At 35.2% G+C, this 69,572-nt stretch overlaps 3 protein-coding genes and 1 long non-coding RNA gene across 10 annotated transcripts in view; 1 reads left to right on the top strand and 3 right to left on the bottom strand.

Moving 5' to 3' along the window:
- Positions 1–5,215, bottom strand: part of LOC108342839 (flowering time control protein FPA) — a 17,670-nt gene extending 12,455 nt beyond the window's left edge. Inside the window, exons 1-2 of one of the 3 annotated variants that reach the window (XM_052879759.1) lie at positions 4,950–5,215; positions 3,059–3,391 (exon numbers count right to left, since the gene is read on the bottom strand). In XM_052879759.1, coding sequence (XP_052735719.1) covers positions 3,059–3,391; positions 4,950–4,961 — 345 coding nt within the window. In that variant the 5' untranslated portion in view covers positions 4,962–5,215. Of the gene's footprint in view, positions 1–3,058; positions 3,485–4,949 lie in introns of all 3 variants that reach the window. The other 2 variants (XM_052879760.1, XM_017580691.2) reach the window with 2 other exon arrangements.
- Positions 5,216–12,955: 7,740 nt separating this feature from the next.
- Positions 12,956–32,793, bottom strand: LOC108342846 (uncharacterized). 5 transcript variants are annotated; one of them, XM_017580698.2, is made up of 9 exons: positions 32,646–32,793; positions 26,712–26,921; positions 21,767–21,848; positions 21,516–21,591; positions 20,325–20,405; positions 19,423–19,559; positions 17,783–18,035; positions 14,068–14,131; positions 12,956–13,751 (listed from the first exon to the last, which is right to left on the bottom strand). In XM_017580698.2, the coding sequence occupies exons 1-9, from the start codon at positions 32,761–32,763 to the stop codon at positions 13,132–13,134; spliced, it is 1,641 nt and encodes a 546-aa protein (XP_017436187.2). In that variant the 5' UTR covers positions 32,764–32,793; the 3' UTR covers positions 12,956–13,131. The 5 variants fall into 5 exon arrangements, with proteins under 5 accessions (XP_017436187.2, XP_052735741.1, XP_052735742.1 ...); XM_052879781.1 differs by having other exon boundaries at positions 26,712–26,924; positions 32,646–32,778; XM_052879782.1 differs by having other exon boundaries at positions 26,712–28,584; positions 32,220–32,762.
- Positions 32,794–38,693: 5,900 nt separating this feature from the next.
- Positions 38,694–39,774, bottom strand: LOC128197406 (uncharacterized). Its single transcript, XR_008249936.1, has 2 exons — positions 39,026–39,774; positions 38,694–38,909 (listed from the first exon to the last, which is right to left on the bottom strand). It is a non-coding gene; the product is annotated as an uncharacterized LOC128197406 (long non-coding RNA).
- A 553-nt stretch (positions 39,775–40,327) lies between these two features.
- Positions 40,328–55,740, top strand: LOC108340951 (uncharacterized). The gene is made up of 11 exons (XM_017578536.2): positions 40,328–40,484; positions 40,556–40,689; positions 40,787–40,868; positions 42,065–42,135; positions 42,241–42,342; positions 42,437–42,526; positions 54,609–54,683; positions 54,787–54,819; positions 54,905–54,979; positions 55,197–55,253; positions 55,336–55,740. Exons 1-11 carry the CDS (start codon positions 40,430–40,432, stop codon positions 55,513–55,515), a joined length of 954 nt encoding a protein of 317 aa, XP_017434025.1. The 5' UTR covers positions 40,328–40,429; the 3' UTR covers positions 55,516–55,740.
- Positions 55,741–69,572: the final 13,832 nt, after the last annotated feature.

Below are 69,572 nucleotides of genomic sequence, written 5' to 3'. Positions count from 1 at the left end.
GTTTCTTACTCATTCACAATGCAGGAATATTTTCCTTCTTGATAATATATTGTTAGAGATGTATGATTCATGCACAAGTTCCGGTTGTACCCAAAGTTCGGATTTTAATTTGGACAGCAATACACAGTTCACTCAAATGAAGCCTGTTTTGCTATACTGTCAGAAAACTGACAAACACTACATAAAATATACAAAAGAAATAGTGAATTTTCATATTCTAATGGCTTAAGGAGAATAAACATCCATAATCACAACCAAAAGCCCTATTCTCCTGCAGTTAAAAGCAAAAAATTGGAGCTTTTGCAGGAAGCAGAAATAGAAGCAAAAGCTAACTACAATGTTTTCTTTATAATGATTCTTCCAAAAGAACTTCGAGCAGACGTTCTTGAGATTTTTGTCTTTAACTATAAACCTTAACAATGATGCAAGCATATATATTGAATGACCTGTTCCATGTTCAATGGCTTCACGGTGCCTTTCTTGCTGCAGTGTATATGTACCATGTATTATTCTGGCTCCAAAACTATTTAATAGTACATGTACACTCACCATTGACAACATGTGTATGCATTAAGCTGTGCTATTTGGTGAATATCACATTTTCCCTTTAAGAGCAGATTTCTCATTGCGTTTTTTATAATTTTTGTGGGAAAGAACAAAGCCTCATGGAAATGCATTAGGTATGCACTTATTCTTGTATTTGATTGACGTTAAACCTGATTTTCAAGCTGAAGTTTAACCTACGATCTACAATGGGAAATTTGTATGGCATTTTCTTTTGTTTATCTCCGGTTTTTTTGGATATCTTCTGAGGTTTCTTCAGTGTAGTTTTGTTTTATTTTCCATGTGCTAGTGTCAACAATAAAATATAGTTTCTCCTCCTCTGAATCTTCCTATATATTAATCAATCAATAAAAAAAAAGTATGATAAAGGATATTTTACAGGTATATCCCAAACAAATGCAAGTACATACAAATCTGAACCTTCATTATTACAAAAAAGCAATAAATTGCAGTTCAGCTCTATGAACAGAAGTGAGAAAGAGTATGGTACTTGTTTATGTTATCACTACTGTAATCCAAATGAACATAAAATCATAAAAAAAAAAAATACACCATAAAAACAGTGAATACTTGGTAAGTGAAGTTGTAACAGAAAGTTCAAAATAATCATAGATTTGGTTAAAAATATCTCCCAAGGCTCCACCCTATGATAAATAAAACACAACAGTAACAAGAACTAAAATTTACTGAACAATAAAAGCATCTAAGTAGCCTATGCATGGCAGAAAAGCCAGAACTATTCAAAAATGAAGGGTTTACATTATGTAGCAACTTATATATACATACAAAGAAGCAAAAACACTGACCAAACTCAACCAATATGATGGAGCCCACTGCGTATCTTGCCATTTTCCTACTTTATGAGACATGTTAATCAGTTTGCCAACTAAATTAATCAAGATATAACACTTCTTAGGATTTTTTGTTTACATTCCCTTTAATATAAAATTTGGCCAATATTTTTCCAGGTTTTAATTGGCAGAGATCATCATAAAAAGTACACAATGCAAATCTAATTTCACCCAGACAACTACATATTTTATGTTGGATAATGAGCTATGATTCAAATACATAAACAATGAACAGATAGTACCACCTCTTGCTGCAGATTTTCAAAGTGAGATTAACGAAATAAAAAAGATGAAACTCACATATAATCACATATTATAAATAACATTTAATGTAAATGTCAAACAATTTAAACTGTATAATCATCGAATGCATAACAAGCAAAGAATGTTTATAAACATCTGTAAGTCATTATTAATTAGGCTATACCTTTTCAGCAAAGTTCAATCTATGCTATATATGGTTAAGCCCATCGAGGCTAAGATTTGGCGTTTGGTTTCAATGTTGTTTAAAGCATAAGTCTCTTTAAGGGAATTTCTCTAACATTTATGCAAGGGGTTGAGTAGATTTGTTCTGTTTAAGTTCTCCTTTTTCTTTTTGTATTTTTCTTAATTGCTTGTATTTTGCTTTTGCATTAACAATGACCCATTATTCTCCATATCTCAGCAATTAACTACCTTCTGTTTGTCTTCATAATTAAACTAAATGAAACCGTGAATCAACAATGCCACTTCAGTGTCCTCAATATCACTAGACCCCAACAGATACGTCATTCCAAATTCCAACCCACCAGTGGAAAAGAATGACATGATAAGCATAGGATTTAAGCTGTTAACAAATAATACACAAATAACCAACCCAAACGAGGAATTGAAGTGTCATAAATTATATTACAGCACGGGTGGCTATTGAAATGAGTAACAATTTATGGTCACATAACTAGTTCTTAGTCAAATATTACCACTATACAGAGGCATTGAGTTCTTGTTCAAAAAGATTCTGTTTTTAATATTTTTCCGGTAATATCTTAAAGTATAGTGAAAATAAATGGGGCTCATACTTGAAGATGCTGATAGTAGTTTTTAATATGACCTCAGTTAAATGGAGAAGTATGTTCTACCCATCGTTTCATGAGTTTTCTATACTTTTGATGTGAAATCATTGGGCGTGCAAAATCTCATCAAATTTGAACAATACCAGTGGCAAACATGAAACATTTCTTGCCAATTGGGAAATATGGAAAACCAATGCAGGGGCTTATGAAGAAGTATCAAGCAGTTGAGTTAGTGATGCATGGATCCATTAGGAAGTAGTTGGTTGAGTAGGGTTATCATTTTCTAGCCAGTTCTGACTGAATTATTAACTGAAATTAAAAGCAGTAACTTACGACCATACTCATCTTAACAGTGAGGTGAATATTCTGGAACACCTTAATTTGTTGGATTGAACCATATGAATTATAATACAAAGGAAGCGATAACTGATGTGTTGTATTCCGTAATTTTATTTTATTTTTTGTGCAAATTTTGTTGATTTATTTCTAAGCCAATATTATGGCCTTGTGATTAAATGAATTGAACTTCAGTGATAGATTCATATAATGAACTGGAAAAGTAACAAGCAGTAAAAGGTGGGCAACACTGACCGCCTTTGCAAACTCGATTCTAAGTGGATTGCCAGCAAGAGTAAAACCTTGCAGTGCCCTCATGGCATCAATAGCATCTTCATCCCTTCTAAAATTAACAAAAGCATAGCTGCGGCCAGACTGGAATGCAACATTCTCCAGTGGTCCAAATCGCAAGAAAGGGTGAGCAAGTTCTTCTTCTACAATACTGTGGGATAGATTCCCAACCCAGAGATGCCTGGAAGGAGGGTTGTTGCTGCGGTTATCACGTCCACTGACCCCATTCCCCTTGCTATCTTCATACCTTGAAGGGTAATCCCTCCTAAACCGGTCCCTTCCTCCTCCACGATCCAACTATTGCCAAACACAATACAAATGATAGATACAGTAAATTCCACCATTCCTTATCTCTCACAAAACTAACACAGCTGAACCAAAAACACGAATCTACATGCACACAAAGAATCAAGAAATCAAAAACCCACTTAATTAATCTTGCCACTTAAAATTTAAAAGCAAAAACCAAATGCACAACACTTTATTTAGCCTCGAAGTCTAACTGCCAACACCAACCTCCAATACCCTCTTATGTACAAATCAACAAAATGTCTTCGCACGGTTACACCGTGCAATAAGAAAATTAAAGGAATGACGGAATACAACCCTGTCTTGATACTTTGCACTTAAAAGTTTCAACATTGAACTACTATATGTGTTTATTATTTTAAGTTTATAATGATATATGTGTTGAGTACACATGGTATCAAGAATAGAACCAACCTATATGTTTGTGTCCATCAATCACTTCATAGCACCAAAAGTATTAGCATACTAAATATTTTATTCATTAGGAGGGAGGGATAAAAATACAACATGTTTTCTTATCCTATGCTGCATCAGAATGCTTTCTTTTAATTATTCACTGAAAAACGAAAAACATTCATAAAATCAGGATCAGGAGCATGTAAGATTCAGCCAATATTAATTCTAATATATTTCTTAGCATGAGAATTCACCAAGGGACAGGGAAAGTGCTTTGTTTTCATTTTGTCTTAATAGGGACATAATGAATAGAGAAACACAGATAAGTGCTTCGTTTTCAAATTCGATTTCCAAGGGACAGGGAAAGTGCTTTGTTTTCAAATTCGATTTCCAAGTAAATAAAAAAATGGTGCCTTTTGTCATTTCACTCCAGTTAAAATGTATGTAAACATTCAATATTTTCTTCATCGCATCTTAGATTATTTATTGAGGTTTCATCGTATAACTCTCAGATTATTTCGCCCTCTCAACATGGTATAAAGGGTATAATCCTCAGTTACCTATCCCGATACTACTCAGCAGCCAAGCTCTCTAATATTCAAAGTTCTACTTCGTTTTCATTATTATCCATTCAAAATTCAAACTAGTCATATAGTTTTCCAGTGGTGATAGTGGCATATCGAAGTACCCAGCCACCAATCTGTAAAAGGCTGCATCTGACAAGTAACTCAGAACCTTCTTTAGTCAGTTCCCAGTATAGATGACGAGATGGGCTTAGCCTAAGTCATATTGGTTTTGGCTAATATGCTGATGCACTTACTCTCTAAGAAATAGGGTAAACCATCAGGTTGAGGCTCAACTCCAACTCCAAGGAAATAGTCCAACAGGTTTCCCCCAACTCCTTAGAGAGAACTCTGAATAGAGAACACTGAAGTAGTACAAACTCATTTCATCGCTTCTTCTCTTCTTCAGCAATTGATTTACAAACCCAATTCAGTATTCTCTCCAAAGGCCATTTGTTGACTTAGACTACTTCCTACGCCCTGTACTATTTTCTTTTTAATTTCAAGCTTCATAACAGAATCACCAATGGATTTCAAGAAAGTAGAAATGAGTTTGATTCGAAGAAGAAAGTGAGACTTTCTGGTACCTTTTTTGACATTGTGCAGTTCGGTTCTGAGTATACAAGCCCTTGCCTTTGTGAGTGTTGAAATGATCATAGATCACATTCCATAATTGGAATGAGTGAGAATAGCCAACAACACATATCAAGATCGACAGAGTATAACCTTTGGAGTCAGATAAACAGAAGTTGAACGTGAAGCTCCCAGGGTACAGGGTTCTCGAACCCTAGATGCCGATCTTCACAGGAAACAAACTGCTGCAGGAATTTCTGGCTGAATCAGAAATCGATAAGCCGATGGGCCTTTAAAATACGCCGCTCTTATTTTCACACCAAAAATTGGGATTTATTCTTTCTGCACCGTACTATTCTCATCTGCACCCCCAAATGTGAAATGACTAAATTGTCTCAAGTATTTTTAAATGTCACTGTGTCCCTGAAACAAATCTATACATAACAAAATTAGTCCTTTTTTATAAACACGGTTATAAGGTTCATGTGGAATCAGCGTCCCAGAAAAAAATTAGAACCACACATTTACTTCCGGTAATATCCTCAGTTTTCTCCTTCTTTTTTATCTAGTATTATAAATAACATCATATTATTTGAGAAGTTTATGTTATAGTTCGAGAATATATTTTGTATTTTCTATATATAAATACGAAGATTCACTAAATAATTATGCTAGTTTTTTGCTTTCAGAAAATATTTACACAATGGAGAACCATGTTTTATTTACCACTAGCACGACACCCGGGCCTTTGCATGGCTAATTTTGTTTATTTTATATTTATAATATATATATATATATATATATATATAATAATTTAATTGATATTTTATGAAATTAAGTATTACTAATATGCCTAAGTAACAAAAAATGAATGTTAAATAAGTTATGGTTATATGTTGATTTAATAATAATGGTAATATTTATTATGAAAGATTAATGTTAGTGTTAAAAGAAAGTTATATGAAGTATCTTATATTACCTTTAATAAGAATTTTATCTACAATTAATTATTTGGTTTTGTTATATTTTTTTGGTTTAATAGGTTCGGAGGTCCCTATATTTGCGGATTCGTTTCAGTTGGGTCCTCCAATTTTTAAAGTGATCAATTGGGTCCCTAATTTGGTAAATGTGATTCAATAATAGGATCTCCGTTAAATGTAGTTAACGTACGTTAACTTTGTTATGAAGTGGAAGCTGAGGCATCCAGGTGGCATCCTTCGTGGATTGTATAGGTGAATTTATAACATTTTTATATTATTCAGAATAAAATAAAAGCTAAATGAATTTTCGTGGTTTAATTATAACTCATTAAACCAAACCAAAACACTGTTTCCTATTTTGGGGTCAGGTAGCTGGTGTCTTCAAAGTTGGGGAAATCTGCGAAATTGGGGAAATTAGAAAAATTAGGGTAGCTCGTGGTTGTATTTTGGGGTCAGGTAGCTCGTGGTTGTATTTGAAGGTGAAATCCCTAAATTAAAAGTGTGTGATAGGAGGTCGAAGTTGTAGTTTTGCGACGCGGCTGGGTGTAGTGCTTGTGGTTGTTGTTGTTCGAAGACAATGTCGAAGGAGCACTCTTGGTATTCATCGAGTTGCAGTGCCAGGCGGAAGGAAAATGGTACGCCTTCACCGATCTGCTACTGTGGTCAAAGTTGTGTGGTGAGAACTGCCAAAACTACGAAGAATCGGGGCAAGCAATTTTGGGGATGCTCCAAGTATAAGGTATGTTAGATTCAACTCAACCTAATTAAGTTCTGGTACTGTTTGTGAGAAGAAGGTGGTACTCCCTAATGAAGTTGAATGCTGTCTTTACAGAATGGTGGTGAAGAAAGTGGTTGCAACTTCTTCGAATGGTGCAATGATATTGGTGGTGACGAAAGGGGAAGTTTGTTCAACAGTGAAGGAAAGAAAGAAACACTAGTGAAGAGTGAAGACATGGATAGTACTAGGAAAATGATACTGAATTTACAAAAATCAGTTTTCATTGTTCAAAAGTTGATGAAGATGGTGATGTTGTTGGTGTCTATTTTATGTGTAATACAGATAGTTTTAGTTTCAATGTTGATGAGGAAAGGATGATTTCTTGTAACTTTGTTGTAGGTTTGGTCTGTTGTAATGAAATTAATGAAATGAATGAAATGGAAGAGTTGTTATAAATTCAGTCCATATACTGTGTACAAAATTACTGCTAAATTACAACATTGTTATAATGCTAAATCATATTTATAGAATAAGCAGTTTCAATTTACAGAATAAGCAGTTTCATTGTTGAAATGCTAAATTACAGCATTGTTATCCTGTTCAGACCACAATTTGATTGTTACATTGCTGAGATACTATTGATGCGTGCGCACTGGACGAGCGTCCTCTTGATGCGTGCGCACTGGACGAGCGTCCACCTCTCGCTGTGCGAGCGTCCGCGCGTGCGTCCACTCTGGACGAGCGTCCACCTATTGTGGACACACTGGTCGAGCGTCTCTGAGCGAACGTCCGCTCGCTGTCGTCCACAGGTTGACGAGCGTTCCATAAAAGCAAAGATAACATTCCATAAAAGCAAAGATAACATTCCATAAAAGCAAAGATAACATTCCATAAAAGCAAAGATAACATTCCATAAAAGCAAAGTTGTCATTACAGCAAACTGGTATTAATCAGAAAAGGTTCAAGATCAGAATTTTTTACATCAGAATTTTTTACATCATTACAAAACTAGGAATAACTGCTGCAATTGTGCCAGTAAACATCAGAATTGCTTAAGGCTGATTTGATGATGGTATGTTTTCTTCATTTGTTGGGTTGCTTTGTTGTGTTTGGTCAAGGTTGAGTTCACCATCTTGGGTTGATTTCTGGCAAGAAGTTCTGTTGTGACCCAGCTCCTTACAAATGCCACATCTTTTATGCATACCACCCTTCCTCATTCTTGTTTCGTCCTTGACTAACTCTCATTCCTGCAACCTTCTTTTCTTCTTAGGCCTCCCTGGAAATATTCTCTTTTTTGGAGGGAGCACATCATTATATGGGGTATTTTCCCACATATTCTTACCATTAACTGGATACACAATGGAAGAGTAGATTTCTTGGTATGTTGACTTCCTAAAACAAACAGGGATGAAATCATCTGCATCTAAATTCAGAAACTTCATAACAGCCAACGCATGACAGCATGGAATGCCCGAGATAGCCCATTTCCTGCATGTGCATTCAACTTTGTCTATATCAACTATAAACTTGTCACCAACTTGGGACACATGACGAACTTCAAACAACTGCAGTGCTGACCAGCTGAAAAAACAAAATTAAAATTTAGAAAGTACGCACACACTTAAATTGTTGAACACATACCTGGGAGGAATTTTTATAAGGTATTTGAAGGCATCGAGATTCACTTCCTTTATATTTCTCATTTCGGTTTCCCAGGCTTGTGGATGAGTTGTTGTAGCTGCCTTCCACATCATCGCTTTAGCTGCTTTGAAGGGAATTTTTTCCTGAAATTTGCGTACAGGTGCCTAACACAAAACCGATGATCAACTGTAGGGAGCACCTCTTCAAAAGCTTGCATTAAGCCCTGTAATTTGAAATTGACAGTGTTGTTAAAGGTATCATATCAATAATAATGAAAAGGTTTAATATCTTATTAGGAAAAAAGGGCATGTGAATAACCTTTTGTTGATCTGATATGAATGTCAATGATGCATGTACTGCCTCCCCCCCAATGTCTTCATCCAGAAGTTCCAAAAACCATTTCCATGTTTCTTTATTCTCTACCTCCACAATGGCATATGCTAGAGGTAGCATCTGGTCATTTGCGTCTCTTGCAATAGCAGTTAGCAATTCACCACCATATTTACCTTTTAAAAAAGCATCATCCAGTCCTATAATTGGCCTGCAGAACACAAAACTGTCCTTGCAGGCCTTAAGACAAACGTACAACCTCTTGAAAATATGGCCATCAATATTCTCTTCCACTTCCACCTTCACTGTGGATCCAGGATTACGAACTAAGAGCTCATTCGCATAATCATAGATCCTTTTATATTGTTCTTTGAAACACCCATCAACATGTTCGGAAGCAATGGACTTTGCTCTAAAAGCCATGGATCTAGATACACCAACATTCCACTTTCTACTTATCTTGTCACGAATTTCCCCTACCTTCACTTTGGGATTTTCTCTCACGGTTTTCTCCAACCTTTTACTCAGCCATTTGGAATTAAGTAATTTCACTTTGTGCTCTCTACTACAAGTGTGGTTGTCAACAACAGTCCTTAATTGCCACGTTTGGATTGCATTCATATAACCACAATATGCCATCCAAGGGCACTTTCCTTTAGCACCCATACAGTTCACTCTAATTCTCTTCTTATCATTTTTAACATATGTTAGATTTCTCCCATTTTCTACTGCATATGTTTTTATGGCATCCAGAATATCTTGCTTGTTAGCAAAATAAGTGCCCAAATCCCACTTGTAATCCACCATTGTTTTAGGCATAGTAAATGTTACAAACTTTCCGTAACTTTCTTCCTCACCATCTTCTTCGTCACTTTCTCCTCCACTAACCAATTCTTCTGATTCCCAATTATCATCAGACAGACCTCTATCATTGTCAGTATTAATACCATCCTCAACATCACTATCGGAAATGCGAGTTTGTGATTTCTGTGATGGTCCATCATCTTCCACATCAACTTCAATTTCACCAAACCAATTCTCAACTCCCTGCCCTACCTCTTCTTGGATATCACAGTCAACTAGGTCATCCATACTAGTAACATCCACATTGCAATCAACATCATCACTACAACTCCAACTACGAACATCAACATCATCTCTTTCAGACCCACCCACATCACATTCAACTTCAATTTCACCTCCTACAACATCATCTCTTTCAAACCCACCCACATCACATTCAACTTCAATTTCACCTCCTACAACATCATGTCTTTCACACTCACCCAAATTAGATTCAACTTCAATTTGAACTTCCACAACATCATCTCTTTCGGACTCACCCACATCACATTCAGCTTCAATTTTACCTTCTACAACATCATCTCCCACACCTCTTTCTTCTGAAACAGGAACTTCACACTCACCATCACCTACCTCCTAACACTCATCATGAACTTGTTCACACTCACCATGATCACTATCATGCATCATAGGTTGAACTTCTTCTTCACCTATATTATGTGGAACATTTTCTAACATGTGTATGATCTCAGGTTCACACACTGTGTGAACAACAAATAAATGAACTTCTTCATTTAGCCTAGCTAAGTTCATCATGTGCATGGCTCCTCTATCATCAGACAAAGCCTCTAACCTATCATCTAACACAGAACCCCCCTACACAATACCACAACTCCTTAAATCCATCATATCCAAGTCCTTTTACTACACTGACTATAATGAAGTAACTCCACACGTCTGGGTCAAAAGAAAGAGTTGTACTTTCCCCCTCATACTTAAGAGGCCCATCGTTTATGAAGTGACCTCCATGGTGGAAAACAACTTCAAAATGATCCTCCATGTAATACACTATAACAGTATATATCCTATAAAATAATAAGACGACAACAACAACAAAAAATATATAAAATTAGAAGCAGGAATAGGAAACACAAGGACCAACTACAACATAACTTAAACAAAACAAAAAGCGCAAGGAACAAACATGGGGGACCACATTGCAACGTTGCAACACCAATATAAAGCACAACAACAATTACGGTCTACTACGGCACTTCAAACATGGGGGACCACTTTCAACACCAATTTCTATAACAACATAAATAACACACTACCACACCACTTCGAACATGGGGGACCACGACTGACCATGCATCATTGTCAAAATTATACAAAGAACTAAACATTTACTAACCTGGACACGTGCTACACCTCCAACGACCTTCGCGAAACTCCTCCACTACAATTTCATAAAACGAAAGGGTATGGCTGAGTAATTTCTCACGCAAAAGCGGTGCTCCCCAAATGCCAGCACACCTCCAACGAACCCTAACTTCACATATTTCCCCAATTTCTTAGACAGAAGCTACCCAAACTACGAAACATTACTTCATATGTTTAATAATTTCTAATTATATTTTCATTTATTAATATATTTTCATTTATTAATATATTTAACATTGGTTAATAATTTCTAAAAATGATAAAAATCCACGAAGGATGCCACCTGGATGCCTCAGCTTCCACTTCATAACAAAGTTAACGTACGTTAACTACATTTAACGGAGATCCTATTATTGAATCACATTTACCAAATTAGGGACCCAATTGATCACTTTAAAAATTGGAGGACCCAACTGAAACGAACCCGCAAATATAGGGACCTCCGAACCTATTAAACCAATTTTTTTTTAACAAAGTCATGTTTTTATCTTATGTTGATTATAAGTAAACATTTTTAAATATATATATATATATATATATATATATATATAAATTGTTTGAAAAATAAAATAACGATAAAGTTGTATTATATCTAGATAAAAAACTAATTTGAAAGTTGGGTTAAATATGTTTTTGGTCCCTTAACTTTCAGCGAAAATTGGAATTAGTCCCTCTTTAAAACTTTGGACTAATTTAGTCCCCAAACTTTAGAAATGTGTGAATTTAGTCCTTTTAACCAAAATTTGTTAACTTTATTTGATGTTTCAAACGCATTTCTTAGTGAACATTGAAGCAAAAATGTGTCAAAAGATATAAACAACTCAAATGCTATCATGAAACGCACTTAAGATATCAAATAAACCTAACAAAATTTAGTTAAAATGACTAAATTCACACATTTCGAAAGTTTGTGGACTAAATTAGGCCAAAGTTTTGAAAAGGGACTAATTCTAATTTTCGCTGAAACGGACCAAAAACATATTTAACCCTTAAAAGTTTATATATACATTAGTATAAATATGAATATAATGTAATAATTAGTTAGAATATTTTTGAGTAAAATTGATGTTATTAATTGTTTAAAAGATATTCTTCATTCATGAAATATATTAAACATATACACAAACAAATAAGGAACTCAAAATAATATGCAAATACATTATAAATTGTAACCCTATACAATATTAGAGCAACATGAGTAAACTATAAACCATGTAACTTCTGCACAAAATAACAAATGCATTGCCTGATAGGAGTTCAGTAAAACATCCTATGGTGGAAATTTTGAATCAAATTCGTATTTCAAAAGTAAACACGTGAATTCATTTCTGATCACAACGCATAAATCTATTAATAGAAAATATAAATAAATAAAGTACAGATATGTTATGAAATATATCTTCATACAAAAATTTTAAACATGAAGTTGGATGTATAGAAAAATATTAGCATATGGAATCATACAAGATTTGTGTATTAAAACAAAGATTAAGACAGAGATAATGTTTCTAGTAGCATTAGAACATGTATTCACAAAAACATACTATAATTGATTACCTCGATTCAGTGCTTTTCAATTATAAAATTTAACATATGTATATGAAAGATGAGTTTGTTGATATTATTTTATTTTATTGAGTTGACAATATAATAAATTTGGATACAGAAATAAAAATGATAGTAAGAAGGATATAAAAGCATGAACATCCAAAATTTGTTTTGTTGGATAATAATAAAATACAACTTACTTTTCTTTTATTGAACAACGATATAATCTACTAAAATTGGATCACTTAAAAACTACGCATTTGAATAAACATATTATAGATTGTAATACATATACATTTCAATTACAATTCAAATAAAACCCAGAACCTCAAGTTTTAAAATTGAATTTTAATTTATGCTTTATAAAAATTATGACAGTTAAAAAAATATAATTTTATTAAAATTACACAGACTAATTCACCTATATAAATACTTTTTTTATATATTATACAAAGCATATATTATATAAGTATTAATTTCCACACTCTAATAGATAATATAATTTGACTTGTTATTATAACTATAATTAGAAATATAAATACAATAGAACATAATATATTAAATAAAAAAGTATACATTTACTAAATAACACAGGAGAGTACAAATACAGCTATAGCAGAAAAATGGTTAACTCTGCCAACTTTCCATAACAGCAGTTCCTAATGGGGTGAGGTAAAAATAATGTAAGCGTCTGAATAACAGAAATGTGGTGAGATCCTATTAATGTCATCCTCACCACCAACTGCGATGGTAGCGTTCGTCTGGCCTGTCCTTAAGTCGAGAAGAAAGATCACGGTCCCTGTCATATATGCTTTCATAGGTCGAGTTCCATGGTCTACCAAAATCTCTCTCTGAAGGAGAATAATGAAGAGAATGGAAAGAAAAAGGCCTTGGGGGTTCTTCATCATGTAAAGGACTTCTATTCCAGTCAGATTGGGATCTTGACGATGAAGGACTTCTTGTACCCTCATGGCCACTAAACCTAGGATGAAAACTAAACTTGGATGAACTATGACCTGGGTCCCCTGGTGGACCATCATCAGTAAGATCCCCACCCAATCTATTCTCCCGATGATGTCCTCGGCTACCATAATCAGAACTATAATTCGATCTGTGCGGTGCCAACAGGTTTCTTGAAATATCTGAACTTGAGGGTTCATTCCCAGAGCCCCATAATCTCAAATCAGCATTATCTGGAATGGGAGCATTTATTCCTGGAAATTTGACAGTCATTCTCCGCTTTGGTTTTGAAGAATCAGATTCAACTTCCATAATTTCCCCATCCTCCTGATCCGCAATCTCCCTGTCGGTGTATATCATAATGCCTGAAGGCTGATCCTCTTTGTCCACATCTAAATTAAAATAAAGGTTATAAAGTTAATTTAATACATCAACTCAGGCAAGATGATAAGGATTCAGTACAGTAAATAGCAACAGAAAGTGATTAAAATAAACTATTGAAAATAACAGAACTAATTCATTAGGCTGGTGAACAACCTCAGCAAATTTCTCAAACCTGTCAAGTAACTTATGCTTGTAGCATTAAATTTAAACTTAAATTCGACGCATATACACCATTAGAACACACAATGATAATTTGGGTGGATCAGAGGCAGAGTATGAGGAAGAAAACAAGAAATTGAGATGAAAAAGAAAAATGCTTTTTACCAAGATATCCAGGTGGGTATCCTATTTCTCGCATTCTGTTAAGCCATGGAGGTGGATCAAGCTCCTGCATAAGACAATCTTAGTATTAATACATTTCATAAAGGCAGACTGACAATTCTGACACATTAAAAAATCCCTATAATGTATGGCTTTCTTATACTCCAGCGTTAGTGTCAAAGGCTTGCAATCTTCAAACTACCTACCACTATACAGCCCACTTATGTCATCGTGCTACTTCTTAGGTTATAAGAATTTGTGTTATAAACCGGTTGAACATGCAGATTGTGATAGGACCCTAAGAGTATATATTAGGAGAAACAGAAAAACAGAACAATAGCTGTCAGTTGTTCGTTGTTAGACAGTGGGTGGTTGGGATAGAAGTTGTGTATATAAGAGAGGAGAAGGGTCTTAGAGAGGGGAGTTTTTTGGCTGTAATCTTTGTAAGACAGGAGCCTTACATCCTGTGAAGGGAGGTCTGTCCCTGGGAAGTGTTGGAACATCTTTTGCCATTTTAATAAAACAGTTCGGTTTTCTTCTCTTGTGCTACGTTAGAGAGTGGGGGCAAGTCAGGGGTGCTTACCAGTGTGTTTTGTTGGGTTTTCTTATCACTAAAAAACCTAACAAATTGGTCTGACCTGCCAAATCAAGAAAAGGAAGAGTCATGGAAGGCAGCTTGAATGATCTGGAGGTTTTAGAGAGGACACCAGGGAAACCCTTCAAGAACTCAAAGAAATGGTGGCAGGGCTATTGTTGGAAATCAGGAAACCAGGATAGAAGTACAGAGGACAGTCAAGGTTCGGTTAATGGTGGAAGAATGGGAAAAAGACGCTAGTTTGAGGAGGATAGTGAAGAGCAAAAGGGAGAGATACAGAGGGGCTGGATGAAAAGCGTGGATTTACCTACTTTTGAAGGAGTGGACCCAGAGGGATGGATAGCTAGGGCTGAGAAATTTTTTTGAGGTACAAGAGGTTAGAAACAGAGTACTGGTTTCGTTTCTGGAAAGAGAAAACCAAGAACCCTTCTTGGGAGGATTTAACAGAAGCTTTGGTCAGGTGTTTGGTGTTTGAGAAATTAGCTGCTATTAAACAAAAGGGGCAGTGAAAGAATACATCCAGGAATTCAAAATGTTAGTATCTCAAGCTATGGAGTTGACCGAAGAACAAATACTTAGATATTTCTTTGCGGGACTGTAGAATGACATTAGGAGCCAAATCAGGCCCCATAATCCCAAGGAACTGTTAAGGGCTATGGACGTAGCCAGGGAAGTGAAGTGACACAAGAATCAGGATGGGAACGAGGAATGTCGAGAAACAACAAATCTATTAGGAGGTATCTAGGAGGATCGAGGGCAATTTCCAAAACAGAATCATATAGAGGAGTCTTGTTAGGATAGAAACAAAGTCCCACATCAGATCAAACAAAAGATGGACATGGGTTTATATACATATAAGATACCTCCATTGGTAATAACCCTGCTGGAGTAGTACCAAAAACAAATCTGTGAGGGCTTGACCTAAAACGGACAATATCTTACCAGTGTGGAGATCTATGTGTGTGTTGAACCTCCCTAACAATTGGTATTAGAGCTGATGGTTAGTCTTGGTAACCGGTTCAGAGTACATCCCTCCACGATAAGATGGGTTTGTTTCTCAGGGAGAGTCTGATATGGTATGCAAATTGCATTGATCTCTATATGGCCTCAAGCAATCACCACGTACTTGGTTTGGAAAGTTTAGCTCCATTGTTCAAAAAGTTGGGCTAAAACGAAGTGAAGCAGACCATTAGGTCTTTTACTGTCATTCTTCTCTTAGGAAATGTATTTACTTAATAATATATGTTGATGATATTGTTATTACAAGAAATGATGTTGTTGGAATATCTCAACTAAAAGAGTACTTGTGTAAACATTTTCAAACCAAGGATCTTGGAAGTCTCAAATACTTCTTAGCATTGAAGTAGCACAATCAAAAGATGGAGTTGTAATCTCCCAAAGAAAGTATGGTCTTGATATATTACAAAAAACAGACATGATTGATTGTAGACCGATAGACAGTCCCATGGACCCAAACCAGAAATTAAGGACAGAAGAAGGTGAATTATTCTTCGATCCAAAGAGGTATAGGAGGCTGGTTGGAAAACTGATTTATTTCACTATTACAAGGTCAGATCTATCATTTGTAGTTGGAGTGGTTAGTCAATTCATGCAGGCTCCTTGGAGACGGTCTACTACAAGATATTGTGTTTTTCTGGGAGGAGACATTATTTCATGAAAAAGTAAGAAACAAAATGTAGTAACTCGATCAATCACTAAAGTTGAGTATAGGGCAATGACGTCACTAACATGTGAACTTATATGGGTGAAACAATTCCTCAAGAGCTTAACTTCTGTGACATCCATACTATGAAGATGTATTGCGATAATCAAGCTACTCTTCACATTGCATCAAATCCAATGTTTCACGAGAAAACTAAACATATAGAAATTGATTGTCATTTTGTTCGTGAAAAATTGTTGACTAAATAAATATGTATTGAGTTTGTTGGATCAAACGATCAACTCGCAGATGTGTTGACCAAGTCATTCAAGGGTCCTCGAATTGAGTTTATTTGTTCCAACCTTGGTACATATAATTTGTTTGATTAGTTTGTGGAGGAGTGTTAGAATATTTACCCTATTTATCATCATTATATTATATCTAGTATATATATAGTTAGGGTTACCCTATTTATCGTACTTTTGTATCAGAACTTTCTTATAAATAGAATAAGAGTGAAAGGGATCTTTCAAGCCTTCAAGAATTATTTCAGTTTCAACATAAGAAAATTAATTATCCTTTTCTTTCATATTATTTTCAATTTGATTTTCGCTTTTCAATTCTGGTTTTGCAGCATTTGATTGGTTCAAAATTCAAAATCCCGTCCAATCTTGAAAAACATAATCAAATAAGTTGCAACCCAATCTAATGTAGATTTGATCAGTGTTTTCATTATTATAATAGTTTTAAGGAGCCATATATTAAACAATGAAGCAAAAAATAACGATAATCAATATATATTCAAAGTATCAAATATCACATCTCATAAGCAAATTACTACATGCTTTAGAAGCAAAAAAGTATTATAGAAAGCACAGAAACACTAAATCCAAAATAATAAATTTATAAAAACATTAAAAAATACGCCATCTTTTAGTTAATATTATAGAGAAAAATAAATTGGCAAAGTAATTTCATAAATATCTTAGCTGTACGGTAATTTCATAAATAAAATCACACACAAAGTTCTTTCGGACTAAATTGGATTGATTTTCAAATATTGATTGACCCCATTCGAACCAACAAAATTTTTTATTATCTTTTACTTTATATTATTTCCAGTTTTTTTGTCTTGTGGCTTTTAAATATAGCTTCTGCAGCATTTAGCTCGGGCATAACAATTGTTTCTTGAAGGATCCACATTTGCTTCTAAACCTTTCCATGACATCGGCAGGTTGTGTTCATGACAACAATTTATTTGCTGTTAAAGGGATATGCTGTTTAATATGCTGAAGATTAGACAGCCTTGTTGCCTTTTTTTACTTATAATATCCTTCATTAGTTGAATTTTACCCAACATTTCCGATAAAACTTATTTCAGGGATAAGGACATATAATAACATCATACCGTTGGAAATGTATATTAATAAAAACATCAAAAAAGCATTTTCAAAACTTACCCCCAAGCCCAAAAGTTGACGTGTTGCATCATCCAGAACACCTGGCCTCAAACCATCATACTTTCCAGCAGGAGAATTCTGATAATAACGAGTTGGATTCCGGGAGGAAGAATTCTGATTCCGTCGGGACTTGTGTTGTTTGCGAGCATTATTAACAGCAGTGTTGTCTCGGGGCCTCTGACACTCTCTCAATGAGTGGTTATAAGAACCACAATTGAAACACCGAGCAGGATCATCAATAATCTCTAAACCACTAGAACATTTAAAAAAGTAAAAGCTTACGTCACTATGACAGAAACTAGTAGTACATTTAATTTTGAAATATAAATAGCAGATTCACAATTGAACAGCACACTCAAATAAGCAAATGAACATTTCAGCTTGAATTAATAACCTACCACCAGAACACAACATGCATACAAAACAAATGTTACCTCAAGATGGCAGGTAGGCAAATCCCTATTCCTTCAAGTCTATTTCAATGGATTTATCTCAAATCCAAATCCATGTATTTAGATTTTAAATCCAATTCATTTATTGAATTTCAATTGGATAATTTTTTGGATTATGTAAATCCAAAATCAAGGTGGATCTAGATCAATTCAAGTTCTGAAAGCTTAGGTAGAACAAGACCCAAGGTAGGATCAGGTCAGGTCAGGCTCGGCCCAAGTCAAGTTAAAGTAGGCCAGAACCATGTCATGTTGATCAAGCTACGCCCATGTTAGGAGTCAAGTAGTAGTAGTCAATCAGGTCAAACACCCGTCAGGCCAAGTTAAACTAGGTCAAAGTCAAGTTGAGTTGGCTTGAGTCCATGTCGGGTTGAGTAAGCTCAGGCCTAGTTTGGGTTGAGTCATTGTGGGTCCACCTATAGCCAAATCAGCACCAGTCAACTTCAGGATAAATTGACTGGGGCCCAGTTTGAATTGAGTTGGCCCTAGTCAAATTCAAGACAAGTTAGGCCAAATCAAGGTAGGTCCACATCAGGCCAAATTAGGTAAGACCCACATCAGACCGAATTACGTAAGATCCACATCCTAGAATACACCCAACGACCTTTTCCTCCCAACCCCGTGACTATTTATAACAATCACTTACATGGAAAGAAAAGAAATATCTACAGAAGGTTGTAACTGTCATAATCAGTTATTCTTCTTATCCCTCCTCTTATACACAATTCCACACCTGTCCTGACCCAACCTATCACATCCCCATAATAGTACTTAGATAAATGAGATGGGAAAAATACAGTGTATTCAACTTACATTCTTAGCCTTTTATTGATGTAGTTGAATATAGTGAAAACTCCCTTGTGTTCAATATACAGATAGGGTCCTTTATTTATAATAGAACAAATATGGGTTAAGTCCAAAATACAAATAAGAAATAATAACAAACTAACTAATAAAGATAAAAGATAAAGATAATATATCTAACCGATGTATTTATAGGATACAAAGAAGAGGTAAGGCACTTGCTTAAAACCCTAACTCTTAAGTTGGGTTTACAAACAAGAAAATAAAACATCACATTTCAACAATACTATATTTCAAACATTGTATGATCACATGAACTATCTACAAATTTTAAACTAAGTGGACCAATAGATTCATCTTTAAATAATATAAAGCAACAGTACATACCCATCCACATTACTTGAACCATCAGTTGAAGTCAATCCCAAAGTATATCCCCGGTCATATAGAGGCACAGAATGGTCAGCTAAAGGCATGAAATCCGTATTTTTATCATTTCTTGTTTGGTTCTCCATCCAGAATGACTGTTAAAGAAATGGATAAGAATAATATCTTGTATTGCAATAATGTTTCCCTTTTCATGTTGAAAGATAAAAAGTACACCTAGAGAAGTATTAATACCACACTATTATGAGTAAAATTATTGAAAACTACAAAAACATGAGTGGGATAGGGAATCATTAAATTAGAGGGACCCACAAAAACTGATTCGAATAAATTTCAACTAAATTGTTAGTGTGTTTCTAGTAGTTTTCTTGTACATAATAGCTAATACAACATATGCCCATTATTCTTATAATTATAATGACAAAGGGAATAGCTATGACTCAGACAGGTTTCCACAATCACAACCACAACCGCAACCATAACCATAACCATCCTAGTCTAGTAAACAATGCAGCAGCTAAGGCACATATAGGGAAAAACAACATGAATGACATAATATTACAGATAAAAAGGATGAAGCAAATATAACACTTGAAGAAAAAATGTAAAGGATAAGGCAATTATTAAAAAATGCAGTCAATGCAGACTTCATACTGCAATAACTGTTGTAAGCCTATCTCTATCACTACAACCAACTGCACATGATTGCATTTGAGAACCAAAACTAAAACCTGTATTCCCGGACTGACCAGATTATAAGAATGACAGAAATTAAAGAAACGAAAAATAGTTCCAGCAATGCTAACCCTTGAAACTACTTTAGAAAAGTTTCCTAGAAGTGAAAGTGAAAGTTTCCCAAACTGAAGTTTTACAGATTTTCGTAACAGACTAGGGAAACTCACCACCGCAGATGTCTTTTCAAGCCCAACATGGAGAGCAGGAAAAAATGTCTCCTCACCAGATTCCAATACTTCGCTTTCATCCTGAACAGAAAGACAATGCCAGCTTTATCATTCTTTAGAAAACTATAAAAAAAAAAACTGCATTTTTGTTAATAGCACAATTCCACCAGTTTCCTTGGTAATAGACCAAATGTGTAAGATTCCTTCTGTTAGGTGGTCATTAGATCACCTATGGTGTCTATACGGCATTTGATACAATATTATTGGAAGTCTCACATAGATTAAAGATAAGATAAATTTAGAGTATATATGAATGAGTCTAACTATTCCCACTTGAGCTTATGCAATCAGGTTATAGTTTAAGATTGATGCTCAACTTTGTAGTGTCATTAAATTCACTATTTACACCTAACTCAAACCTATTTTTAGTTCCCATCAGACATGTGCATTAGTTTGGAGTGCATCTCGTACCAATGACACAGCATTGTAGGGCATGCGCCTAGATCTCTTAACACTTAGTGCTCCACAACATTTTAGGGGCCCTATGTTTATTACGAATGACATTTTAGGGGCCCTATGTACGGCTCATAGGTACAACATATAGCCTTTTCTTAATACAACTACTTCCTAAATATATTTAATGCCTATTCTAACGAGTCTAAAACATTGTTCCACCCCATATGTTGTAATCCATCATCAAAAGATAAAGATTTATTAGGCAAAAATAATTTTAAAAAGGGCTTTTATATCGAAAGACTTCACACATAACGCCTCAAAATACCAAAAATATTGTCTAATTCTCAAATAAACTTCAAAGACTTGGTTTCAAATTGGAAACACCAGAATCTAAATCAACTTCATCATTTTTAAGTGAAAAATTAGTGGATTTGCGTATGGAGATCTTAGACAATCATCAGTCATTATTTGGATTACATCTACACAATGATAATTGGGCAGATAGACTCCAACTTCATTTCACATCCTTAACTTTAAATTTTTGTTAATCTTTTATTTTTTCTTTTCATGATATTTTATCCTCTATCATCTATTTACTCATTTATTTATCATTAAGGGAAATCTTATTTCACTATGAATAATCAAAATAATAATAATAATGATAATAATAGTAATAGTAATAACAACAACAATAATAATAATAATAATAATAATGATGAAGATAATAGGGCTTACATTGGATGACATAGCATGTTTGGCATGCCATTCTGACCATTGTCGTAAAAGTTCCTGAAGCTTCTGTCTACTACCCCTGAACCATTGTTAAAACACCAGTCAAAACTTCAATCAATGAAACCAAGCTGCATGATTGGGACATTTTAAGTTTTAATAGCAAAAAATAACAAATAAAACTAGTTTTCACTTTGGGCACACAAATAATGTACCAGAACGGGTGTTCATGATTTTTCTGACCAACTTGTACAAACCTTGTTAGGGAAGTATACGTAAAATGAACTGACGGTTGACGTTCATCAACATTAATCCGGGCCCTTTTAACACCTGATACAGCTATAGCATATCTTATTAAGGAAACACTATATTAGGTATTGCATTACAACTGGATGTAAAACTGATCTATAATATTTATCAGTCAGATATAAACATATCATGTACAATATCTAGAAAGAAAATATATTGTCCAGAACTTATGCACACAAGAAATGTCCAAAATAACAGGGGTATAGCATATCTTGACACTTAGCTCAAAAGCAATTTCTTAAGGGAGTGTAAAACAGTCCAGGGTTTTCCCTTCTGGCTGCTTTATTATGCTTACTAAAACAATTTAGTCCATTTTTTTTCAATCAGGGGAATTACAGCAATTGCCAAAGATATTTCACAAAGCCCATGGTTGTAGATCAATGCTTTTAATTCCAGATAACAGCACATGGGCAACCATACCCAAAAACACTGTAGTGATATAGCATTATGGCCACTGCTTAGAAATTTTCTAGTTGGCTTAATCTATTGTACAGTATGCTTTACACAAAAAATAAGATAAACTGGACTCAAATTGAGGCCCAACAAACCAAAATGTAGAACAAAAAAAAAGAATATGAAAATGTTTGGGTTGCATGGCTCAATTCCTCGGAAACCATAAATCCCTAAAACCATTTCAGTAGCTAGTTGTCTGCACACCCTATTAGAAAATGTATAGGCAGCTTCACATGTGGCAAAGTGGGAGATCAGGGGAGGGGAGGTAAGATAAAAGGTATATCCAGTAACAGCATTGAAACTTGCAAATAAGAGATGCAGTCATAGAGATCGTGAAGAGAGGAGGTCATGATTCATAGGTTACAAGCACAGAATTGAAGATAAGTTCCACTTATCACCCAAAGTCTGAGGGTCAAACCAAGGTTGAGAATGGAAGCCACAGGATATTCCTTTGATGTTTTATTGTTGACCAGCCACATTCTTGGGCCCAAAGGCTACATTGGGCAAAATATTTGTACAACACTAGTCGTTTGCCTCTCATATACTCTGCCCCACTTATTCTTACCCTTCTCTTCTTGGATCAAGGGCTCACTGAGCCCAGTAGAGTTTGGGTTTGTATCAATACCCCCTTCTTGAAATAGAGCCTTGTCCTCAAGGCTAAATTTTGGAAACTAGCTTTGAATTATCACTTCATCCTCCCAAGTAGCTTCATCAACATTTTGCCCCTTCCAATGTACCAGCACTTGTTTCTTAATTTCCCCCATCTTTGTGTTGTTCCAAGAAGCCAAGATCCCCTCGGGAACTAGTAATTCCGCTCTATCACACTCCATCCTAGTAGGGAGATCCTCCTAAACCTTATATTTGCCCATGGCTCTATTTAATAATGACACATGAAAAACAGGATGAATCTATGAATTTGGTGGAAATTTCAGCCGATATGCCACTTTCCCAATTTTCTGCACAATCATAAAAGGACCATAATATCTAGCACTCAATTTCGAATTGACCATATTCATGATAGACTGCTTCCTATTCAATTTCAATTTTAATAACACAAGATCACCCACAGCAAAGAGTCTTTCCCTTTGATGCTTATTGGCTTGAGTCCTCATCCTGTCCTAAGCACGAAGCAAATGGGATTTTAGCTGTCTTAACACCTCATTCCTCTCCAAAAGATCCTTCTAGACAGCTTCAACTCTCACTTCTCCTTGTACCACTTGCACAATCTTGGGGGGAGGTCTCCCATACACATCTTCAAAAGGAGTCATTCCCATAGATCCATGATAAGTTGTGTTAAACCAAAACTCTTCCCAAGGCATCAAGATCACCCATGTCTTGGGTAGGTCAGTGATAAAACACTTTAGAAAAGTCTCCAAACACCTATTGTTACCTTAGTTTGTCCATCCGATTACGGATGATAAGTTGTACTCATTTGCAATTTGGTGCCCTGCATCTTACAGAACTCTTTCCAAAATAAACACATGAACATTGGATCCCTATCACTCGCCAATAGAAGACTGAATGACCACCTTGGGGAGTAGCATGAAATTCTTCCAAGAACTTAGGGATCCAAGCTGATTTTTCCATAACAATAAGGCGATTTTTATTTCGTAACTAGCATGAGCCTGCCCATCCTGTCCAGCCTTCACCTTTTCAATTATCTTCTTCAATTTATCGTTAGCTTGCACATCGGCATTGAGTTCTTGCTAATCTAACCAGACTAAGAAATACACCATATTGTTTACTTCCATCTCTTCTTTGTGCGAGACAAAGCATTTGCCCCTGAATTCTCCTTACCAGGCTTCTAACCGATTTCAAAATTGTATCCTAATAGCTTTGCCAATCAATTATGCTGCTCCCCAATAATTATCTGCATTAATTGTTTCAGACTCTTTCAATATGAGAAAACAATAAATTTTCAACCTAATAGATAAGGTCTCCAGTGTTGTATTGCTAATGTCACTGCCATCAATTCTCTCTCGTAGGCTGATTTAGTCAAATTACAAGAGCTCAATGCCTTGCTATAATACGTTATTGGGCTTTTCCCTTGCATCAAGATAGCTCCAATCCTTGTTCCTGATGCATCACACTCCAGGAAAAACTCCTCATCAAAGTTTAGGAGTTGCAATACCGGTGCTGTGGTGATTCTTCATTTAAGTTCTTCAAAGGCTTCTTGAGTCTTCCCATTCCAACCAAAGACATCTTTTTTGTTCAAATTCACCCTCATCAAACCTCACCTTAATGCCTCGACAAACACCTGGAGTTTCTGATTTGTGTCCATCTCCCATTAAAATCCTCATGTCTTGTCCTGTCCCACTTTCAACCCAATGCTTCTACAAGTCTTCTAGAAATAAAGTTATGGGTAGCCCCACTATCTATATCAAGGACAGCATAGGAATCTCCCCAATCATTCCACGCAACTTCATTGTTCTTGGTTTATCCTCATTGTCGCTCGCAATTGTACAGTTAACGTCGTGCATGGAGCTACAACCTCGTATTCCACTTCATTGTTGTCGTTTTCCTCATCTCCCGCGTCACATTCGACTCGGATGGGTAGCCCCACTATCTATCAAGAACAGCATAGGAATCTCCCTAATCATTCCATCCAACTTCATTGTTCTTAGTTGGTCATCATTGTCGCCCGCAATTGTACAGAGATTTAACGTCGCGCATGGAGCTAGAACCTCGTATTCCTCTTCATTGTTGTCGTTTTCCTCATCTCCCTCGTCACATTCGACTCGGATTTCCTCATCAACCATGATGACTCGAAGCTGCTTAACCATTGATGGAGGGGTCCAAACAACCCACTACACTTATAACATAGACCCTTTTGTTTTTTGTCTAAGAGATCCTTATAGGAGGGATGATGGGCTCCTCTATCTTTAGGTCCAGTTTTACTTTCCTCACCCAATCTTTTTTTTCACTTGGGTTTGGTCCATTTCCTCCCCAACTACCCCCATTCTGTTTTGGGCCAATTTTACCCAACATATTGGTTCCCCTTGAGCATCGTTCTTCTTCGATGGCATTGTTTGCGGCTAGATAAGTATCTGGCAGGTCGGACCAAATGATACAATTTAAAAATGCATAAAAGTGTAAATGAAGACTTGCATTGAACATATTTGATTCTTTTAATATTGCTAAACAAGAAATCATAAGGATACAATTATCCCACTACACAGAGCAAAGCTCCTAAGAGAAATCGAAAATGGCTCCCTCTCCACCTAAGCACCCAAATAACTACCTCCCGAAGACCTACCTCCTTGATTCTTTTAAACAACCAATACCCTTTCTCTCTCTTCTAACCAACCTATTTCATCCTAGTGTGCCACATCACCATTCCTAGTCCTTTTCCTCTCATACTCTGCCCCACCTAGTCTTACCCTTCTCTTCTTGAATGAAGGGCTCACTGAGCCCAATAGCGTTAAGGTCTGTATCATATACCATGTGAAGTAAAGACAGAAGTTGGACATTGGGACTTAATTGACTAGCATGAAGATTTAAGACAATTAAAATATCATTTGTAGCATACTCAAGAATGAGAGTTCCAACTAATAACTATAGACGGGAACAACAATTTGATATAGCGATTGTTTCTCAATCATCAGTCACAAACAACAATTTGTTGTTTCAAAAGTTATTGCCAAGCTTGTGTTCCTGTATTATGGTCACTTGCAAGTGTTAGAATGTGTGGGTGAAATATCTTATTGTTTAAAGCTACCTGAGACATAAAATACACCCTCTAGCTCTTGTCTCTTTGCCTTAAAAAGCTAATGCTAATTGTCATGAGGAATCTAAGCTACCAAAAGGATTTGGAACTTCCATGGTGTTCGCAACATTTGATTAGTGGCAGGGAAGTTAATAAACAGTTTTTTATACAATGGATGGAAAATTTGCAAAGGAAGCAACTCCAGAGGAGGAATTTATCATTAGGAATTTCAAAATTTAGCCTGAGAACAAGGCTGATTTTGAACAATTTCCATTACAGTCCCAAATAGGCTGGAGAAAACACGGAATAAATTTGGGCAAACAATTAGCTTATGGGCCTTGGGGTTGGAAAGTACAGAGAAAAAAGAATAGGAAGGGAATCTGGGGGAATGTTGAGCTGGCACAGAAAAAATAAGGATAAAGTTAGTTAGAATTGGTGCTAAGGGGCCAATATAGGAGAGAAGGGTAGAGGATAAGGAGAACCAAGTTCTTTACGGGAGAGAGAATGTATCTTCTCTGTAAGAGTCTTGCTATGGGACAATAGTGTACTTGCAGTATATTTTCCTGCATCTTCCAATAACAATTTCATATTTTCTTTTCATTCTATCATGATATATTTTCATTTCTCACTGAATTTTGGGTTTGTAACAGTAGTCAAGCAGCAAACCAGAAAAACCTGAAAAGGGGAAAATAATTAGAAACAAGCATTGAATACAGAATTTAATACAAGGATACATGTTCCAACAATCTCAGTGCTTCTCTTGGGACTCCCATCTTCAAGAGAGAGACAACCATTTTCAGCAAGCACTCCTCCCCTCACTTCCTCAGTGACCACATTCAACTTCAAACCATCTTCCAATTTCTTCTCCTTATCAAGCGAATCCCTCAGCTCTGGCTCCTTGTTCATGTGCTCGTCACCACCCATATCCAAACAAACCCTTTTCTCTGCTATGGCAAAAAAGATTAAAACTTCATAAAAACATTGCACTAAATAATCAACCACCAATCAATCTCTAAATAGCAAATACTAGTTGTAAGTATAAGATTCCTTTATGTACCCACCTAATTTTCAGATTAAAATTCATTAGATATAACATAACAATTAATATGATAAAAATCTCTAGTGGACCTGTTTGCAAATTTAATTATCTATAGTACATCAATAAAAAATAATAGAGATTGCAAGTTTTGTAGACATTTACGTAACATACATCAGTTTAAATCTGCAAAAAGAACTACATATTAATCATATCCCCATAGGACCTAATATTCTTTTCTAAATTACTGATGCAAGATTACAACTTGATGGAAAATTATTCTCAGGTACTGCACTCATGAATTGGGAATGTCCAATTTTAATCATTATTTTGAAAGGAACATCACTACAATGGCACCAGAGCAAGCTGCACAATTATTGTGTGCAAATGTGATTGTGTACAGCCCACTTGCAAAATTTAGGCTGAAAGAGAGTGGGATTGAAGGGTGGAATATTGTGGTTTGGAGGACTTGGAGACATGGGGGTGAAGATAGAAACACATGAGATGTTAGGTATCTGAGTTAGAGACCTAACACTCTCTCACCAGTAAGCTCCAAGAATCGCAAAACAAGAATGAGTAAAAAGAAACGTATTGTATTCACAACCAATGAACAAAGAATATAATCAAGAATCTGGGAGCTTAACCTTCCTCACCAGGTTTACAACCGGTCTGTACAATGAATATAGTCACTAACTCCCTGAAACTACAAAAGAGGTCTCTTATATAGACACCTTTCCCGCCCCATTTTACTACTCAGCAGTTAGGTACTCTCCCTTATTTTTCTACTCTCTTTCTCCTTTCATATACTTTCCAAGTCCTAACATGAGACATAACAAGAATAAGGAATTCTATTGGAATACAAAGAATAAGGAATTCTATTGGAATACAAAAAATAAGATTGGGTTCTAAGAACCAGTGTTATCGATATCAGATAACAGAAAATATCAGAGACCTAAAATTCCTTTATGAAATTATAATGGAAACCAGGGTTATGGCGGAAACATTGCAGTCAAAAGAACTATGATATATTCATATTGATAATTAAAAAAAAACAAAATATAATAGTGCTAGTAGCAGCTAGAGCGGGATCGCTAGTAGTGGTGAACGCATTGTCATCGGTAGCCAACAGTGGCAAGTAGTAGCCCCAGCAGTGGCAAGTCGCCACAGGATTGAATAACAAAGAACAAGAGGTTGTTGTGATGAATAACAAGAGGTGCAGGTGGAAATTGATGGGGTGTATGAAGCAATAGCCCAATAGGTTTCTATCATGGGCTGTTGCACTTTAGGGTTTATCTTGTGCACCACTGGGTTTCTCTCATGCTGTTGCAGAATAGTTCTTCTCACATGTGCCGCTGCACATCTGCCTCCTCCATTTTCAGATGGGAACCACGTGCCTAGCCACCTTTTCGCCCTTTCCCTTCCACCTTGGCATTCCGTGATGCAAAAACCGGTCGCCATGAACCATGGGCCACCATGAGAAACCTGCATCACCACTTCCATGTTGTGGTGGCAAGCTGGAAATCCGCCACCAATTTCCGCCATGGCGCTGCCATAATAGACTTTCAACAACACTGCAAAGCAATGGATCAGATTAACTAAAGCAATTCTGTTTTTCATGAGACATCATCGACTTCAGCATAGACTCACAAGTGAATTTACAATTACTTTTGAAGGGAACAAATGGGGGCATAATATTGCTACGTACAGAACTATACAACTTCAAGTTTATATGAACTAATCATTTAGATTTTGTTAAGCTTAATTCCATTAGTGGAGGAGCTGTTGCCGAGCTTATTAATGATCCAAGCTAAGTGTCCATAATCTGCAAGGTTATATAAGAATGAATATAAAATACAGAACAGGTGAATAAAAAAGGACAGAACATGGAAAGGCTTCAAGAACTTGCTGACTTTGCAAGTTAGATTTGCAGAAATGGGTTATAAGTATGTTCAAATAGTAGAAGGTCATCAAGTGAGGGGATGAAAGGAAGAGAATTTTAACAATTTTTGGGCTGTAAGGTTGGGCAGAAAATATTGTTAGTATAGAGTAGGCTAAGTAAGCTTTTCCAGAAGTTGTTACAGGTAGTTCCTGTTTGTACCTAGAATTACATTTCTTTACTTCTTTTCTTGTCATTGTAACACAAATCTGTTGTATATAAAAATGAGCACCGAAATCTTTCAAGCTTTCCAAATTTGTTTTAGAGCGAGTCGATCACAATCTGATTATCCTTGTCTTGCCTAGATTGATCACCAGCATCCACAGCCATTAGTCATTGTCTGTCCAGTTTTGTCTGCCAGCCACTAGATCAATCCAGGTGCAAGAAACCCACATGCTGCCTTCATGCCACTGAAACCGCTTTGCATTCCTGTCCTATTTGTTGCCTTCCGTTGTCACCCTCCAACATTGGTTGAAGGGAAAATTTCTCTCTACGGGAGTTTATCCCCCTTAACTGTTGGGCACGAATTTCTCTGTTGTGAGACTTTTGTAGATGGCTTTTGGACCAGAATACTGTTTTCTAAGCCCTTCTTTCATCAACTTAAGATTAAGAGAGAAAATCTATTTTAGAGGGCTAATAAGACCCATCTTATGATCTCATATTTATATAGATAGAAATTTTGATACAATGAGAAGTGGAGATCAAAAGACTAAACTAGAAACTTACGTATGGAACTAGGCACAACTCACAGGTACAAAAGATAGTAGTTCTCAACACAACTACTTTCTATCCAGATTTAATATTTATTCTAATACATTATATCAAAAAGCCTTAATGTAAAGATGATTTTATCTTGGGTAGCCTCTATGGAACTTTGGTTTCTTCTTGGCCAAAGGTTCCATGATCACTTGGGAAAGCAAGTGGGATCTCATCATAATATTTCATAAAACTCAGCACAATGGGAAAGTCTGGATTTTCAACTCCCTAACCGATTGTGGCAATTGGTGGAACCCAATATATTGGAAACCCTAGGGACATTCAAAACTTGCACATTTTGGAAGAAGACTCAGTATCTTTTTCAATGACATTTAGTGTCTCTATGATTTAGTCCACAAGCAAGTATCTCTTAAGCAAGCAAATCATGATATGATATCTTCCATTGCTGACAGTCAATTTGTTGTTGAGGAACAGAAGATGCTTGTATATGTTGATTCCCAAGAAGAAATGAAGTTGGACAAATTTAATATGGTTAGTTTCCTTCATGCAATGAACTTTGATTTTGATCTTATTAGGAATCATGCAAATAAAGTCTAATAACACAGCATACTCGTGGCTCCTAAAGGTAAAAATTATCACAAATCCACTAAATCTATAGCCATGGCATCCGCACAAGGAAAATGGGGTCAGGGAATTAAAGGAGGACATGGTAGTAGAGAACATCCTCAATGTACATATTGTAAAAGAATAGGTCATACCCAAAAAAATTGTCACTCTCCCTCCATGACTTCCTTCACAAAACAGTCAATGTCTCCAATTTCGAGATTGTTGAACCCAAGTTTTTTTATGAGGAATATCAAGAATATTTGAGGTTGAAATTCAACACCATAGTACAATCATCTACAACTCCCAATTTGTCAACAGCTTGCATTTCACAATATGTGGAAAGTCAAAGTCCATGTAAGCTTTTTCTGAAGTTGTTTTGGGGAGTCTTAGTATTCATTGTACCTAGGATTACTTATCTTATAGTCTTCCCTTGCTCACCATTGTAACACAAGATCGGTTGTATGTAAAAATGAGAACCTAAGGGAGACCTTTTCAAGCTCTCAACATATGCTATTCTCTTTTTCTTTATTTTCTCAAGTCATGTATCCAAGGTGTCATGCGCTCTAAGTACTTATCAGAGTTTAGGAGTTATTATCCTTCACCTTCAATTTTGTCCTACTTTTGTACTTGATACTCACTAATATCATCGACTTTCCTAAAGTAATGTCGGTCTCTACCACCAGTCTATTACCATCATGGATTTATAACTCAAGGACTCAAAAGATAAAAGGAATTATATATACAAATGTTTTATTGGCCAACTAATTCACAAGATAGAACTATGTAATCATGTCATTAAATATGCATTAACACCAATACCACAGATCAAAAAGGGAAACAAAGCAAAAATAAATGTATAAGAAAAAAATGGAATCTAATGGAAATTGAAAAAAGAGCAAAATCTAAAGTTTTCTTAGTCAACCCAAACATTAGCTTATTGTAGTCAGACAAACTGAAATGAATATCAATTAAACCATAGTCATGTGCTCCAAGTATCCATTAGAGTTTAGGAGTTATTATCCTTCACCTTCAAAATTTGTCCTACTTCTGCAGATGATATTCACTATTATCATTGACTTTCCTAAAGCAATGTCTATCTCTATCAGTATATTACCATCATGGATTTATAATTCAAGGACTTCAAAGATAAAAGGAATTAGATATACAAAAAGTTATTTTGGGCAAGTAATTGACAAGGTGAAAATATGTAACCATGTCATTAAATATGCATTAACATCAATATGACAAATCAAAAAGGAAAACAAAGCAAAAAAAATGCGTATAAGGATTAAAAAAATGGAATCTAATGGAAATTGAAAAAAGAGTAAAAGCTAATGCTTTCTTAGTCAACCAAAATTTCACCTTATTGTAGTCAGCCAATTTGAATTGAATATTCGTTCAACCATAGAGGAATGAAACCTACTATATCCAAAATATGACCTATTGTAGTTAGTCTGTAAGCATATATGCTTTGGTGTATTTTGAACTAAAAGACTCTAATCAAAAGGCTCTCCATTTTATCGAATTCGCTGCACCAAAAACAATGTTCTTAAAGGCTAAATAGAGATCTTGAAATGCTTGACTTCTAGTTCAGTTTCAACCACTTGAACCAATTTTAGCAAAGCAAAAAAGGGATAAAATTCATACAAAACTTCTATAGAATATACCAAGCATTTATTCTAATCCAATAAAGTACGAAACATCTATAGAATATACCAAGCATAAACAATCAATATAAAAAAAACATATACACAAACTGGATATTTTCGTGGTGTACAAACTTCGTATGGACATTACTCGTTCCATAAAATCAAATATCAAAATCTTCATACAAGCCCAAAGGAAACATCTTACACACAGTAACGCAAATTAAAAAGGGACTCGAAAAACAGAAAAAGAGAAATCATGGACACAAAGCAAGGAAAACGAAAAGGCATGTTAACATACCAAACAGGTCGATTTGAGGCGGGCAAGGGCGGCGATGAACCGACAGTGAGGATGACAAGGCCACGAGGTGTACAAGATGATATGACCGTCGGGGGAGGGCAAAGAGGCTGTCAGCGGAGGGCCGCGAGGACGATGCCGAGGGCAATCGATAAGGAGTTTGGAGATGGTTCGACCACGGTTTGGAGAGGATGAAACTGAGAGCGTTTGAGGCAAGACGTCGCCGTTTGGAGAAAGATGCGGTAAGGGTTTAGGGCAAAAAGTGAGAGGGTTTAGGACTTGTGAGAATGAAAATTCACGGCGGGAAGAGGTCACGAAAAATATCCGACTAATTGCCAAATTTCTACTGGTGGCTAGCTTTGAGTAGTAAGAGTAGAAGAAAATGCAAAGGGAAATTGAGAATTTAGGAGAGAAGAAAAAATAAGGTACCCTGAGGGATTAGGGCGAACCACGACGCCCTAATTGCAGAAGACAGAAATGGGATCCTTGGAAGTACAGTCGAATTTGCGGGTGGAATCCAAAACACTTCACCTAGTAATTTTCGCATTTGTCACAGAAAATATCATTCGCAAATAGATGAATTAAAGTAAATAAAAATAAAAATTATATCTTAACATGGAAGATTTCTTTTAAAATAATCTTTTTTATCAATTACAGGTACGTATTTCAATATATTATAAAATATATTTAAAATACTTATAGATAATATTATGAATAATAACTTATTATATCATTTTATTATATTTTTAAATATTATAATATAATCATTCATTATCAAATATATTCAAGATATTATAATATAATATACGATTATATAGTATATTTAATATATACTACTTGATTGTCTTTAAATAGTAGAATCTAATGAATATATTTGTTTACTAATATAATACAAAATCTATAAATAAATTTGTTTGAATTCATCGATGAAAAAAAATTATATTAATTAGGTTTGTATATAAATATGGATAATATCTAATTTTTATAATTAAGTATGAAAATGAGAATAAGTATGTATATATTTATCGTATCTAATATTTATATTGTTCCTTTTAAATTATTGAAGGATCACAGTTTATTAGATACCATATATTATTTTTTAGTTTTATAATCTTTCTTTTATGTGTGCTATAGACTTATTTTCTATCTCTTTTAATTGTTTAACTTATTTTATATTGATAAAATCCATTCACTTCTCTATTTTTCTTTTTATCATAACCTTTGTTAATTAGGTTTAAATGGAATATTATCAATTACATTGAATTAAATAGTTTTGATATTTTTTATTTGAAAATATTTTACTTTTTTTAATATTTGTATTTGTTTATTTTCACAAAAAAAATATTTCAATTTCAATTTTAACTAGTTAAAAGCACAAACCCTTCGTTTAGTAGATAATATAAAAAAATTATTAACTAGTTAAAAGAACTTTGATTTTGCTAAAACAATTTTCATCATTTTTCTCTATGAATCGACTAGTTTGATGTATAAAGATATTTAAGGTACTTATCATTTTATTATATCTTTAACTATACATTTGTTTTCCTTTTTGTTGAATGGTATATTAATTTTTTTGTAAGACATATTTGATATTTTTTATATTTTTATTTGTTATTTATTTTTATTACGTAGAATATTGTTTTAATGATTTTTTTATATTTTTATTTTTTAACTCATTATCATAAGTGTAATTTTATCACTGTAATTGAATAAATAAATTTTATTTATTATTATATAATAATTTAATATTATTCTCATGAATTTTGTTTATCATCACCACATGTAGAATAAAGTTCAAAAGATGAAAGGTTTAGGCTAAGTTTCAATTAGGTTTAGGCTAAATTTCAATAATTAGTTTACTCTTTTATTTCATTAGAGTGTATTATACTTTTTATTAATATATAAAAAATATTTCATTAAAATTTAGAGAAAGGAAGTAAATAGACAAAAAAAAATTAAACTTTGATACTTGTTTTTGTATTTTGTTTTTAAAAATACTTTTAATTTTATCAAATTTGTTTCATTAACATTTGCAAAATTATTAAGTATTTTGATTATCATTAAATTATATTTAGTAATCTAATTTGAAATGCATACAATTATAATTATAATTTCTTTCTGAATATTTTATATTAAAAAAATAGTAATACATCACTCTGTACTGAATATTTGATAAAATCATGTTTTCTTTGTCACGATTTTTTATTTTATTTTTATATAAAATAATTAATTGATATTAAAATGGTAAGAAAATGGGTGTGGACATGGGTACAAGTATGACCAATTATTCAGTGGGGTTGGGATGAAATAAAAGTGTTATACTCGTTGGATGTGGGCATAAAATCTTCTCTTTCAAATAATCATTTTGTTACTCATAACCACTTTGTTGTCTCATATGTTGCTTTATCCAAAGTCTTTGAAATTCTTAATGAATGTCAAGTTAGAGATCATTCAAAATTAAGTTGTAAAAAAACATCAAACAATAATACGAAAAATGGGTTTGAGATGTTTAAAAAGTAAATAATCAACAACACATTCGACATGATAGACAAGATAAACAACAAGAAGAAGGCTCGCATATTTAATGAAAAATGCTATGAATGTGAGTAGTGTGATCCTACAATAACTACGTTGGCAAGCCATGTGGTGTAGGTTACCTCCCAAAACGAACCTGGCTTCCAATAACTTCTTCACATTTGTATACACCGCTTTTCTCTTCTCTTCCCCTATTTTTCTCTTATTTTGTGCCACCAGGCGTGTTTCTTTAAAGAGGCTAGCTTATGGGACGTCACGCTCAGGTGGATGCCTAACATGTTTGTCGTTGTCTATGCAAACAAGTCGACATTGGTTCTAAGCACTTCTGTCAAGCCCTCCCCCTAAGGTTCCATCTGGTCGTTTGTGTTGGTTCGTAGGTATAGGTTAGTCATAGCTACCTCTGAATGCTTGATCCTTTAAGAGGGGACAAATAGTTCTACCTTTAGACCCTCCATGTAACATTCTCGGACCATCTTCTGATTCGTCCATACGATACATATAGTAATTCGATTAGAGGGGAACTTCATTGCTAAATGCGGTGTGGACACTATTGCTCTGAACGCATTTAGGCATAATCACCCGATCAACACACTATAAGAAGTGTTGGTCTCAACCCATAGGTATCTCACCCTTAACTCCTTAGCATCCTGACCTGTCCCGAGGCAAGTTCTCAAGTCCACGTAACCCCTCGTGTCCACCCGCTCGTCCGCAAACCCTACGATCTCCTCGCTAAAGGGAACTATCAGGTTCTCCGATAGGTCCATTATCTGTAACGTCTTTCAGTGGAGGATGTTCATGGAACTTCCTTAGTCAATGAACACTTTGCTGACATTGAACTGAGTAATTTCAACGGTGATCACCGTAGGATCATCCTTATTAGGGTCAAGTGCATGGAAGTCCTCGTTCGAGAAAGTGATGGGTGACATAGATCCTGGTTTTTCTTCCACAAGATGGAAAGTCTTCAAGCCCCTAAGATGCCTTTTGCGCGCGGAGGAGGATGTTGGTCTTCCCGCGAAACCTCCCAAAATCGTATTTATGTGGCCACGCAACGGTCGGACACGACTTTTGCTATAAATTCTACTCCGGCGGCTACTATTATAACGTCAGTCGTCCCTGTGAGAAGAACATTTGAGGCTTCTTTTTCACGGTGGGCTTCGTTCTACGCGTTTCGCCTTCACATACTTTTGTAGGTGTCATGCTCAGATTAGCTCTTCGATCTTGTCACACAGGGCGAAACACTTTTGTGGTGTGCCTAAGATTTTGATAGTATCGATAATGTTTATTTCCGTCAGTGTTTCTTGCGTTCAGTTTTTTCTTGATCGAGGGAAGGAGGTATGCACTAAGTGCTTCCTCTAAGATCCTCACCCTGGGTGGGGAGTATACTGGTTGAACATGGGTGGGCGGGGAAGGTCTTTAGGTCTAGACTCGCCCACTCTTTCACCTGCCCCGACCGACTTCTTTCCTTACTTCCGCTCCCTACCGATGGACGATGTTGTAGCCTCCTCCTACTGCTATTTTGCAAAACATGCAAATTTTCTCTATGTGTACAAACTCATCTGCTCTCTCTTGAAACTCGTCCATGGTCCTCGGAGGCGGGGTGCATAGGCTTTCCGCGAACGACATTACCTTCAAGGCAGTTGACAAGTTGTTGAGGATGAACTCCTAACTAACATCCCTTACCTACCGAGTGATCATATTATATCGTTCCATATAGTCTTTTAATGATAATCCTTCATGTTTAATACTGATTAACGTAAGGTGTGTCAGACTCTAGACGCGACTGAAAGGGCATTGCTTGCCGAAAAGGGATCGGACAGTAGAGAAATACTCCACTTTGTTCGGGGGCAGAGTGTTGTACCACGCTAGCACCTCTCCTTTAGCGATAGAGAAAATGCTCGACACCATACTGGATCACTTAATGAGTAGAATGCCATTGTGTTCACAAACGAGTGAATATGCTCGTTCTAGTCAGTAGACTTGTCATATTTCTCGAATGCCGGTGGTGTAGACTTCTCGGGCATCAATGCTTCCATGACGATCGTGGTAAAGTGTAACAGGCCCTCGGCCTGTATCGTTTGAACTGAGGGGGTTGTTTTAGTCATTGTACTATTCACTTCCTGCCCGATCTTACTAATCTCTTGACCGATCCTGGTTGGTTCTTCCCCTTGATTATTCTGCTTCGATAGGTAGGAATGAGAGACATTGAATGCTGGGTTAATTGTTCTTGGCAAGCGACAACGTGCTTTGCCCTTAGCGTGACTATCTCGACGTCATGCCTTCGTTGCATCTCTTGCATTTGTGCCTGCATCTCTCATATCACTTTCATAGGGTTATACTGTTCTCCCATGTTTCTTGTGATTACCGTTGAGTTTTCTTGCTTGTTCTCGGGTCCCATAGTGGTCTTCCTACGCTACCTTTGATTTCAATTATCGTTGTTTTCAGTATTCTTGGTTTTAGTCTTTTAGCCGAGCGGCGATGTACTAGTCAAAGACACTTTGATGCTTAAGTTAGTTATAAAATTTGATCGGTTATCACAACACAATATTAATTTCACAATAAATACAATCACTTACCTTCTTACCTTATCCATGTATTTATATTAAGGTTGATCCAATAGCCTATAAGTATGTTTAACTTTGTTAACTATGTTCGGTTTATGCTGATTGTTTTGATATATAATATCGAATGATCATTTATGGAAATGACAACGAATCGATCATGTGAAAAATGAGTTTACTGGATGACTATATAATAGACATTGCTAGTTGCATCCTATTCATTGTGAACAGAAAAATTATTAATTTACGTAATGATTTTGGAATTGTTTAGCTCTCAGGTTTCTCTAAATACTGCACCTCAAACAACCAAACAAGAGTTCCATCAACATAATCCCACATTACCTTTCAATTTATTCTATTACATATCTCCAAGAATAACGGAAGGCACATAGTCATTCTTCTCACTGTCCATATTTAATTACACAACTAAACCAAAAAAGTAAAAAAAAAAACAGAGCAAAACCGAAATCAAACTAAAGAGATATAGAATGAAAAAAGAGAGGTTATGCACAACAAAATACAAGAAGTCACAATAAAACTGGAACAACAAAAAGGTACAAATTGACTCAAATTGCAAACAGGGTCTCAAACCTCTACTAAAATTGCACCGTTGTCACAATTCTTAATCATAAACCAAGTTCTAAATAGGATTTGCGATATTAGTCTTGATAATGGGTGTCTAAAGATGCATAACATAGCAAAAATATACATATATAAACATAAAAAAATCATAAAGATTAAACCACCTTTAATTCTGCTATTGTCATGTTGCAATTGCATGTTTTGATTTTTTTTAATAAAATAAGCTTTCACAATTCGCCATGTTTTTATTTATTTTTTTAATTAAAGTAAGCTTTCACACTTCGCTATCTTGTGACAAAATTTATTAAGTTTTAATCTATTCATCTTAAAAATTTAAAAATAATATCTAAACTATTTAAAATTTTAATAGTTTAATATTCTATTTTATTTAAAAATTTTCATCATCTCACTTATTGTGGAGATGGATTCTAATTATCACGTCATAACTTAATTTATAGACAAGTTATTTTGTAAAGGAAAAAAAGTAAATTTTAGTTTTAGTATATAAAAGCATATTTTAGTTTTAAAATTGATTTATTCATTTACGTTGTTTTTATTATTATAAATATATTCCGGAAGAAATTTATTGAAATAATATAACTTTGGTCAAATAATATGGTATAAACCCTTCAATCGTCCTCATATTTGTCAGAAAATCTCAAATGAGTTCTCATTTTTTCAACTGTCAAAATTAGGTTTATATTCTTGTAAAATGTCTCAATTGAGTTTAAATATTTAAAAAATTGAATCAATTTAACCATGTCTATTAAGTTGTTATAAACGATGTTAAAATGTGATGACACTGGATAAAGTAAATATTTTATTACGTGAAAATAATTAAATTATAACATGAAAATTAGTAAAGTAAAAATAAATAAAAAGATTATGAAAGCAACCTTCCTATTCTGAAAATGTTTCCAAAAAAACCCTAGAAGCTTCCTTGCTCGTCACCCACACAACATCTCAACCTCATCAGTCATCACTAGTCATGATCAACCATGAAGAATGTAATATCTACCTGTTGATATCGAAACAACTAAACCCAATTAAAACCTAAAATTCACGAGATATAAAAAACATTTCTATTTTGAAGAAAAAAAATGAAATTGGAATTGAATGATTAAAGGGACATACCGGCTAAGGTGATTGCTTCCAAGGGGAATCAAAGAGGCACAAAAGAAAAAAGGGGAAGACTTTTTGAAAACCCTAATTCGATTATTGATCGGAAATTGGGAGAGTATGAAAAGGGGATTTGGGGCATCGTTACTGGAGAGAGACACCACTGTTGCGACACGAAAAGCCGCAGGCTTGTCGCGAATACGGTATGGAGCTGCTGTAGAAAGAAAAACAGATCATCCACGCCATGATCCAGGACTAAACTAGATCGCGTGACAAAGGCCACCCATTGCAACGAGAAATCATCGCGTCTCCGGCGGCCACCTTTGCGTTTGCGGGAACTGACGCTTGCAAAAAACAAAATCTTTTGGTGAAACGAAGGTTTGAAATGGTTCCAATTTTACATCTACACCTTCAAAATGAGCAGTTAGCACAGGACCAAGAAGATTATTCTTTGTTCGATAGCAAAGTTGGGTACCCAAATTAGGATCATCCCCGACAGGTTTCATGGCAACCTGGTTCTTCACTTCAACCACCACACGATCATAAAAAGTATGTCGGTAAGATAGTTGGAGGTGTTCCAGAATCAAGAAACCTTACTCGCTCTGCCAAAACTCATTTTGCTAGAAACACTTACATCAGTGTGGAAAGGGGATTTCAAATTTTTAGGATATTTGGGTTGGTGATTGGGATTCGAAACCCACCAAGAAAAAAAAGAACAGAATTGGGGAAAGGTTGAGTGCAGTGGTGAAAGGTGATGATTGGATGGAGGGAAAACATGGAAATATGATTATAAAACACATCATCCATTAAATTTAATACATAATCACAGATTTTCTTTTCAAAATTACAATTCAACGTAAATTAAGGTTGTTTGTGTGATCTTAATGTACAAGATTAAATTGGTTTAATTTTTTAAATATTTGAATTCAATTAAAACATTTTATAAAAATATAAATCTAATTTTGACAGTTGAAAAAATAAATATTTATTTGAAATTCTCTAACAAATATGAAAAGAATAACAGAGGATTTAAACCAATAATCATATTTTTCTTATTTATTTTTGTATTTAATATTTATTTTTAAATTGATGTCAGACTTTATTAATATGTTCGTATTAAGAAAATCGAATGAAAATTTACACTTTATTCACTTTAATAGATTTGGAAAAAAAATGATTGAATAAATTTGAAGATAAATTTTTTGTTATTTATTTAAATAAATATTACAGATAAGTAAAAGTGAATTTTCAACTAAATTTTTTTAATTTATCAAATAAATCAATTTAATCTAAGTGAATAAAATATTAGTCCTTTTCTTTTGAAGTTTTGAAGAGTTGGTAACAGAAAGGGTAGGCCAAGGCAAAAGTCAGAATTGGTCGGTCGTACACAATTTGAGACGAAGAGGGTTGGAGAATAGCATGGCGTTGCAAGCAGGCGTGAACACCTCCAAGGTTCTCATTCTGGTTGGAGCCGGTAAGGGAGTGTTTGGGTTTATTATCAACTCCTTTATCAATTAACTTGTTTTGCTTTTGCTTCTTCGTTAGGTTTGAGTGGTTCTGTTTTGCTGAGGAGTGGCCAGTTATCTGGTCTCATCGCACAGCTTCAGGAGTTACTCAAGGGCGTCGACGATGCTGAGATTTTACCCGGCAGATACGACGCTGCGCTTATTGCTGCACAGGTGCGTATTTGTCATGTCATGATACTCGTAATTCTTTTCTGTTTCTATGCCACACACCTTATTGAATTGTTTGTTTAACCGTGTATTTTAAGCTCAGATTCGACAGCTAGCACATGAGATTAGGGAGTTGACGTTGTCTCGCCCTGTGATCTTCAATGCGAATTCTTCTTCTTCTTCTGGTACTTACACTGGATTCTGTTGCAAATTTTTTTATTTTCTTTCTTCAGTGGTGATATTAAACATCAGAGGATATAATAATTTACATTTTAGACCTCGATGAATCTACGATAGAATGCTACTGAGTAACGTTTTATGTAAACATGTTTCCTGATCGGCTTCGTGATTATGATGCTAAGTTGACCAACCAATGCTCATTTTCTTTATAGATTTTCTTCTCACTTTACATTGTATAAGAATTATTAATGATAATTGTCTTAGGCTTAATGAAGTTACTAATATAGACTTAGGCCTTAATTAGATACAATTCAAGTGTTTAATAGAAAATGAAAATAAGATTGTAAACTTAATTCATCTTCTGCTATAAGTAAACAAAAGTGTATGCTTAAGGTAAATATCTTTTGGACTTTAAATTAGTTTTTAAACTTATGGGAGAAGCTTAATTTATTTTTCCTTCTTATTTTTACAAGTGCTTATTGAAGAGTTTACCTAAATAGGGCCTTAACCTTTTAAAATCTATTTCTTTTAACCATTTTTCAAGGAAACTGCTAACTTTAAGTTATAAAATGCATGCTTTTGGGGTTTTCCAAGATAGCTTCACTCAACCAAATGCAAATTTACCAGTTAAGTCTATCTACTTATTTCTTAAAGAATTATCAATCATCCCTTATGCAGTACTTATTAATTCAAATTTCCTTGTTTGCTAACAGTTGATGTTAACATGTTTACACCATATTTATCATTCCTTGGTAGTGGCGCATGGCTGACCCAAATAATGCTACAACAGTATAGCACTCAGTGAGATGACTTCTATTTTGATTTTTTTTTTTCATACTATATACGTATAAACACTCAACAAAAATGCTAAAAAATATTTACATGTTCATAATCATGACTAAAATGTTATACAAGTAAATAGTAACTTATTGAGAAGGATACAAGGACAAATCATAGAGACAAAGAAAAATGGAGTGAATGAGTTTGGGTCTTTGGCGAGATAGATAACCATAGAAAGACCTCGGTGATTGATATTCATTTCCTTTGTTACATATTGATGTGGTTTTGGACATTCTCAATCTTCTGGCCTTGTGCAAGCAATTTGTGTAATCATGATTTTACTATCACGTATTTTTTTTCCTTTCTTTATAAATACAAGTTCTTGTTCACTATATATGTTGATGTTAATGTTTGAACATAGGGGGTATTGGCTCTTACTTACTACCTGCTGCTGCAATAGGAGCTATGGGATATTGTTATATGTGGTGGAGGGTAAGTGATAATCGTATCACATTTCCATAACAGGTACATTTATTTAGGAATCAACATATAATGTGATGATGTTGACTAAACCCATATATTTCTTGCCGCTTGTAGGGATGGTCATTTTCTGATGTAATGTTTGTGACAAAGAGGAATATGGTTAATGCTGTAGCAATTGTGTCAAAACAATTAGAAAATGTACATGAAACATTGGCAGTAAGTAATTTGTGTTGGCATTCCTATTTTCTTACATGAACATTTTTCATCTTTTGAGTGTTGCCGATGAATTTTTGTTATTTAATTTGCGCAGTCAACAAAACGGCATCTTACAAAGAGGTTGGAAGGTCTTGACTTGAAGTTGGAAGAGCATAATGAGTTGGGTCAACTTATATCAAATGATGTAAGGGAAAATGGATTTTCTTTTTTCCTAGATAATTAAAGGTGTTAAGGTAATTCATTAAAGAAATGTTTAATCAAAAGAAATTCCTAGCTCAATAAAATAGGATCAAATGACCACTCTTGTTAGGTTCCTAAATTGGGAACCTACGTTCAGGACTCAATTCCTCCCCAAGAAACACAGAAAGAAAGGGAAGTCTGAATGTTATTCACAAGTATAGTCTCTTTACAATCCAATGCAGAGGCATAACCCTCTTCTACAGGTATAAACCCGTAAGCACTAAGTAATCAATAATCCCCCAATCCCTTCTACTCAGCCGCTATTTATACAATCTTACAATCTCACCAAAACTGTCCTAACTGTTAGTTTGTTATATTCATTGTTTGTTATACTTAAGATTGAAACTGTAAAATAATTCTAGAGGGCTTGATTGATCCCTCTCACAATCTTCTATTTATAAGAATAAATTGATACACAAATACATGATAAATAGGGTAACCCTAGACACAATATAATCATGATAAATAGGGTAATCCTAGACATAATATAATCATGATAAATAGGGCAACCCTTGACACACTATAATGATGATAAAATAGGATAAATATCCTAACACTCCCCCTCAAGCTGGAGCATACAAATTGTATGTACCAAGCTTGGAACAAATAAACTCAATCCGAGGACCCCTTAATGACTTGGTCAATACATCTGCGAGTTGATCGTTTGACCCAATAAACTCAGTACATATTTCTTTGGTCAACAACTTTTCACGAACAAAATGACAATCAATTTCTATATGTTTAGTCCTCTCGTGAAACACTGGATTTGATGCAATGTGGAGAGCAGCTTGATTGTCGCAATACATCTTCATAGTATGGATGTCACAAAATTTAACCTCTTGAAGGAATTGTTTCACCCATATAAGTTCACATGTTAGTGATGCCATTGCCCTATACTCGGCTTCCGCGGTTGATCGAGCTACTACATTCTGTTTCTTACTTTTCCATGAAATAATGTTTCCTCCCAGAAAAACACAATATCCTGTTGTAGACCGTCTATCAATAGGTGAACCTGCCCAATCTGCATCACAATACCCAGAGACATGAATGCTTCCTTTATCTTCATATAACAATCCTTGCCCGGGAGCCTTCTTTACATACCTTAGAATGCGAATGAGAGCATTCCAATGGTCAATACATGGAGCCTGCATGAACTGACTAACCACTCCAACTGCAAAGGATAGATCTGGCCTTGTAATAGTGAGATAAATCAGTTTGCCAACCAGCCTCCTATACCTCTCTGGATCGGAGAATAATTCACCTTCTTCTGTCCTTAATTTCTGGTTTGGGTCCATGGGACTGTCTACCGGTCTACAATCAATCATGCCTGTTTCTTGTAATATATCAAGAGCATACTTCCTTTGGGAGATTACAACTCCATCTTTTGATTGCGCTACTTCAATGCCTAAGAAATATTTGAGACTTCCAAGATCCTTGGTTTGAAAATGTCTACACAAGTACTCTTTTAGTTGAGATATTCCAACAGCATCATTTCCTGTAATGACAATATCATCAACATATACTATTAAGTAAACACATTTCCCGAGAGAAGAATGACAATAAAAAACTGAATGGTCTGCTTCACTGCGTTTTAGCCCAAATTTTTGAACAATGGAGCTAAACTTTCCAAACCAAGCACGTGGGGATTGCTTGAGGCCATATAGAGATCGATGCAATTTGCATACCATACCAGACTCCCCCTGAGCAACAAACCCTGGAGGTTGCTCCATATAAACTTCTTCCTCAAGATCACCATGTAGGAAGGCATTCTTGATATCCAATTGATGAAGTGGCCAGTGACGAATGGCTGCCATGGCAAAGAAGAGACGAATAGTAGTCATCTTGGCTACAGGAGAGAAAGTGTCACAATAATCAAGACCATAAACCTGAGTGTAACCTTTTGCAACAAGCCGAGCTTTGAGCCGATCAATTTCACCATCAGGGCCAACTTTAACTGCATACACCCATCGACAACCAACCGCCTTTTTTCCTGGGGGAAGGGGCACCAGCTCCCAAGTATTACTGTGGTCAAGAGCCTGCATTTCTGCAATCATAGCTTGTCGCCATCCAGGATGATCAAGTGCTTCTTTCACATTCTTGGGTATAACAACAGAGGACACTGAGGATAAAAGAGAAAAATAGGAGGGCGACAATCGATGATAGCTTAGAAAATTATAAATGGGATGAGGGTTCCGAGTGGAACGAGTACCTTTTCTGAGGGCAATAGGCCATGCTGAATCATTTGCACCAGGAGGCGTGGGAGGAGGTGACGAGGGAGAAGAATCTGAAGTAGGAGATTCACCATTGTCTTGGGGAGGTGGACTATCCATTGGGGCCCTGTGTGGGATGATCTCAGTATGTGGAGAAACAGGTGTAGAAGGATTGTGATCATGACTGGGAATGACAGAGACAGTGGAGCTATTTGACTCAACCATTGGAATAGGAAGGACCTGCTGGAGGATAGAAACATCCTGAACAGATGGAGAGAAGTAAGGAGTCTGTTCAAAGAATGTGACATTGGCAGACATGTAATACTTCTTAGTTTCAGGAGAGTAACACCGATATCCTTTTTGAAGTCGAGAATAGCCTAAGAAGACACATTTGAGAGCGCGAGCGGAGAGTTTGTCTAGACCTGGAGACATGTCATGAACAAAACATACACAGCCAAACACTCGGGGAGATGTATGAAAGAGAGGATCATTAGGAAACAAAATGGAGAAAGGGACTTTATTATCAAGAGAGGAGGAGGGCATCCTATTAATAAGATAACATGCAGTTAAGATGGCATCCCCCCAGTGATGGACAGGAATATGGGCACCAAGCAAAAGGGTACGAGCAGTTTCAACCAAGTGTCTATTTTTTCGTTCTGCTATACCATTTTGCTGTGGTGTATGAGGACAAGTAGACTGATGTAAGATACCATGGGAACTCAAGATGGCAGAAAAGGAGGATGAAAAATACTCTTTGGCATTATCACTTCTTAATATTTTGATTACTTGACCAAATTGATTCTTGATTTCATTCAAAAAGGATGTAAAGATAGCTAACAATTCAGAACGATTTTTCATAAGATAAACCCAAGTACATCTTGAATATTCATCAATAAAGGTAACAAAATATCTATAACCAAAGGAGGAGATACGACTAGGTCCCCATATATCAGAATGGATGATGGAAAAACTAGAATTACATATTGATTGAGACCTTTTAGGAAAGGAAGATCTAACATGTTTTCCTAATTGACATGACTCACATTCTAAGGTTTGGAGACCACTAAGTTCAGGACACATTTTTTTTAATTTGGACAAATGAGGATGGCCAAGTCGATCATGTAGCACTTTAGGATTAAGAGCAGCAACACAAGACACCCTTGGACGAGATCCAAAATGGTATAATCCGCCAGCTTCATATCCTTCTCCAATCTGTCTCCCCGAACCACGCTCCTGTATAACAAAAGATTTATGATCAAAGGTTATTGAACAATTTAACATTTTAGTCAACTGGCTTAAGGAAATTAAATTAAAAGGACAATTAGGGACAAAAAGGACTGAGTTGAGATTGAGGGAGGGAGACAAAGAAACATGACCGACTCCTTTGGAAGAAGTTTTAGATCCATTTGCAAGGGTTATGAAATGAGGTTTTTCTCGAAAGGAAATAGATGAGAACAAAGAGGTATTACCAGAAATGTGATCAGAAGCACCTGAGTCAATTACCCATGAATTTTGACATTCCATAGATTGAGAAACGCAGGCTGTTGATGTATTGGGAGATTGAGATGGTTGTGCCAATCTGTTAGACTTTAACCTTAAATACTCTTGATATTCATCCTCAGAAAACATAGAAGTAGAGGTTTCAGTTTTCAAAGTGGAAGTTTCAGTCTTCGAAATATTGGCGGTTTTGGAAGGGAAACCATGTAAGGAGTAGCAATTCTCTTGAGTATGACCCATCCTTTTACAATATGTGCATTGAGTACGTCCCCGACCTCCTCGTCCTCCTCCTCTAGTACCACGTCCTCCTCTTCCTCGTGTGGCAACCATGACAGATGGTTCCACTAGTTCATGCGCTTCTTGAGTTTGAGATACCGGGACACGCAGAAGGCGAGTGGTCAATGTTTCCATAGAGGGGACCTCATGACTAGTTAGAAGTTGATCTCTGAGATGATCAAAATCGGGATGTAGGGCACGAAGGATCAACACCATGTAGAATTTGTCTAGTTTCTTTTCTATATCCTCTAATGGATCTACTTCCAAAAACATCCTAAGTTCTTCGACAGCAGATTGGGCTTCAGTCATGAAGGACACCATATCATGGTCTGCCATTTTAAGAGATGCAAGTTTATTCGTAGTGTCATAGAGACGTTGAATATCGTTGGCATAAATGCTTTGGGCTTTCTTCCAAAAGGAGTGACAAGTTTTGAAAGCCCTCAAAGATACAAAAAGTTTGGGTTCCACTGATTGCCATAACAGGGCACACAACTGGAAATCTGCTTGTTTCCACTGATCAGCTTTTTCAGTAGGCACATGGCTTCCATCTCGCTCAAGGTGGTCATAATGCCCTTGGCCAAGGAACCACATTTCAACGGCAGCAGACCATGATAGATAATTTTTTCCATTTAGCTTCTCGGAGGTAATTGATGGACTTCCAGAGAAGGAAAGAGTACTGCCAGACGCCATTTCTGAAGAAGACGAATAGTACTAACGAAGAACAAGAAAACCCTAAGGGTTTAGACGAAGGAAACTTTGACAGTGATGGACGACGGTGGCCGGCAATGGCGGGCGGTGGCCGGCGGTGACGGTGGCTGGAGACGGTGGCCGGAGACGGTGGCCGGAGACGGTGGCCGGACGGTGGCCGGACGGTGGCCGGCGACGGCCGACGGTGGCCGACGGTTGACGGTGGCCGGCGGCGGGCAGCGGCGGGCGACAAAGAACTGTGGCGCCGGACAAATATATATTACGAGACAGAAACCAGAGCGGGATCGACCCGCTCTGATACCAACTTAAGATTGAAACTGTAAAATAATTCTAGAGGGCTTGATTGATCCCTCTCACAATCTTCTATTTATAAGAATAAATTGATACACAAATACATGATAAATAGGGTAACCCTAGACACAATATAATCATGATAAATAGGGTAATCCTAGACATAATATAATCATGATAAATAGGGCAACCCTTGACACACTATAATGATGATAAAATAGGATAAATATCAAGTATAGTCTCTTTACAATCCAATGCAGAGGCATAACCCTCTTCTACAGGTATAAACCCGTAAGCACTAAGTAATCAATAATCCCCCAATCCCTTCTACTCAGCCGCTATTTATACAATCTTACAATCTCACCAAAACTGTCCTAACTGTTAGTTTGTTATATTCATTGTTTGTTATATTCATTTCCTCCTATTCCTCCTCTCATAAACTACCCATCCTTTCTTATTCTTATCCCTATCAACTCTTGATTTGTCTTCTTGTGTGCATCAAGCATTAAGACTAAATGCTTCAGTTAAAGAAAATCATGAATAGTTATGACTGATTCAATATGTTTGTTTTGGTGTATAAATATAAGAAACATAGGCCATACAACTTACATCTGAATCTGTGCATAATCTGCATTTGTATATGCCTCAAGACTAGCATTCTTGTATGGTTTGAACAAAATTCATCTTCCTAGCTTCCCTTTCAAATACTGGACAATTCCAAGAGCAACTTGTAAATGTGTTTGCGTTTCCTTTGGGTGGTGAATAAATTGACCAACTAGGCTAACAACAATTCAATATTTGGCTTAGTGTGAGATAGATAAATACGTCTTTCCGTTAGTCTTTGGTACTTCTTTTTATCCATAACAATATATCCTTTGCACATCCCAACTTTATATTTGGATCAACATGTGTACTGTTGGTTTGCATAGCAAGTCAATAATATATTTTTGTTGAGATATGTAGATCCCTTTTCTGAAATGGGTTACTTCAATCCCGAGAAAATATTTTAGGTTTCCTAAATTCTTGGGCAAGACATTGACTCAACCTTTGTTGTTCCCTTTCGTCATTCCCAATAAAAATATAATATTCGGCATAGATCAATAATACTGTTTGTAACACCTCAATTTTTTTGCTTACTAAAATCTATAATTAACACAAATTACACAATTTAAAATAAAACTTAACTCCTATTTTATTGAAAATCTCAGTAAACAAAAAACAATATTGTTTTACAACCATAAGCTTTATTGACTAAAAGACTGTCCCAAACATCTGTCGATATTGACCACTCTCCCTAGTGTTGTGCATCTTCCTCAACACCTGTAAGATCATCAGACTCAAAATATTACATCTCATACAAACAAAAAGGCAAGACAAGAAAACAAGAAAAACAAGAATAAATGAATGTAAGCTCCCCTTACCTCTTACTCGTCACTTCTCTTTTAAATATGCTTAGCCACGTCTTTTTCTCATCCAAGCGTAGCACTCACTCACTCATTTAGTATGTATATTTATGAGTTTCACTGTCACCCTTAAAACCCTAGATATTCTTAAAAGATTTTAGGTGATCCTTCTAATATCCATAAAATATTATATATATTTTCCTACCTATATGTTTTTGTTTCTTAGAAAATCTCTTGTAAATAATGAAAATTGCACACATAATAAATCTTATATCTTTTTCATAAATCTATTTAAGAAATAACCATCATATATAACTTGTTTATATTATAATAAATACTTTATATATCGTTCATACAGAGTCAAATGTGTATCTTGCAAAGACTTCCAAAGACTCTTCAAACACTTCCAACCTTCAATCTCTAAGGTATTCGTCCTCCTTTAGAAAACACTCTGATGCTCAAGTCATCCTAATGCGTCAACAAACAATAAATGCAGTAATTAATATACCTCGTAATATATTCTATTTATACTATTGTTTATGGCTTTTAATTGGATGGGCCTTGACCCATTTTCCCAAATACATGTTAGAATTGAATTATCGTAGTCAACCATGGACCATTGCGATTAAGTGTCTTGAATGATGTTATGTTGGCCGAATAGGGATGAGTTGAGTACATGTTGATTTAGTAGTTCGACATGTATTCGGTCAACCGGTCCTATACGGATCTTTTTACATGCTACATGTAAAAGGCATACAAAGAACTTCGACATATCAGGTGGTCTTTAGTCTCTAGCTTATTGATCATAATGTTGGTACTCGGTAGGCATCTTGCAAAGAAAAATTGTATCTTTGGCTATTTAACCTTATAGGTATAGTAGCCCCCGACCTTGATAAGCTTTGCGATGAAGAGCTTGTGATGATGAAGTATTAGATAAGATATGATGTTGTAAGGGGGATGAAGAGGCATGATATGCCTGTTTTACACAAGAAATGATGCAATGCTTGGAAGGGATAGAGTCACCAACCTTGGCCTTCAGATCTAAAGAGATCTAATGGTTAAGGGAGAGCAGTGGGAAGGTGAAAGGTCACAAGTTTTCATATAAATAGGGTCTCATTTTCCACATTTGAGCACCAAGTTCTGAAAAATTACTTTGCTGCTGATATCTCGTGAAGAGAGTGAATCATTTCAAGAGCTGACTACTCAAAGGATTATGGGGAGGAATCAAAGTGTAGTAGTAGTAGTTAGTGTCACTGGACGCATCATCATCCATAACCATAGGGGTGGAGCTGGAGGTTATTATTGACAATAGGGAAGATCCTGCTGAAGAGCATGCCGAGTCCCAACTACCTAGAAAGGAGGGGTACAAGTGGATAGATCTCTTAGTGAGAAGTCAGTTTTCCAAATTTAGGTGGTCAAGAATATTGAATTCTTGGTTGAATAGCATTTATGTGTTTGAGAGTGGAGTGTCGAAGGACATAGTGTCACTTAGGAGGGTGACTGCCATTGACAATGTTTGTCATGGCCGATAAGGGTATGAGGAGGAGTTCTTTTATGTGTACATAACGTTTTCCTTCAACTTCACGTCTGGTTACCCTTCGATGAGTTTACAATGGGTGTGCTCAGACTTCTAAATGTTGCACCAACACAACTTCATCCAAATAGTTGAGGTTGCCTTAAAGCCTTTAGATTAGTATGATAGGTTCTTTGTTTATCCCCTTCGCCTGAATACTTCTTTCATTTTTACCTAATGCGATCAAGGGATCCACTTACCTGGCTATCTTTGGTGAGCAGGCCGAGTACACGTTTGCTAGGTACCTTTCCCCAATCTTTTAAGAAGTTCAAGAATGGACAAGTGCCTCATGAATCTTATCAGGAGGAAGAGGGACAAGATCCCAAGTGCCATTGTGTTCAAGTGCCTTCATCTCATCAACCATGGCTTGTCGCCATCCAGAATGAACAAGTGCCTCATGAATATTATTAGGAACCTTAGTCGATGATAATGAGGAAACAAAGGAGAAATATGTAGGAGACAAGTTATGATAACTCACAAAATTATAAATAGGATATGGATTGCGAGTAGAACGAATACCTTTACGGAGGGCAATGGGCCAGTTATCATCTGAATCAGTAGAAGGTGAAGATGATGAAGGATCCATGGTCTGAGGATCTGATGCAGAAGGATCTGAGTCTCGAGGATCGTCAGTGTTAGGAGTTCGAGATTGGGTTCGACGTTGATATGTGATAAGAGGTGGAGGAACAATGTTATTTGGATTTTGATTTTGAGGTACTGAATCAGGAATAATTAGAGGATCACATGTTGGTAAAGGAAACATTTGTTGAACAGAGGAACGATCCTTCATGGAGGAAGAAAAAAAAGGTGTATCCTCAAAGAATGTGACATCAGCTGACATATAACAAGGTGTATCCTCAAAGAGGATTGGCCAGGATTAGACGGTTTTCCAGACTTGTAACGTAAAAATTCTTCATATTCTTCATTTGAAATTCTGGATTCTAGATCACCAGATTTAGACACATGAGCAACTTTGTCTGGATATCCATGTAGAACATAACATTTGTCTCGAGTATGGCCTAGTTTCTTACAGTATGTGCATTGAGGAGGAGGACGTATGCTACGACCACCACGTCCTCGGTTGCTTCTGCCTCCTCCTCTTCCTTGTGGCACTCCTCTTCCTTGTGGCATTATCATAGCTGATGTTCCAATAACATCGATTGAATTCTCATCTTTCACCAATGGAGGTACTCGAAGAAGTCGAGTAACCAAACCATCCATTGAAGGGATTTGATCACCAGCCAAAACTTGATCACGTACATGATCATAATCGGAGTGTAAGCTTCTCAGAATTAGGACCATGTAAAACTTGTCAAGCTTTTTATTGATCCCTTCTAATGAATCAGCTACAAAGAAGTTCTTTAATTCTTCTACAGCAGCCCGAGCCTTTGCTATATGAGAAACCATGTCATGGTTGACTTGTTTTAGAGAAGCTACTCTTTGGGTTGCATCAAAAAGACGTTGTACATCATTAGCAAAAATATCTTCTGCCCTCTTCCAGAATGATGAACATGTTTTATAGGGTCTCAAGATATCTAAAACCTCTTGCTCCACTGACTGCCACAAAATTGCGCATAACTGAAAATCCAATTTTTGCCATTGAGATTTTTCTTCATCTGGAACCATAGAGATATCTTGTTCTAGATGATCATGGTGTCCTTGACCAAGAAACCATAATTCCACTGCAGAAGACCAAGATAAATAATTTTTCCAGTTGAGTTTTGCAGATGTAATGATAGGAGTTGCAGATAGAGAGGAATTAATTGCAGTAGATGCCATTACAGATCGGAAAATGAACCAGACTTGGAGAGATATTCAACTATTGGGAGAGAGAAAACCCTAGGTATCAATTACACCCACTGAAACAGGGAAGTAAGATCAGATATAAGCTCAGGAGAGTGAGGCGAGCGGAACCCTAGATGCGCGGTGAAATTCCGACCAGCGTAGGGCGGCGCGTGAACAGTACGCGCGCGAGATCTGGCGGGCTGCGGCGGCGCGTGGCAGCGCGTGAGGGCGTTGCAGGGACGGCGACCACCAGGGTTGGGTCGCGCTCACGGAGGCGCACAAAACCCCTAAATTTTCCTGAGAAAATGGGGTACCGGCGGCGGCGGCGGCAGCGACGACGACGGCGACGGCGAAAACGGCGGCGACGGCGGCGGCTGGTGGTTGATGGCGTCTACAGAAGAGAGCCCCGGTGCTTGGCTCTTGATACCATTTTGGAGAATTAAGAGAAAGAAACTCTCTTTTTCATATTATTATCTTCACACTAAACACATACTTATACAATAATGAAAAACAGTAATCAACAATAAACAGTAAACAATAGGCTCCTACAGAGCCTATATCTAAAAACATATTACATTTCAACAATTTTTGTGTTGCTTTGGTCATTAAACACTAAAAAATACAACCCACTCTACTCCTTAGCAGTTAAAATTGTCTTCCTCGTGGCAAGGTCCTGAAAAGCACAATAAGTTGGAAAAAATGTTACTAAACAATTTAAATCCTTTGTGAGTTTTTGCACAGAGATAAGACTATTAGCTAATTGAGGAACATGTAAAACGTCCTTTAATACAATAGATGAGTCCAAAATTATATTCCTAGAGCCGCATATAGGTATACCTTGACCATTCACAACTGTAATAAGTTGTTCTTTATTTCTTTTACCATATGAGTCGAAGGACACGCTGAAAGGTGTCATATGATCAGTTGCACCCGAATCAAGGATCCAAATAACTTGAGACACATGATCAACAATATTGAGACAAATCTTACCTTTTATGGACAGAGTACATGATCCAAAGGGCTTATTCATTGATTCATCCATTGCTTTCAAAGGAATAATTTTTACTTCAGACATCCCGTAGAACGCAACCAGGAGTCTCCAAGACGATGACGGCGTATGAGTCACACCGAGAAAAAAGGAGCAGAACTTAAAACTCAGATCTACTCAAATATAGGCCAAACGGGTCGTCACCAACCCTAAAAACAGACTCAGGAGGCTCCGGCGACTCTTCTATGGCGGCGACGACGAGTGGGTCACATCGAGAAAAAAAAGAGCAAAACTTAAAACTTAGATCTACTCAAATACAGCCAAAACGAGTCGTCACCGACCCTAGGAATAGACTGAGGGGGCTCTGGCGACCCTGTCTGTGGCGGCGACGACGAGTGGGTCTCGTCGGAGGTGGGCGCGTGGACTACATGCGCTGGCGACGGTGGCGGCGCGTGGCGGCTCCTCTCACGGAGCGACTTCCGGCATTGTGATCGCGGGTGTTGGGCGCACCTTTTTGCCCTATCAGCGACCCCAACCGGCGACGGCGACAGCGGTGGTGGTCGGACAGCGACGGCGGTGCGACTTGTTGCAGCGGAATCGAGTCCCAAGATCAGGAGCTCTGACACCAAGTTAAAAATAAGACTTATTTTATTATTCTCAAATCATAAAAAATACATTCTCATACCCTCTTTTTGTAATAATCTAGGTCTCCTAAAAAGGGAAATAAGGAAACTAGGAAAACTAAAATAAAATAAAAGATTATGTATTTATTTCCTCTAATTAGGAAGATTCTAAAGATATTATCTCAAATTACAACAATAAGTACTACTTTCATTCTAATAAAGTCCATTCTTTCCTCTTGGCCTTTCCTTTCTGGTACCACTGTAGCAATGACACGCTGCAAGCATGTTTATGCCATAAAAGTTTACCCTAACAGTTAAGTTGATTGTCTTAAAGCTAGGCTAGTGGAAAAATGATACACCCATTATATAGCCTTGATTATAGCTATAGATTTTTCTCTTGTTGGCAAAATTACTTTAGTTTGCCTCTTTCTTACTATGGTTGTTATTCACTATTGACCTTTCCACTGGTTAGATATTAAATGCCTTTCTTCCAAGTTAATTGGATGAGATTTATAGTTTTGTATTTTTAATAAGGAGTTGCCTTAATGAAAAGAAAAATTTATTTGGTCCTTCATATGTTGTATTTGCTGTGAGTTTTGCAGTTGTCCTTTAGTAAAATTCTTTTTAATGTGTTCAGAAGCATTCCAATTTTTTTTTTCTTTTTGCACGCAGGTGAATGAAGTGAAGTCAAACCTTTCTCAGATTGGATTTGATATTGAAGTTATACACAACATGATTTCTGGGCTGGTAAATTGGAGTCCCTTTCTTTTCTCCTTTTTTTAAGCATCCAATCGACTGAAATTGTCGTCTTGTTGATGTTCTAACTTGACTTAATCAATCAACTTGATAGGAAGGGAAACTCGAACTTGTTGAGGGCAAGCAGGTTATAAATTTATTATTGCAGGCATAGGTTACATTCTAGCAAGTTTTCTCAGAAATATTTATATATTTCCCTTGTTATCGTGCAGGAAATGACCAATTCAGGTCTCTGGTATTTGTGCCAATTTGCTGATGGATTTAACGACAGACCAAATGGTGACAAGGTTATATTTTTCATCTTCACTTGTGTTTTTATCCCATTTATTGCCTTATCCAGTGTATAAAATTGTGAGGAAAGCAGAATGGTTTTTATGATACAAGACTTCTAGTTTCTGATTAATACACAATTCTTCTGTCAAGTGAGTAAGAGTTCTGTAACAAGGAATTTTTTTGTGATTTCTTGTGCAAATATCTGATCCTTGATTTTGACTGATTTGATAGGATATTGCAGAACCGACAACTTGTACAGTAACGACACTTGAGAAAAAATCACTCAAGGTTAATCAGTTACGGCATTTTTAAGTTCTAGTTTTTCCACTTCTAGTCATACTTGCCTACTTATTTTTAGTACATGTTTCAGGGTTTACAATTCATTGCTACAACTAGTGACACAGCTGAGAAATCGACCATAATAACAAAGAAAGTTGGTCTCATTTCTTCAAATGACAAAGAACCTGCTTCGAAACAAAGAATACACAGGAGGTCATTTCCTCTGGGCATTTCTGTGAGCAATGGCCTTACTGGATTGGCGAGCGATTAATATTTTTTCTGATGAACCAGCTCGATCCCAATTGATTCAGTACCATTACTTCTCACATGGAGAGCAGATGGTGATTGCAATATATTTTTTACGTTGACCAAAGTTTGTCCGACACACCCTCATCTCAAAATTAACCTTTTTGTATATCTCGTATACGAAAATTTCAAGACAGCATACAGTGATATGATAAGATCTTGTATCTTCTTTTGTCATGTGTGTTTAAAATGGTTCTGCAATATTCCTTCATATATTTGTTAAAATGTGTAATGCTAATAGTGCCTGGTTAACGCAGGCTAATGCCAAAATTAATTCTGTTGAGAATCAGGAATAAATATCATATATTTAATGTAGATTGGTTAGGAATGTTTGAATGTCAAAGTTACAGAAATTAAATATCCTCTATTTGTAATTATTACAATATTTCTGTGTAAACCAGTTGCATATTGTCACTTAGGCACAAGGTTTGAGCGTCGTCTCTATTTTGTTGAGACAAGATTGTCAAGAAAGAGATTGAATTGTTTAAAGTATCTTTAATTTTAAAGTTTAACAAATAATATTAAACGAAATAATTTTGGATAATCAAATATTTAAGAAAAAGAAAGAACATAAATATATCACATAGAGAATAAAAGAAAAAGGAAAAAACATAGATATATCATGTTGATAATAATCACATTCTCGAGTGGTCATAAGAGCATCTGAACGCTAGATAACGGATAATATAAAATCATCAAAGAATCTATCAAATGAATCATCTAGATGCTTGCTTAATCAAAAATAGAAACTTGGAAGACCTATGCTCAAAAGCGTTTAAGGTACAAATCTAAAAGTCTTATTACAAGAAATCTTGCAACCAATGTCTATCAAGCTACACTTTCAAATATGCTATCTAAGAAGAAAAAGATGAATTAAAAATCTAAAAGTCTTATTACAAGAAATCTTGCAACCAATGTCTATCAAGCTACACTTTCAAATATGCTATCTAAGAAGAAAAAGATGAATTAAACAACGCAATGTGTTTTAGGCAAAGACGTTTGATAAGTAGGAGAAACCTACACAGACTTAGTAAGACACCATGTTTAAGATACCTACACACAAAGTGTCTGAATTACTTTTGTAAAACAGTGAGTGTGAAAATCTCTTCTAAGGTAGAAACATGTTTTACAAAGATAATCATGATAAGCATAGTGTCTTAACATGTACAAAACTTAAGGATAAGCACTAAAATTAACATATCTATCCTTGAAAAAGATAAAACACTAAAGCTTATTATATTATATTAGTATTAGTAGAAGAATAGTTAAAGCAAAAAAATAGTCTAATGAATATTAGCTCCAAACAATAAAGACGTGATCTCAAACTTGTAATCAATGAAAAATATAAATAATATCTTTGATGAAAAAACATGTCAATCTCTATGTATCAAATTACTTTTTATTTATAAGTGTCTAACTTTTCACAACGAATAACAATGTGCTCTATATTGTCTAATATTATTTGAATGTTAGGATCAATCAATACATTTATTATTGACACGATGTATGACAAGATGTTTTGAACATATAGCACAAGTTAACATTCATAAATAATCAACACATTTAATGTCATTTATTGTATGTACGGTAAAAGTGCTATTTTTCTTGTATGTTTTGTTCTTGTTTAATTGAATATCAAAATTATACAATGAGTTAATCAGAAAACCTACATATTTGGATAAAGACATTAAGAGAAGAAAAGAATATTATGAGAATGATCTAAGTATAAAGTCCTACTCTGACATGTTGTATAAGTTGTGTTTCAGTCAAGATATGATTAAGCATTGTATCTCTGCATGACAAGACAAGTGAGTGTGACCATCTACCAAAAAGCACTAAGAAGCCTACATAAGGGTCAACTCTATATCCAATGGATCATCTTTGTAGAAGGCTATATAAAGAAGATCTGAAGAAGATGTAAGACTAATGAAGTAACTACAATGGCAAAGAGAAGAATTAATTATAATGCCCAAGGTGGGATGTAAGAAAGAAAAAAAGAAAAAGAAGAGAGGTTGAAACAATTGAGGTTGAAATGAAATGAAGTTGAAAGCATATTGAAAAGAAGAGAAGAAAAGAGAGAAAACATAAATTGAATATTAATAAACTATATTATTTGGAATTTTATTTTGTAATTAAATTGAAATTATGGTTTATTTTTCTTTAATCGTAAAGACTTATTAAATTTGATTTCCCTAATAGTGTTATGATTTTAAAGATTTTAAAATGTTACTCGTAATTGGCATCCCCAAATTGGGGTGTTACATGTAACATACCAAACACTTTGCCCTCAAACAATGCTTTTATCAAAACACACTGAAATGTTACAAAATGTTTTAAGCATGCAACATGTTATATGATCATCAACGTTTAAAACATTTAATGTTGTACAAAAAAGTATCTCTCTGCTTGCATGTTTTATTCTTGTTATTTGTGTAGGTAATGTGAATACTAGGCTTTATTCAGAAGTGCTGCATAAAGGACAAAAAGACGTTCAAAGATAAGAAGACACTCTTAGAATGTTCCCAAGGCTTATTGATTAAACACTTTAATTGTACTGTTATTACCAATTAGGATAAGCCTTTTGACTGGAACTACTCTGTCTTTGAAATAATGCTTTGAATGTTAATTTTTTTTGGTGATTATATGCATATATGTTTAATTCTTAAGAGTTGTACCAACTGAATTTGATAATGTCTATCATGAATGATTTGGTGAACTGATCTGTATGCTTGAACTTATTGAATTATCAAGTTAATTCTAGTCTAAATGGTCAATATATAGTTTAGCACTTGGTGATGTACTTCAATGCTCATTATCATTCAATGCTCATACATTTTGGCATAAAACTTATGTACATATCATATTCTGGAAGTAGTAACATTGTGCAATGTTGAGAAAGATACTTTTGCAGGTTTTAATGTGTGAAAAACAGGTTTTATACTCATGTACTCTGTTTTTGAGCAGTTCTGCACATTTTAAAGGATTAAATAGATGGTATAATCTGTGAAATAACCATTACTGCAGATTAATTTGTCACACTGATAGTGTAATCAATTAAGTTACTGAAACTGGTTTTATAAGCATATAACTGCATGTCCGATATGCTGAACAAGTTTAAAATGCCATGAAATACATGTTTTGAGTAAAATTCATGTTATATGTTGCATAAAGCAAAAATTCACTTTGAAATGTATTATATTTTATGAAATATGCATCATCTTAAGATAAATCATGTGTTTCTATCTCTGTTGCAGCTATGCTAATACATCTATCATATTTCTACTACATAATAGATGTCATTTATATTATAATACTCATTGCTTACATCTACATTCTATACTATATATGAGTATTGTACAATGATCTTGATATCAATTGTTATATCATGTGAAATCAATATACTAGATCTGATACAAGTCAAAGTACTCTGATATACTATTTTGAATTAGTTATATTGAGTTGATCTTTATGTTGATATTATTCATCTATTGCTCACACACTTTCATAGTGCTTGGGGAACATCACATTCTTCAATGGTTTGTAAGCGATTTTGATGTTTTTAGCACAAATGAATTCCATGTTACTTGTTTGATCTGCCATTTTTGCTAATGCCCAAAGGGGGAGAGTAAATGGAAAACATGTTTTTTGTTGGTCATCATAAAAAAAGGGAGAGATTGTTGATAGGGGGAGCTTTGTCTCTTTATATCTTTATGTTTGATGATGAATGGTTAAAAGATTAATAATGGTTTCTTGCACAACAAAATGACATTACAATTGTTTATATCTTTAAGATGTGTGTGCTAGATGATTGAATCCATTAATGTTGAATGATTCAAGTTTAAATTAGTTGAAAAATCTCATTTCTGGTATAAATAATCGATTAAATACAACATATAATCTGTTAGATCTAGCTAGATCACTTAGAAAGCTAACAGGGGCAAAATGCTATGTTATAATCGATTATACATGGTACATAACCGATTAAAACAGAGAGAAAGTCACAATCTATTATATAAGTGAGATAATTTGTTAAGGTTGGCAAATGGATGACTAATATGGTTAAGTGTTGAAATAATCGATTACATAAGTTTGATAATCGATTAAAACAGAAATGATAGTCTAATCCATTACATAAATAGCCTAGTATGTTAAGACAGTTAAATAAAGTAATAATAGGCTTAAGTGGTTAAATGATCAATTACACACATAGGATAATATGTTAAAACAAAAAGGAAAGCATAACAGATTACATAAATAACATAATTGATTATACTGCAACAAGATTTGAAAGACCTATATATATGTGACTTGAGACCTATTTTCATAAAGTTAACATTTTCAAATACTGACAAATCTTTTGAGTTTGTGTACATGTGTTCTCAAACACACGTTCTTGGAGGAATCAAAGCTTTCTTGGTGATCAAACTACAAGGACTCATTCAAGGCAATGAGACTACATTGGTTCTGATTAATTATGCACTTTGAAGAGTGTGTTCAAGATCAGGTTCTTCAAACAATTTGTATTGTGTACTTGTGCGGGGATAGCCAGGGTTTAAGAGCTGGGATTGCTCTTGGTATTTGTAAGATATTGAGGGTGTTCATCTCTTGTGTTGTTATTTTGATTTTAAGTGGTAAGAGGAGTGGATTGAGAGGGTTGTGTCTGTATTCTTGTATACTCAATCATTATAGTGGATTCCCTTTAACTAAGGTTGTTGAAAGAGGACTGGATGTAGGCTCGTGATAGCCGAACTAGTATAGATTGTTTGTGTGTTGATCTATCTCTACTTGTTGATTCATTATTCTTTGTTTATTGATTTCAAGAAGCCAAGAACTCATAAAGATTTCAAAAAGATCTTAAATAAGGGTTTATCCAATTCAACCTCCCTCTTGGCTTGAGATATAAGGCCTTTCTTTTCATACAAATACCAAAAGAGCATATGAGTGAACCTCTTAGCCTTCATCATGGTGTCACAAATGAGGTTGGGCCAATAAATCATAATCTCATTGACTGTCCCATAAATAATCATCAAATTCGCCTTGGAGCAATACTGCACATGATTAAAAGCACGAGGACAAAGCAACAACACAATCAAGAAGTGAATTAGCCTTTCATCCTTCTCGAGACTACCTACGAGCAATTGCTTCCTGTTGACATGAACCTTAGGGTTCTTTAGAAAAGAGAAGGCCAAAATCTTGTTGAAGCCTTTAATACCCTAAATCAACATCACTACATCTTCATTCAACTGAATCTGGGCCATTGTTGTCCAAATATCATCGTCCAAAACAATATCTACTCCCTTGACTCTGGTGGAGTAGACCCCATCTCGTACCTTCAAGTTAAAGTAGAAAACTCTAACCAAATCCGAATAGAACTTACCTTGCATCTCTAGTAGGGACTGAATGCCTTGGTGGAAGATAAGTGGTGGAAACTGAAACCCATAAATGTGAAACCAATTGAGATCAAAGTACTTTGGGGATATCAACTTTCTTTCCTTCCAAAACAAGGTGAACTCACGGTGCTTTTCTTCAACTGAGATCCAACCATTAAGATTATTGCCACGACTTCTTGGATTGGTAGAGGAGGATGGGCGAGAGTTCTTTTTGGTAGGTAACTTTCTTCTATCAGCCATGGTAGAAGGTAAGAGCAAGGAAAATGAAGGGGTGGGTAGCTAAAATGCATAAGAATGATTATGATTGCAAAGATATGATCAAGTATACATACAAGACTTAAAGTACGAGAAAACAATCGATTATGGACCCCTAATATATAGTAAATGGACGCTTGACGCAACATTAATGCAAAATATGACCATTTATAGTCGTTACAATGACTATTTTTTGACTTCTAACAGTCAGAACTCGTGATAATCAATTATTTGTAACTGATAATCGACTATCGCTTCAAAACCAGAAGCCCAAAACTTGAAATAATAGATTATGGCTTCTTGGTAATCAATTATTGTCGAACTTATGACATTTTCTAAAAGGGGAGATAATCGATTATTAGTAGGGGAATCGATTATTGCATGCTGATTTTTGGAAACATGAAAAATGCACCAAGCAAGACCCTCAAGCAATTTATAGGATCCCCAAGTCCCTCCTAAGCTCATAAAACCTATCTTTGGGCAGTGCTTCAGTGAAAATGTTTGCTAATTAGTGCTTGGTGTCAATATATTCTATGTCACAATATTCCTTTAGGATATGGTCTCTAAGAAAGTGGTGTATAATCTCTATATGTTTGATTCTAGAGTGCATAATAGAATTCTTAGTAAGATTTATGACACTAGTGTTATCACACTTAAGAGGTATATGTTCAAGGTATATATCAAAATCCTTTAATTGTTGTTTCATCCATAAGATTTGAGCACAACAATTACCCGCAACAATATACTCAATGTTAAACTACCTTTTAGTCACCTAAGGCAGAACAAATCTGGTCCCCGCTAATGTAACATATGGTAACCAGAATATCAATCCTAGGACTAAGCTAATTAAGATTAAAGTGTAGGGTTAAGGTCTTGTGTTTATTTACTAATTATTTACTTACTAACTACTAAACAGGTGGGGACATTTAAAATGAATGAAACTAAAATAAAAAAAATTGAAACTAGTCTAAACTAAAATCTATTTAAAAGAATAAAGAAATTGAAATGTAATAAAGAAAGAAAATAACAGTCTAAACTACTCAAAACAGAAATAAAACCAATTTACTATAACTTCCTACAACTCAAACATAACATATATGATACAATCTAAACAAAACTCAAATGCTAAAAAAATAAGGAAAGAAAACCTTTGAAACAGAAATGCAGAACAGAAGCAAAACCTAAGTCTAAAAGAATGCATTAACAGTCAAGAGATATTCCTAAACTAAGCATCAAATCTGAATTAGAATGTAAAACATAAAACCTAAAATGAATCATCAAATCCCACTCTACACAGAAGTAATTAAGAACAATCATGCCAATACTCTCAACTAAAACTGAAATCAGATGAACAAACACCTAAAGTAATGAGTAGAAACAGATTGGTTGATTATAACCATCGATCAGAATCAAAAGTGCCAAAGTTAGTGTAGAAAAGTAATCATTTACAACTCAGGAAGACATCCTGTGCAGTCATACCCACTATGTGGTATTTAAGTTCAAATCAGAACTTAAAGTATGTAAATGTCTACTCACTATACCAAATCTCAGCAAATTCATCTCCTAATTCATGTTTCTAATCATCACCAGATGCAAAACCTAATCTAAATGTAATTGAAACATGTCATCTACTCTAAAAAATCCTAATTAAAATGATCTAACAGAAACAAAATATGAATTACAATATTTTTCTTTCATTAGACTCATCTCCAACTCGAGAAGACATCTCGATAAGTCATGCTCACTGTGGAGTCATGTAATTCCCTAAGGAATTATAACTGTGTGAAGTCATAGAGTCCAAATCAAATTTTTCTCAAATCGAAACAACACAAGAAAGACTCTCACATCATCAAACAAGAACACAAAATAAATGGAAAAATCAAAATGACAAAATCACCGATCGTACAACACATAGAAACATCACAGAAGAAATTTTATTAACAAAGAACAAGGAATACACGAAAATGTACTGAACAAAACGCGAGCGAGAACGCAAGAAACTCAAAGCCGAAAGCGCGATAAAACCCTAAGCTCTCACGTTCGCTCTATCTATTCCTAAGACTAAAAACGTAAACTAAAAAATATATGTGTCTCGTCTTCGTGAAAGTCTCTATATTTACATGGCAAAAGAACCCCCTTTTATAGGGTTGAAGAAAATATAATAGAGAAAGAAAGAAGAAAAAAATAGAACCTTCATCGTATCTTCTTCATCCAACAATTATCTTCAATTTGCTAACTAGGTCGCTTCTGCACCCTTTGATCACTTCAGTACTCTCACCGGTTCGACATCCGGTCAGCTTCTCCGGGGAGGTGCCTAGCTTGAACAATGAGAGCTTTCCTCTCGCCTTTCGCTTTGCTCTTTGCCCTAGCTTGCGGGTTCCTCTTTCTCCAGAGTGAATGTGCACGCAAGATTGTGTTTTCTCCAAATGAGTTGCTACTCAAATGACCCCCAAAGGCTGCAGCAATGCCAAACGTTGCGTTTCATTAATGGCGAGCCCAATCCAAAGCATGGTACCCACCAAAAACGCACAACTTCAATTAGGGTGTTGCTCCTTCCACCACCACACCTTTCTCCCTCCACCTCCCCTTTATTATTTTGCCCCTCAGTAAAATTTTATTTTTAGGGTTATTATTTTTTAATTTTATCCATTCACAACCTATTTCACTAATAACCTATTCTAGTCCCGTATGTGAGTAAAATACTTTTCTTTCATTTTAACATTATATTTCTTCCTCTCTTTCTTTCGTCATTGTGATATACTACAAGTTGCAAAGGTTGGTGATGATGGAAAGAATTATCAAGCAGGCCCCCTCTCGTGGTGCAGTGTCGCTCTCGTGGTGTAGTGCGTGTCGTGCTTCCTCCAGGTGCGTATTCGAATAAACCTTGAAATAAAACCCTAAAATAAAAAAAACGTAACCTTTAAACGGAGGTGACATCCTTCAACGGATGTCAACATCCGTTTAAGGAAAAATGGATGTCGACATCCGTTTTACCTTAAACGGATGTTGACATCCGTTGAATATGTCACCTCCATTTAAAGGTTACGTTTTTTATTTTAGGGTTTATTTTATTAGGGGACATTCGTTGAAGGATGTCACCTTCGTTGATGTATACTTCCTCACGCTGGTTGATGCTCTGGACGCTCCTCGATGTTCCTCCACACCACGACAGCGACGCTCCTTCACACTACGGCGGCAATGGAAGCTTTCAAACCAAAAAAAAAACTGGGAAGAAAAAGGAATGGAAGTGTGGGAGGTGAAACGGAAATGGGGAAAGGGGAAGAGAGTTCCGTGGGTGGGTGCTGGGAAAGTAAAATTAGGGTTTCAAATTATTTAAAATAGGGTAAAAGTAAAAATCTTTTTAACTTAAGGATATAATTGTATTTAAAATAATGTGAGGAGGTGAAGGAAGTATAGGGTGGTGGTGGAGGGAGCAACACCCCTTCAATTACTCTAGGCCCACTAATCCTGCTACAGGTTCAATTCTAACAGTGGCCCAATTTGCTTCAATAGATTCAGCCCTTCCAATCTTCTAGCCTTGACCAAAAATAACCAGCCCAATTAATCAAGCTAGTCTGCAGATAAAAAAATCAATTAAGACTAAAAGGCTAAACAGAAAAAGTAGAGAAAATAATTTTTATCAAAAGATTTTCTAAAAAATATTATTTTTCTAATTATTAACAAAAACTAAAAAAAAGTACTCCTAAAAACCTAATTTTAACTACAATTTTACAATTCTAAAGATTTAAAAGAAAAACCTAAAATTAACCTAATTCTAAACAATAAGAAACTAAAATGAACTAAGAAAGACTTCAAAACCTAGAAAAAAGTGCAAAAACTAAGAGTTATCACTCAACCTTAGTGGTGAAAAGGGCTACACATGCTTGTTTCTTACAATGTCAGGAAATTAAGGAACTAACTAAGAAGTGACATGTGCCACTAGTGTTTTTTCTATCTATCTTACAACCTTCATAATCTGCATCTGAGAACCTTACAAGACTATGTTCAGGCCCATAAGGATACCACAACCCAAAAGACATAGTTCCCTTAAAGAACTTAAGGATACACTTAACTACGGTGAGGTGAGACTCTCTAGGACTAGCTTGGTACCTAACACATACGCAAACACTTTGCATGATATCTAGCCTACTGACAGTAAGATATAATAAAGATCCTATCATGCCTCTATACAGAGTTTGGTTTACGAGCGTACTTGATTCATCCTTGTCAAGATAACATGATGTTGCCATAGGAGTGGATGCCTCCTTAGCTTTATCCATTTCAAATTTCTTCAGGATTTCTTTACAATATTTGGTTTGAGAAAGAAACGTACCTTCTTTCGTTTGCTTTATTTGTAAACCAAGGAAGAATGTCAACTCACCCATCATTGACATCTCAAACTCACCCTTCATAGTCTTAACTAAATCCTCGCAAAGAGATTTATTAGTTGATCCAAATATAATATCATTAACATATACCTGGGTAATCAGAATATGTTTTCCTACTCTTTTAATAAATAAGGTGGAATCAATTTTACCTCGATTAAATCTATTTTCTAATAGAAAAATTCCAAGTCTTTCATACCAAGATCTAGGAACTTGTTTTAAACCATAAAGAGCTTTCTTTAATTTAAATATGTGATTTGGATATTTATAATCTTCAAAAGCAGGTGGTTGTTCAAAAAATACATCTTCTTTTAGAAAACAATTTAAGAAAACACTTTTAACATCCATTTGATATAATTTGAATTTCATTATAGATGCATAAGCAAGAAGTAGACGTATTGTCTCTAACCTTGCAACAAGAGCATATGTTTCATCATAATCAATACCTTCTTCTTGACTATAGCCTTGTGCAATAAGCCTAGCTTTGTTCTTGGTGATGTTTCCATCTTCATCCAGTTTGTTTCTGAACAGTCATTTGGTTCCTATCACTTGATGAGTGCTTTCTTTAGGGATTAATTCCCACACTTGATTTCTTTCACCATTAATGTAACATCCCAATTCAATAGTATAAAACTACTAAAAAAATAAGACGTACATAAATGAGAACTTACAACAAACTTGAGGCTACTAGAACAAGAGATCCTATCCTTGACGGACCAAAGACTATCTATCCTGTTGCTTTCCCTCTCAACCAAATGCTGAATCTCCTAAAAGATGTTCTCCCTAAACGCACACCATTTAGGTGATCATCGCAAAAGAGAAAACATACACAAAGATAAACAATGCAAAAGAAAGGGTAAGCTAGTGGTAAAACAGTTCATCATAATACAATAAAAATTTCATTATACATTGTATTACACACATAATAAATATACATCATAATCATATCACAACATTTGATTTGACTCATCCGGATATTGGTTAAGTTCTTCTTGCATTGCTATACACCATTGATCGTCTTGAAGAGCTTCCTTGACGTTCTTAGGTTCTAATTATGAAACAAAAGCCACATTCATGCAATAATTTGCGAAGTTTCTTAGGTTCATAATTAGATCACAACATTTGACTTGACTTATCTGAATATTTCTTAGGTTCTTCTTTCATTATTATACACCATTGATCGTCTTGAAGAGCTTCCTTGACGTTCTTAGGCTCTAACTGTGAAACAAAAGCCACAATAATGATAATCCTCAAGGTTGTTGCCATGTCTTAGCTAAATCTTTAATTTGAGGATTATTTGTCTTTTCATTTGTTATCTCCTACAGGTCTTCTTCTTTACTTGCATCTAATTCATCTAACCCAAGAGGTTTTTCCTCAAGGTCCACAATTTCATTAAAGACAAAATGCATAAATTCTTCTATTGCAAAAGTTCTCTGATTAAAAACTCTATATGCTTTGGTTGTTAGAGAATAACCAAGAAATATAGTTTCATCGGAATAAGAATCAAATTTTCCCAAATTTTGTTTTATATTATCTAAAACAAAACATTTACATCCAAATATTTTCAAATGAAAAACATTGGACTTTCTTCCTTTAAAAAATTCATAAGGAGTACATTTTAGAATAGGTATAGTAAGCATTATATTTAAAAAATAACATACAATACTTACAGCATTAGCCCAAAAATGTTTTGGAATTTTTGATTCATTTAATAAAGTTCTTGCAAGTTCTTCTAAATATCCATTCTTTCTTTCTGCTACTCCATTTTATTGTGGAGTTCTAGGCGCACAAAAGTTATGAGAAATTTCAAGTTCTTCACAAAATTTTTCAAATGATTCATTTTAAAATTCCTCTCCATGATCACTACGAATATATTTATTTTTCAAATCCTATTCATTTTGAACTTGTTTTGCAAACTTTTTGAAAACTTTGAAAGTTTCACTTTTTAAAGCAATAAAGAATGTCCATGTAAATCTTGAATAGTCATCAACTATAACTACATCATAATAATTTCCCCCAAACTTTTTATCCTTGAAGGACTAAATAAATCCATGTGCAAGAGTTCTTAGGATTTTCACTTGAAACAATATTTTTCGAATTAAAAGATGATTTAATTTGTTTACCCTTTTGGCATGCAACACATAAGTTGTCCTTAACAAAATTTAGTTTTGGTAGATCAATAACTAAATCTTTAGATATAAGCCTATTCAGTTGTTGCATATAAATATGAGTAGCTCTTTTATGCCATAACCATGAATTTTTTTCTTTTACTACTAAACATGAAATATTTTTATTTGATGTATTTTCTACATCAATTAAATAAATATTTGCATGCCTAATACCTTTCAAAGAAATTTCAAAAGAATCTTTTTCTTGGATAGTGTAGTAATTGGGTTCAAATGTTATCTTGAAACCTTTGTCACATAATTGACTAATATTGAGAAGATTGTGCTTCAATCATTCTACAAAAAATATATCCTTTATTATCAAGGTATCTCCACTTCCTATGTCCCCTATTCCAAGGATCTTCCCTTGTTGTTCTGACCATATATGACATAACCTTATTCCTTTTTCCAAGAAGTTTGAAAATTTCTTTCTATATCCTGTCATGTGCCTTGAACAACCACTATCAAGGTATCATATAAACTTCCTAGATTTTGAACTTATCTGCAAAATAAAAAGAGAACAAGCTACTTTACGTACCCAACAATTTTGTATGGGTCCTTTAGGTTAGTTAAACGAAATATTTTAAATTATAACTCAAATATATTTTCCATAAGAAACACCATAATGTTTTATTTTGCATTTATATAAGGTATGACCCTTTTATGCAATAAAAACAAGTAACAACATTTGGTTTCCTATGAGTTGTTTCTTCTTTTACCCAAATTTTACATGTTCTTTTATAATTATTTTTATTTTTAGTTTTATAATTATAATCATAATAATTTTGATCATATTTAGGAACAAACTTAATTGTACTTTTATAATTATAATCATAATAATTATAATTACATTTAGGAACATTTTTAATGACCTTTTTAATTTTTGAATTATTTTTACTACTTTCAGCATGTGTTGTTTTGTCCAGAGGCTTCTTTTTATTTATACATGAGATACATTCATCACTATTAGCATATTTACCTTTCTCAAAATATAAAATTTTATTTTTAAAATTTTTATTTTCTTCAAGAATATTTTCATATTTTGAATTTAATTCTTTAAAATCTTTCTTTTACTTCTTGTGAGCATTATCCAATTTTTCTGATTCAAATAATAATTCTTTATAGGTTCAAGTAATTCACTATCACTACAATATGAATTTTTGGAGTCACTAGAGGAAATTACTTGAGTCTCAGAAATATTGTTGTCAGTCATCAAACATATGTTGGCCAACTCATCAAAGTTGCTCGAGCTTGATATAGATTCATTATCCTCATCCTAAGCAATATATGTCTTCTTTTTCTTGAATAATTTCTTTTGGCCTCTTTCTTCACCATTCTTTTGATTTAGGCAATCTACCTTCATGTCTTTTTCCTCTGCAACCATAACAACAGTAGTTTGAGGAGGATTCTTGATTCTCCTTCTTTCCGCTTTTAAATCTTCTTCTTCCCTTGGACTTCATGAACTTGTTAAACTTTTTGATGAAGAGACCTATATTTTCTTCTTCCTTAATATTTTTACTTTTTTCAATCTTAGATTTAGACGCAAGTGTCTTTTTCTTCCTTTCTCTTCGTCTTCGTTCAATCTTCCGAGATCCAATTCATGCTCTCTTAACTTACCAAACATTGCAGCCATTGACAGGGTATTGAGATTTTGTGACTCACTTATAGTGATTACCTTTGGTTGCGAAGTCCTGTCCAGCGATTTATGAATTTTAATATTTAAGTCAACATTTTCGAAAGACTTACCTAAACCAATGAGGTGATTCACAATATGAGTGAAGTGTTTGTAAACATCTGTGATAGTTTTTCCTTGCTTCATGTAGAACA

This window comes from Vigna angularis, chromosome 6 (genome assembly GCF_016808095.1).
Source record: "Vigna angularis cultivar LongXiaoDou No.4 chromosome 6, ASM1680809v1, whole genome shotgun sequence".
In the NCBI taxonomy this organism is placed as follows: domain Eukaryota; kingdom Viridiplantae; phylum Streptophyta; class Magnoliopsida; order Fabales; family Fabaceae; genus Vigna; species Vigna angularis.
The sequence above is the reverse complement of the archived record's forward strand: the minus strand, read 5'-3'. Positions and strand labels throughout refer to the sequence as shown.

Excerpts from the sequence above, each read along its gene's own strand:
- LOC108340951 (XM_017578536.2), top strand. The coding sequence starts at position 40,430 with ATGGCGTTGCAAGCAGGCGTGAACACCTCCAAGGTTCTCATTCTGGTT. Across the intron at positions 42,136-42,240 it reads ATTGTTATATGTGGTGGAGG|GGATGGTCATTTTCTGATGT; the intron begins GTAAGTGATAAT and ends TGCCGCTTGTAG. Across the intron at positions 42,527-54,608 it reads GTCAACTTATATCAAATGAT|GTGAATGAAGTGAAGTCAAA; the intron begins GTAAGGGAAAAT and ends TTTTGCACGCAG.
- LOC108342846 (XM_052879781.1), bottom strand. The coding sequence starts at position 32,763 with ATGCGAAAATTACTAGGTGAAGTGTTTTGGATTCCACCCGCAAATTCG. Across the intron at positions 21,592-21,766 it reads ACGTATACTTCCCTAACAAG|GGGTAGTAGACAGAAGCTTC; the intron begins GTTTGTACAAGT and ends ACAATGGTTCAG. Across the intron at positions 14,132-17,782 it reads GTCAACTTTTGGGCTTGGGG|GAGCTTGATCCACCTCCATG; the intron begins GTAAGTTTTGAA and ends TGTCTTATGCAG.